General features: G+C 39.2%; 1 protein-coding gene and 1 pseudogene across 1 annotated transcript; both read right to left on the reverse strand.

Annotated features, from left to right (window-relative positions):
• Nucleotides 1–28730: 28730 nt before the first annotated feature.
• On the reverse strand, nt 28731–29358 carry LOC100769998 (annotated as a pseudogene).
• A 10902-nt stretch (nt 29359–40260) lies between these two features.
• LOC100769705 (NADH-ubiquinone oxidoreductase 75 kDa subunit, mitochondrial-like) lies at nt 40261–41052 on the reverse strand. The gene has a single exon (XM_027432699.2). The coding sequence runs from the start codon at nt 41050–41052 to the stop codon at nt 40261–40263; it is 792 nt and encodes a 263-aa protein (XP_027288500.1).
• Between the last annotated feature and the right edge of the window lie 31037 nt (nt 41053–72089).

Genomic DNA, 72089 nt, shown 5'->3' on the forward strand with positions numbered 1-72089 from the left:
GGCAGTAGACTGTTTGTGGCTATGCCATTATATCCATGTGAACACTACTCCAGCATCAGTAAACAGAGTTGAAAACAGATTTTGTTCCCCAAGCTCTTAAGAAGTGCAGAAGAGTGGCTATCAACATTTAGATGGAGTATAATTAATAATGAGGATCAATGAAGAAATTTTCTAGCAAATACTGGAAGCCAAATATTAGAAGTCAGATTTCCTTAAACACATAACTAATTTCCTGATTTCCCTAGAATCTTCAGGCTCTGATAAAGAACCCAATTAGCAGTAACAGAATTTAATGCCCAACTTTTGCCAGATCCCTTGTTTTTTCCTAAATTTCTATTTCTTTTTTTAAATGTATGAAGTTGTATTCTCTTTCTTTCTTTTTTCTTTCTTTCTTTCTTTCTTTCTTTCTTTCTTTCTTTCTTTTATTTTTCATGTCAAGAACCTGTCAGCATGGAGTACTCAATAAATACCATTTATTGATTATCTCATGAAAGCTCACAACCATATTTAATGTCAGGTCAGAGACTCCAGCACCCTCTTTTCACCTCTAAGTAAATGCATACACTTGTACACGGATGTGTGCAGGCAAAAATACTCAAAACCATTAATAGGAAAATCTTCTTAAAAATAGTTTTTGAGTTTACTTAAATCACAGACCAAGATCTTGCTAGAGTTTGGGATTATGGGTCCAAGATTTCTTTCTTTCATAAAACCGATCAAAGTAATCCTGTTAGATTCGTAGTAATGCAATGTGTATCTGTATCCATAGGACTAATGATTCTGGATGGGCTAGGTAGCATCTCAACAAGCCAGTAAAGCATTGCAGAAAACAGGCTTTGGAAAAAGCAGGTTAAGTGCTAATGTTCTGAATTCCAGATGATGCATTTCATCAAATCAAGAGAACCAGAGCTTCTTGAGCAGCCCATGGAACTGGAAGGTCCTGAGGAGGTCCAGATGCAACTGAGCCATTCTCAGGAAAGGTGGGCACATGTGGAACATCTCCATCAGCTGGCACTTTCCTTAGGAGTGGACATCCTAAATTTCTATTTCATATAGAATTATGATGTAACAAATGATACTATAACACTCCAAGCTTCACATTACAAGATTTGTTTTCCAGTGCATGGTGGTGCAATTAGGAATTCTTAAGAGGTGGGCCATAGTGAAAAGAAGGTTGGTAATATAATTTGGGACATGTTGGTGAAGGGATTATGGATTCCTAGCTCCTTGTCATTCTTTTGTGTTTCAGCTGTGATGTGCTGACTCACTCCAGGTGTGAATAACAGGGCCAACTAATCACAGATTAAAACCCTTCCTACTGGTAAATTGATTATTCAAGATATTTGTTACAGCAACAAATAACTAAGTATTCTAACAGTGACAAGGATTTTTGTTTTGTATAGAGAAATAAAACTCTATACAAAATGTATAGGATGTCCAGGAAAATAAACAGAAGTTTAGCTGGCTTGAATGTGAAGGATAAGAAGCCCTAGGGTCTCTACAATGAATTTTAAGCGGGCAACCTGACCCAGTATTTCCAATAAGAAGGACAGAAGCATGCAAAACACTTGGGAAGAGCTGATGTGTGGATAAGAACCCACAGACAGGAAAACAGAGGAATCACATACTGAGGAAAGAGTTGGGTTTTTTGTTGTATTCATTCTTTATTTTGTTTGCAAATGCAAACTTTGGTACCACCGATAGACATCATCCTGGACACACTAAGGAAACATTTTAAGACAGGGTCTCATGTAACCCAGGCTAACCTTGAACTTTGTATTTGGCTGAGCATGACCTTGAACCTCTGGTCCTCCTACCTTCACCTCCCCAGTGCCGGTATTAGAAGCATAAGCTACCACACCCTGTTTGTGCTATGCTAGGGATTTAATCTTGCCGGATCAACTATCAAAGCATACAAATACAAATAGGAGCAAAAGCAGCCATCAAATGGCATATTTTGGAAAAAGTTAAGACAGTGTCCTAATAGAAGGGGTAAAAAAAAGTTGAACAATCAATCAGTGAAGTGTGTGTGAAAGAGTGACAGAGGAGCAGAGACAGAAGGAGACACCAATGTGAAACCAATACAACACAGTGTTCATTACATTTGCGAAGGATAATCTGAAGGAAGCCCATCTTTCGGTTCTCAGATTTCTGATCAATAATGTTCTTTGTCATATTTCTGCTACTCCAGTAATTAAAAATACATTAATTTGCAGGGATCCAGGCAAGTGTTGGTAGGGCTGCCATAACTCAGAGAACTGACCACCATTCTTTGGAAATGATGAGGTATAAATTAAACATGCTAAATCTATTTGGAGGTTTCTGAAAGGCAAAGCAAATATTTACATTAACATTACCATAGACATTCCATTCAATAGCAGGCCAACATTCAAAACAAACAAACATAACCCCCCCAAACCATGATAATTGAAAATGAAACCCGATACAACAAAGCAAGTAAATTATTTGTATTTTACCATTTAAAACTACAACTGCAGCTTTCCCAAAGGGTTTGATGATGTTCTTCATATGTCTTTCTCCCTAATCTGTTTCCTCAATATCACAGACTGTAGGGATTCAGTGGCCCCGGATCCACTCCAGGGTAATAAAGAGGAAGCCTCAGAGTAGTGGGAAAGATTCTTATTTGAGGGTTACTAGACTATTCTATCTGAGGGGAAAAATAAACAAGCACAAGCTTTCTGCTGGTAACCTAAGAAAAAAGGAACAAGCACAGACTTTCCTGATGGTAACCTCTTTTACTTCAGTTAAAATAGTTTCTCTTTCTTGACAGTCTTTCTTTATATATAAATATCGTTCTCCTACCCAGTTACCTATTTCTTTTTTTGCTTCCTTCAATGTTTCTTTTTTTTAATTTAAACCAGAAACATGCTTGTTCCACATGTCAATCCCAGCTCCCACTCCCTCCCTTCCTCTACTGCCCCCCACCCACCCCCATACAATCCCCTCTCTGCTTCCAAGATCCATGGGGGATCTTCAAAGTTTGTCATGCCATTTGGTGCAGGGTCTAGGATCTCAACAATGTGTCAAGGTTGAGAGAGTAACCCTTTATGAAGAATGGGCTCCCAAAGTCTATTCTTAAACCAGGGACAAACACTGATCCATTACCAGTGGCCCCATAGATTGGCCAGGCCTCTTAACTGACACGCACGTTCTGGCGGTCTGGATCAGTCCCATGCTGGCTTCCCAAATATCAGTCTGGGATACATGAGCTCCCCCTTGTTCAGGTCAGCTGCTTCTGTGGGTTTCTCCTGCCTGGTCTTGACCCCTTTGTTCATCACTCAACTGTTTCTGCAACTGGATTCCAGGAGTTCGGCTCAGTGTTTAGCTGTGAGTGTCTGCTTCTGCTTGCATCAGCTACTGGATGAAGGCTCTAGGGTGGCATTTCAGGTAGTCTTCAATCTCAGTATCAGGGAAAGGCATTTAAGGCAGCCTCTCCACTACAGCTTAGATTGTTAGTTGGGGTCAACCTTGTAGGTCTCCAGACATTTCCCTATTGCCAGATTTCTCTTTAAACCTGTAATGGCTCCCTCTATTATTGTATGTCTTTTGTTGCTTTCCTCTATTTTCCCCTGACTCAATCTTCCTGCTCCATCATATCATCTGCAAATAGTAAAAGTTTGACTTCTTTCTTTCCAATTTGTATCCCTTTGATCTCCTTTTCTTGTCTTATTGCTCTAGCTAGAATTTCAAGTACAATATTGAAGAGATACGGAGAGAGTGGACAGCCTTGTTCTTTTTCCTGATTTTAGAGGAATTGCATTGAGTTTTCTCCAATTTAGTTTGATGTTGCCTGTTGATTTGCTGTATATTGCTTTTATTATGTTTAGGTATGTTCCTGTTATTCCTGATCTCTCCAAGACCTTTATCATGAAGTGGTGTTGGATTTTGTCAAAGGCTTTATCAGCATCTATTAGTTTCTTTATATGATGGATTACTTTGATGGATTTTCATATGTAGAACCAAGCCTGAATCCCTGGGATGAAGCCTACTTGATCATGGTGGATGATTTTTCTGATGTGTTCCTAGATTTGATTTGCCAGTATTTTATTGAGTATTTTTTCATCAATGTTCATGAGGGATATTGGTTCTCTTTCTTTGTGTCTTTTTGTGGCTTGGGTACCAAGGTAATTGTAGCCTTATAATAAGAACTTGGCAATGACCCTTCTGTTTCTATTGTGTGGAATACTTTGAGGAGAACTGGGATTAGCTGTTCATTGAATTACTGGTAGAATTCTATACTGAAACCATCTGGCTCTGGGCTTTGTTTTATTGGGAGACTTTTAATTGCTGCTTCTATTTCATTAGGGGTTATAGGTCTATTTAAATTGCTTATCTGTTCTTGGTTTAATTTTGGTAAGTGTTCTTTATCCAGAAAATTGTCCATTTCCTTTAAATATTCAAATTTTGTGGAGTACAGGTTTTCAATGTATGACCTGACAATTCTCTGGATTTCCTCAGTGTTCATTGTTGTGTCCCCTGTTCATTTCTGATTTTGTTAATTTTCATGTTCTCTCTGCCTTTTGGTAAGTTTGGGTAAAGGTTTGTCTATCTTGTTGATTTTTACATAGACTAATTCTTTGTTACATTGATTTTTTGTATTATTTTCCTAGTTTTTAATTTATTGATTTCAGCCCTCAATTTGATTATCTCCTGGCATCTACTCCTCTGGGGTGAGTTTGCTTCTTTTTGTTCTAGAGTTTTCAGTTGTCCTGCTAATTCTCTAGTGTGACTATTCTCCTGTTTCTTTATGTGGGCACTTAGTGTTATGAACTTTCCTTTTAGCACTGCTTTCAAAGTGTCCCATAAGTTTTAGTATGTTGTGTCTTCATTCTCATTAAATTCTAGGGAATCTAATTTTTGTATTTCTTCCTTGACCCAGGAATTGTGCATTGTTCAATTTCCATGAGTTTTGGGTTTCAGCAATTTTTGTTGTTGTTGAATTCTAACTTTAAAGCATGGTGGTTTGATAAGATCCAGGGTGTTATTCCAATTTTTATTTACATATTGTGGTATGCTATATTGCCAAGTATGCAATTTCAGTTTTAGCAATGTTTCTTATACTAATGTGCATGCCTTTGTATTTGGGGCACAGATGTTCAGAATAGAGACTTCATCTCAATGGTTTTCTCCTGTGATGAATATGGAATGACTTCCTTCATCTCTTTTGTTTGAGTTTAGTTTAAAGTCTAATTTGTTAGATATTAGGATTGCTACCCTGATTCTTTCTTGGGTCCATTTGATTGGAAAATCTTTTCCATCCTGTAACTCTGAGGTACCATCTGTCTTTGAAATTGAAGTGTGTTTCTTGTATGCAGCAGAGGGATAGATTCTGTCTTTGTATCCATTGTGTTAGCCTGTGTCTTTTTATAAGCGAGTTAAGACCATTAATATTGGGGGATATTAATGACCATTGATTGTTCATTCTTGTTTGTTTTGGATTTGTTGTTGTTGGTGGTGTTGTGTGTGGATTTCCACCCTTTTGTTCTTTTTGATATTGGTAAGTGGGATTATCTATTGCCTATGTTTTTTTGAGGTGTAGTTTACTTCCTTGGTTAGAATTTTCCTTCCAGAACTTTCTGTAGGGCTGGATTAGTGGATATGTATTGTTTAAATCTGTTTTTTGCCATGGAATATATTGTTTTCTCCATCTATAGTGATTGAAAGCTTTGCTGATTATAGTAGTCTGGGATGGAATCCGTGGTCTCTTAGTTTTGGGAGAATATCTATCCATGGAGAAGTCAGGTGTAATTTTGATAGGTTTGCCTTTATGTTACTTGGCATTTTTCCTCTGCTCGTCTTAATTTTCTTTATTTATTCTATATATTTGGTATTTTGATTATTATGTGGCAAAGGGACTTTCTTGTGGTCTACTCTATTTGGTGTTCTGTGATCTTCTTGTACTTTCATTGTCATGTCTTTCTTTAGGTTGGGAACATTTTTTTTTCTATCATTTTGTTGAATATGTTTTCCGCACATTTAACGTGGGTTTCTTCACCTTCTTCTATACCTATTATTCTTAGGTTTGGTCTTTTCACAGTGTCCCATATTTCCTGGATATTTTGTTTTAGGGATTTGTTGGACCTAAGATTTTCTTTGGTTGATGAATCTGTTTCTCCTAGTGTATCTTCAATGCCTGAGATTGTGTCTTCCATCTCTTGTATTCTGTTGGTTACTCATGCATCTGTAATTCCTGATAGTTTACTCAGCTTTTCTATGTCCAACATTCCCTCAGTTTGTGTTTTCTTTATTGTCTCTATTTTAGTTTTCTGGTGTTCACCTGTTTGAATTGTTTCCTTCATCTGTTTGATTGTTTTTTTTTTCCTGTCTTTCTTGGCTTTCCTTAAGAAATTTGTTGATATCTTTTCATTTTTGGTTTGTTTTTCTTCCATTACTTTAAGGGATTTTCTCATATCCTCTTTGAGGGCTTCCATGATTTTCACGAAGTTGTTTTTAAGGTCATTCTCTTCTGCTTCATCTGCATTGGGATGATCAGGTCTTGATGGTGTAGAGCCTCTAATCTCTGGTGGTGTTATATTGGTTTTTCTGTTGTTGAATGAGTTTTTATTTTGTCATCTTCCCATCCCTTCTTCTATTGGGTACAGGTGGGATCTCTTCCTCTCCTCATGGGTATGAGTCCAAGGTTCTCTTCCAGTGGGTGCAAGCCGATCCAATATTCTGATGGCTATCCTCTTCCCATGGGTGGCGGTGGGACTAGCACTTTGATGCTGGCAGACTTTAGGTGCTGGTCCACTGGGATGGCTTCCCCAGGGTACAGACCCAGGCCTCAGGAGGCTTGGAGCAAGGTACTGGAAGGCGAGTCTGAAACAGGCCCACAATTACCTCCTCCCATGGCTAGAGGTGGGACTAGGACACTGGCATATTCTGGATAGGCTGGACCACCACGTTGGGTTCCCCAGTATACAGGCTCCAGGCCTCAGGAGGCTCTGACCAGTTACATATTTCTATATTCAGCTACAGTTACAAATCTCCACATAGCCATAGCTATACATCTTATTTACATAGCCTCTCATACTGCACTTTACACAGTTCCTAGGCACAGCTTCTCTATGGCAGCAGCTCTTTCACACAGCTCTCTCTCATATTCACAAATACATACTTCTACATTATTCAATCATTCTTTACTCTCTCACTCACTCACTTTCATTCATTCTCTCACACTTCTCTCAAGCTTCTTCTTCTTCTTCTTCTTCTTCTTCTTCTTCTTCTTCTTCTGCTTCTTCTTCTTCTCTCACACTTCCCTCTCTCATAGCAGCCTTCTCTTGCATACCTCTGCCACCTCTGCCTTCTGTCTCTGTTGCCCTTTCATCACTGTTCCTTCCCTCTCTGCCTTGCCACCGCCTATCTCGAATTTCCTCTGCTCCCACTCTCTGTCTTCTTGCTCTCTTTCTCTGTCTTCTGCCTCTTCTACACTGTCTCTATCTCACACAGCCCAACTCTGGACAATTATAGGTTGTTTTAAAGAGTCCTACCCAAACTCAAAAATAAGTTAAGTCACATAGTTTCTCTCAGGTCAGAAATGTCACAATGATGTTGGTGACAGTTCCCAGACAGAAAATGACATTGGGAATCAAGACTTAACAATAACAATTAGTTAACTGGACCTTGAGCCAGAGACTGGGACTATGTACAGACTAAAGTTGTGTATTTGTCTCCAGTGGCGACCAGCCTGGCTTGAATTTGCTCTGAAGTCTATAGTTAGTGACTCTGTATGAAAGGCTGTCTTTGTGACTGAGAATCCTATGTCCATCCTCCTGGTAAATGTATGGTTATCTTCCTGATCATCCACAGTTATATATGTGCCCAACAAGTATAAAACATACCACCGAGGGGCTGTGAAAAGAACCCCACAGCTGTTCTTATTATTGAGGTAAGTAAAGGCACTCAAGAATGTTAGGGACAGGAACAACCAGTCATTCATTGCCAAGTAGGGTTTACCCACAACATCTGGTGACTCGGGTTTGCCAAGTGGCTCCCAAACAATGTCTAGTGGGTAGACTTGTTAAATGCTAGTTGTTACGACTATAAAATCCAATGGGCCTCTGAACCACAAGGCAAAAATTTAGATGTTATTTTCATAATTCTCTTATCATTATGCATGGAAGGATTCAGCATATACTTGTTGAATTAATTTTGCAAGCACTACAAAAAGTGACTGAAATATGCTCGTTGTGTTTACTATATATGTGACTTTGTCTCAATCTTGTCAGAATGCTATCACATGAAAAACAGGGAATCTAGCCTGTCCAATTTTGATTCTTCTTCCTTTGTTCTATGAAAGAATTCATTTTCTGTCTGTACTTGGGTATTTGAATATAATGTGGACAAATCTTGGTGAGTGTAAGGCCAAGGAGAACAGCCAAGAAATCAAAGAGTGGAGACAATGTACTACTTAGAGTAAGTGCAAAACCCACTGCAGCTAGTTTGCAAACAGAACCCTTTCAACAATTTAAGCATGGTGGATTTATTTGAGAAGACTAGGTATATTCACATAAGGAAGCACTTTACAAGCAGGCTCATTTATGATGATGCTCAGTTTAAGGCATACATTTGTCAATATGCTTCACTGAAAGCCAAAGTTTACAAAAATATGGTGGATATAATTGTAAGCATACTCAGATTAGGGTCATGTGCTCAATAAAGTAAAATGATAACTTGAAGTTTTCTGGGCATGCTCAGTTCAGGATTATAAAGATTGTAGAGGTAAATACTATTGGGCACACTTCATTCAAGGTCATTAAGATGATGGAGATTGCTGGGTGATGGTGGAGCACACCTCTAATCCCAGTACTCAGGAGGCAGAGGCAGGTGAATCTCTGTGAGTTCCAGGCCAGCCTGGTCTACATAGCAAGTTCCAGGACAGCCAGGGTGATTACACAGAGAAACCCTGTTTTGAACCGCCCCCCTCAAAAAGAAAAGATGATGGAAGTTAATACTATTGGACATGCTCAGTTAAGGGTCGTGAAGATTGTAGACACTAGCACGACTGGGCAAGTTCAGTTTAGGGTAATTAAAAATGGTGGATATGAAAGAATGTGCACATGAGTTGCTTGTCTTGTGGCAGTTAAGGGGCACAGAAAGAAAAGAAGCCTGGGATTTCAATATCCTCCTCAGTGCTACACTTGCACTGACCTAGCTGCCATCTCTCATAGACTCCACTACCTCCTCAATAACACCACAAAGTGGGGTCCAAGCTTTGACACATGGGTCTTTAGGGAACCTTTAAGATCCCAACTTTAATAGAAAGTTTGGTTTCCACTGTTTTCTTGTTACCATAAAATTGGAAATAAATTGAATTACCACAGGGTAGGAACTGACTGTATGGGGCAATATCTAATATGATAATAATATCATTGTACAGTTGTCAATCTTTCAACCTAGTCTTCATAATATGGGGCTTAGAACAGAGCCAAAAATTTGGAATAGCCAATATATAGTTAAAGCTGGTTCCTCAGTATGTTTATCTATTGATCCAGCTCATTACAATAGATTTAGAAAGTATTATTATTATTATTATTATTATTATTATTATTATTATTATTATTACTATTATTATTATTTCCATTATATATGGGCAAGTGTTCTCAGAGAGACTAAAGTTTTTTTTCCCCTAGACATGTAGAGGCTTCCAAGCACTGAGATGTATATAAATGCTTGCTATAATGTTTATATATTTGGAATCTAATATAGCAAATGTATCTATCCACAAACATAAATGAAAGAGTGAGAGTGAGTATCAGTGGAGTAAGCAACTTGACCATCCCTGCAAAGATACTGAGAGAGTGTATCACTTGGGTCAGTTCCTATGTATTGTGCTGCTGAAATTCTACCTTATCTATAATGGGGGGATAAACATTGGGGTCCTGACAGTTTGGTGTGTGGGTGTGCATGTGTGAATTGTGGGGTGGGTAGGTGCATGTCTGTGTGTGTGTGTGTGTGTGTGTGTGTGTGTGTGTGTGTGTGTTTGAAAGGTTGTGTGCAAGTGTGTGCATGGAAGCCATCAGTTGATATCAATGCCTTCCTTGTGAATTTGAGAGCCTTCCTTAATTTTTCTCTAGTTTACTTTTTTTGGGGGGTATAGTAGTAAATCACCAATACGGAGTCAGGTAGAAATATAAGGGTATTTAATAGGGAAAAGCCTTACTTACAGAGCGAACCAGCCAGCCGGTGGTAGTCTGTACAGCAAGCAGCAAAAAGAGAAACCGAAACCGAAAACGCAGTCCCCCTACTCACTCTGACCACGCCCTCACAAGCCCTCAGGTACTCTTGTAGCCAGCCCCTAAGAAGGCGTGGCTACAGCTTCCCCTACAATTCCCCTTTTAGTCTAAAAGAGGATTAAAACTTAACAGTATAAAGGTAAAATATAAGAAGATAACTATCTATTTTAACTAAACCCTAAAGTCATAAACAATAGGAAGCTATTCCTAACTAGGTATATACACTATCCTAAGTGACAACAATGGGGAAAGGGGGCGTAGCATTTTCCAAGTTACTTCCTGCTGAAATGGGACGATGATAGTCATGTGGGGTCCTGTAGAAAGAAAATGTTAGGTATTTAATAGGGAAAAGCCTTACTTACAGAGCGAACCAGCCAGCCGGTGGTAGTCTGTACAGCAAGCAGCAAAAAGAGAAACCGAAACCGAAAACGCAGTCCCCCTACTCACTCTGACCACGCCCTCACAAGCCCTCAGGTACTCTTGTAGCCAGCCCCTAAGAAGGCGTGGCTACAGCTTCCCCTACGGGGGGGGGGTGTTTCGAAACAGAGTTTCTCTGTATTGTTTTGAAGCCTGTCCTGGAACTCTCTCTGTAGACAAGGCTGGCCTCGAACTCACAGAGATCTGGCTGCATTTGCCTGCTGAGTGCTTGGATTAAAGGTGAGAGTCATCAAAGCCCAGCTTCTCTACTTTACTTGTTGAGACAGGATTTCTTACTGAAGCTAAATTCATTGATTCACATAGGCTTGTTGGCCAATGAACTTCAGGGATCTGCGTATTTCTGTCTAAACCACCAATGTTGGGGTTGCAGATGCCTGCCACTTTGCCTGGCTCTTTTAAGAATATCTTTAAAAATTACTTCTCTTGTTTTTTGAGATTAAAATATAATTACATTATTTCCCTTCCTTTTCTCCTTCCAAACTCTGTTATATAAGAAAATATCAAAATTGAAAAGGACGCTTCTTTGTTAGATTTCATTGCTGTGACAGAATACTCGATATGAGCAAAGAATTTGCTTTTTCAAATTCATGGCCTCTTTGTCCATTAATTGTTGCTGCATACATATATTTATACATACATATGAATTCCTAAATACATAAATACATGTTGCTTGTATGTATGTTTTCAGGGCTAATATGTATTAGACAATCAATTGGTATGCTCTGCCATGAAGAAGACTTTCTCCTATCTGCATTCCTTAATAGCCTACAGTTGTTTGTGTGGGATTGAGGCCTTGTGGTCTTTCCCTCATCCATATTAGCGTGTCTGTTACAGTTGTCCATGTTAATATCATGTTAAAGCAGTCATCTTTGTAAGACATTATAGGTGTATCTTCTGACATTACTAAGAGACACTATCTCACAGCAAACTCCATTGTCCCTGGCTCTTACAATTTTTCCACTCCTTTTTCTGTAATGTTCTCTGAGCCATAGGTGCGGGGTGTTTTTATGCAGTTTCAGTTGGGACTAGGATCTACAACTCTGAATCTTGATTGGTAGTTTTCTATAATGGTCTCTGTCTGTGGCAAAGAGAAATTTCCTTGATGAGGGATGCAAACTACTCTTTTTTATTTAATGTTTACAAAATTATAATTTCACATGGCAATCCCTTCTCCCCCTCCCCCAAACTCCCTACCAGCCCCCTGCCCCCTCCATTCTGCACTGAGGGCAGGACCCTCCATGGGGTCTCCCCCAATTCCACAACATCACCTTGGGCCAGGCTCAGGCCCTTCCCCCACGTGTCCAGGCCCAGAGAGCATCCCCTCATGTAGGATGGGCACCTAAAGTCCCCTCTTACACCAGGGAAAACACTGATCCACCACCAGAGGCCCCATAGGGTGCCGAGGCATCCACGGTGCCGAGGCATCCCCGTTGACATGCACTCTCAGGGGTCTGGATCAGTCCCTTGATGGCCTCCCAAACAGAAGTCTAGGGTCCATGTGCTCCCACTTGCTCAGGCCAGCTGTCTCTGTAGGATTCACCAGCCTGGTCCCTACCCCCTTGATCCACATTTTCCCTCTCTGCAACTGGGTTCCAGAGTTAAGTTCAGTGTATATAGCTGTGGATGTCTGCCTCTGCTTCCATCAGCCACTGGATGAGCGCTCTAGGATGGCATATAAAGTAGTCATCAGTCTCATTATAGGGGAAGAGTATTTAGGGTAGCCTCGTCACCATTACCTAGATTGTCAGTTGGTGTCATCCTGTAGATCTCCGGAAATCTCCCTAGTGCCAGATCTCTCCTCGGACCTATAATGGCTCCCTCTGTTATGATCTCCCTTATCCCGCTCTCTTCCATTCCTCCCCCAAGCCAACCCTTCTGCTCCTCCATCTCCTCCTCTCCCCTCCTCTTCTCCTCCTCACATTCTGCCAGCTCCCTCTCCCCTAACCTAATGGTCCCAATTAGCTTAGGAGATCCTGGCCCTTCCCATTCTCTGGGTTCCACGCATTTTTCTCTTAGAGTCCTTCTTGTATCCTAGTTCCTTTGGTGAAGAATATTGTAGGCTGGTAATCCTTTTTTTCTATGTCTAAAATTCATATATGAGTGATTACATACCATATTTGTCTTTTTGTGACTGGGTTACCTCACTCAGGATGGTTTCTTCTAGTTCCATCCATTTGCCTCCTAATTTCAAGATTCCATTGTTTTTTTCTGCTGAGTAGTACTCCATTGTGTAAATGTACCACATTTTCTCTATCCATTCTTCAGTTGAGGGGCATCTAGGTTGCTCCCAGGTTCTGGCTATTACAAATAATGCTGCTATGAACATGGTTGAACGTATGTCCTTGATTACCATTTTCCTGAGCAACTGCCATACTGATTTCCAGAGTGGTCTTACAAGTTTGCACTCCCACCAGCAATGGAGGAGTGTTCCTTTTTCTCCACATCTTCTCCAGCATAGATTGTCATTGGTGTTTTTGATTTTAGTCATTCTGTCAGGTGCAAGATGGTATCTCAGAGTTGTTTTGAGCTGCATTTCTCTGATGGCTAAGGATTTTGAGCACTTTTTTAAGTGTCTTTCAGCCATTTTAGATTCTTCTGTTGAGAATTCTCTATTTAGTTCTGTGCCCCATTTTTTAGTTTCCTTAATTGGTGTTTGGGTGGCTAGCTTCTCTTAACTGTGTGTAAAGGACAAATATTTAGAATATAGTTAGGGATTATTCTGATTTAATAAAGTGGTGGTTGTAGGTTCTTCTCCAAGATCCAAGATCCATGATTTCACTATCTGTGGATAGTAGGATAGCTTTCCAGTACCAGGAATGATTTCCCTCTTGTTGAGTAGGTAAAAAGCCCATTTTGAAAGGTGTTGATCACTACCAAGTTGTGCATGCCACTATTTTATCCTTGAGGTTATCTTGCTGTTTGCTTAGCCTTGTAATGTGTGTGCTAAGGATCAAACTGAGGTCTCCAGGCTTTTGGAGAAAGCACCTTACTGAGCCATATCCTCAGCATCTGGTTAGATGTTTTTAGAAGAAGGGAAAGAAAATGGATCTTTGCCATGACAATGGGTATATTGCATTTCTTCATCCCTTGGAATAAAAGCAGCAATGCTCTGATGTTCCTTGTCAGTTTAATAGAGGAAAAATTTACTGGTGACTCTCCAATGTGGATAGATTTCCTTCTCAGCTTTTTGGGCAGAATTGCTTTTTTTCCTCTGCCAAAAAATAGAGGACAAATGCTTTTTTAGGGAAAATGTACTCTCCATCCACACTTTCCCCCAGTGAACCATGACAGGGACTTAATATGACCTGGTACTGCTGAGCTGTTTTCTGTTTTCTAACTGATTACTACCCATGAACCAAGGAAAACTTTTAATTGGAATTCAAAGGATATATGAGGTTAAATTTTTGCAGGCTATTTTATTATCTTGTGGGGGCTGCATTTTTCATTAGGTTATATTTATATAATTGCCTTAAATTGGAGTAATTTCTTAGGCAATTTCTAAAACTCTGATATTTACTTGAAGAGCCAGTTTTAAAAGTATTCCTTTGTCTAAAAATATGTATCAAGTGGACTTATTTCTCCCCCAACAAAGATGATAGATGATTGCATTGAATTCTGTTTTGTGACATTCTCATCACAGTTGGGTCTCCTCTAATTACTTTAATTACTCAGTGAATAAATAAAGGTCATTTCATTACAATCATATTTATTAATCACCCACATTTTCTCCTCATTAACATTTTCTCTTTTTTACAGAAGTAGGGCTGCAACTGATTCCATCAGAGCTATTAAGATGTTAATGTCAAGTCTGACTTCTCCAACATACAGACTCAAGGCAAGGAAGACAATGACTTTTTTACCTCAATTGCATTTATTTTCATTTTGTGAGCATTAATGATTGAGGCCAATGCTGATTTGGGGCCCAATGGGGCACTGATTACTGGTTGCTGGGAAATTAATCCTTTTCTCTTTTGGACAGTGTACTGCTGACAGGTGCTATCCAGTTTGGATTTTTCTCTACCTCCTTTATTATCTAGGTCATTCAGGCAGTATCAGTCCTTTAGGATATGAACTGAAGTTCCCAAAGAGAAACCAGTGCCTGTGTTAAATATTCCACAAGGCTGACTAGACTGAATAGAACTTCAGTGATTGTGGAGAGGTTGGTATATTGCAGACACAGTGGTACATTATCGTGGGCTATTGTTAGTCCCCTTAATAGCTGTTCATTTCATATCTTTATGTGTGACCTAAAGTCTTTGTGAATATCAGGTAAACTCTTTTGGAATGTATTTATAGACTCTATGTGTGGCTGCTCTTGGCCACTAAGTCTGAGTATTGGGCGAAAGCCTGGAGATTTGGATGAACCACAAGACTCCTGGTCTTTTCTGAGAGAATGTCTCTCACCTTTATTGTGGAGCAGCCTTACATACAAACTTACAAAAACCCCAGGTCAAAGGGTTCACAACAGGATATTGATCCCAGTGGGGTGAGGTCAGGAAAACAGGAGGTACCTGTGGTTATGCTGGAAAACAACTCTTAGAGACTTCATGGGGCCTGGGTTCCAACATCTATGCTTTCTCTCTAACTCATAAGCTAAGAATGCCATCAGATAACCCCTGAAGCATATGCAGAGAGTTCCTCACTTTTCTGGGACCTCTCATTCTGATGTACCCACTGTTGTATTTGGAAAGCTTCTTGATTTCTGACTTTCTTTATTCATTTACTATAAAAACTTCATGAAATGGTTACCATGTGGGAGCATGATATTAGAAGTAGCCAGAATCTGTGTTCCTTGGCCATGGTCACTCATATTTGGCTCCAGAATAGACTCATTTCATTTGAATGGAGATTTGTGTTCTTTTTTTCACATAGTCAGAAACATTCAAATTCTATGGTAACAATTTAAAAAAGTATAAGTTTCATTGATATGTAATTATAGCATAACCAGATCTCATGTAAAAAGAGTGAACATTTAAGGTGAAGTACTTTAGCCATATTCTGAGCTTTCTTGGAGATATAGACACACAGATACATATTGAATGAACACATATGGACATATACAGTGGCAAGCATCTTCTAGTATTGTCTCCATTTATTATCACCTCTTTTTTAAAATTCATTTTTAAAATTCAAGTTTTCATGCTTTAAGCATTTAATGCATGAATACACTGTATTTATATGATTTTCACCCTCCCATTTCCCCTTCAACTCCTCTGGCATTATCCCCAGTCCCTCTCAAATTTGTGGCCATATCTTCTCCAATTAATATTGTTATATGCACATGCACATATATAAATACAATCTGTTGAATCCATTTAGTGTTGCTCATATGTGGATATGTTTAGGGGTGGTCACTTGTGATTGGATAACCTACTAGAGGATGTGCCCCTGGAGAAAACAGTTTTTATCTCCTCCAGGAGCCTGTAGTTCTTTGTTTAGGGGTAGGGTCCTGCAAAACTTCTCCTGCCCATATCACTGTTTGCACTAGCAATCCCATTATTTCCAGCTTTTGATATTTCAAAATTTGTACTGGATGTTTATTAAAAACAGAAAAGGAGGGTTGATGATGTACATCAGTAGTAGAATATTTGATTAGCATGGACAAAGCCCTGGTTTTGATCTTCAGTGTGCTCATGTTTGCATGCATTCACATGCTTGAGTGTGTGCGCACACACACACACACACACACACACACACACACACACACACACGCACAGAAAGAGAGAGAGAGAGAGAGAGAGAGAGAGAGAGAGAGAGAGAGAGAGAGAGAGAGAGAGAGAGAGAGGGGGAGAGATCAGGACAAAAAGGAACATCATTATCATTATAGTAATCAAAGAAGATCTTATCTAAGACTCTAAGACTAAAATAATTAGGGTATTGTGGTAAAAGAATATTGCAATGTGGGGTACTGAAATAACTCTCTAGTAACATAGAGCAGGAAAACCTTTAAATACAATTGGGTGTTAAAATATATCGATGCATTGGAGGTTGTAGGCAAATATGACAAGGTCATTCTTGATGGCTAATTATGGGAACCCTATCTCCTTGGAAATATATATATCTCAAAGTGCAGAGACAGACTGACAAGTATAGTTCGTAAAAAGAAAATGGTAGAAGGAGAGGTCAAAAGTCTGTGGTCAGGAGGAAGCCTGGCTGAAGTTTAAGGGGAATATTCATGTCTTGGTGAATTCATACATTTGTGTAATTTTCATCCTTCATTTATTGCATATACTTAGAAATTTTCTTCTAACAAACAAAATATATAAAAAACCGGTAAGGTACAACTTCAAACGACTGCATTCCATTTTGTTAGTAGAGTTTCTCTTTACTGTGGGCCTGTTGCTCACTTGCTCTGCTGAACCAAGTCACCATGCTGTGAATGGTGGACAAGAAAGGTTTCCAGGGATGATTGATGAACAGAATCCCATCAGGAAATTTCAGGAGACTTCCTTAATGCTTGTCTGCACAATATTAAGGAAAATCAATATGAATGATAATGGGTGGTAAATTTCCATATTTTTCCAGTACATCAGTTTGCTGCTATAAAGAATGTCTGATGGTAGATAATTTACAAATAGGGAAAAGATACTTGTTAAGACCAAAGTGCCTGTGTGTTCAGTGCTTAGTAAAGGTCTGGACCTCTTTGTCTCCAAGATGATTCTGATGATTCCCTTCCTGAAGGGAATGAATCTGGCTCCTTATACTGCAGGGGCAGAAGATAAAAGACCACCCATATGCCAGTTCTTTATAACCAGTTTTGACTTAATCAACTTTTAATATCACATTTGGAAGTTAAGTTTCAACACAAAATATTTAGGGAATACATTCAAACCACAACAAGTACCCAAGTGTTAAAATATAAATTAGATAACAATTGAATGTTATTAGAATTAGTTAGGGACACCCAGAACACTGAAGTAGCGTATAATCCAAGCAAGAGTCCACACATTCAGTCTATTTATTTAAGCAAAATGTGGAGGATACAGTTTATGCTATCTTCTAGAAATGTGGATCATTATTTTTTGTATTTTCTTTTAAAATATTTATTCCTCTCATACATTATATACCAAACACAGTTTCCCCTCCCTCCACTCCTCCTAGTGCCTCTTCACATCTTGTCTTCCCCAGATCCATTCCTCCTCCATTTTCTTTCAGAAAAGAACAGTCTTCCCAGGGATATCAAGTAAACACGGCATAACAACTTACAATAATACTATGATTGTTTATATTTTTAAGATTTTTCTGTTCAAATAACATCTTAACTCTGTACACTGACATCAATGGTGTGAAGCAAATGTATAGATTTATTTTATTTTATAGAATTCAGATTTTATTTTATGAAATTCAAACTTCAATTGTGAAGTGAACACTGAGTAAATATGGCAAACCATGATGGAATCATTTAACAAGCAAGAGAATTGAAGAGCTCTTTTCCCAGGAACTATATAAGCACATCTTGTATGATGACAGCTGGTTGCCATGGCTGCCTGATTTTTTAATATATTTCTAAATGACTCCTATTTACATAGTTCTGGAAAATTGCACAAGAGAAAATTTTCACATAACAGGGAGACTGTGAACAGTCATCACTGATAGAATTGGGACCATGAACTCAACATCTAGGTCAAGTTGTGCTTTAATGTAAAGATTTATTTACTACCTGGGAAACATAAGGGTATATTTGCTAGTGAGGCTGGTGGTGCTGTTGTTTAGGCTTTTTCAGCAATGCTTGAATGCGTGTGTAGCAGTACATTAAGAATTGAAACCTTGCTATCCAGGGGCTCTTAGGACTTAGGAAGTAAGCAGCTCATAAGTCTCAGGAAGCTCTTAATACCACACCTTGAAGAAAATTTCACATAGGAATGTTATGAAAGATCACATATGCAAAGCATAGTATATACCCATACAAATACATTGCTAGTTAGCAATATATTTTTTTGCTGACTTCTTCACACGCACACACACACACACACACACACACACACACACACACACACACACACACACACACACACCTAAACCTATGTTTATGGCTACAGTTACAATTGTGGCTATCTCCTCCTGTCTATAACTCTATCTAGTCTCCCCCAATGCCTTTTCTGCATGCATCTGGGTCTACAACCCTATCTTAATCATATACTGAATAAACTTGCAATAAACAGGTGAATACACTATGAATGAATTGACTGTAACCCATGAATATATTGTATGCACTTTACGAAGCTTCCAAAAGTCTTCCTGATTCATCCTATCACATTCTGGTCCACTCCCATAACATGGGGTGAATTTTTATACCACAAGTGCAGACTGAGTATTCATCTCTGGTCTTTTCTGAAAAGAGCAGTGAATCCTTCCATTGCTACCAATTGTCTGAATAGTTTCTAGTGCCTCAGCCATGTCCCATACATACAGTGAGATTTTCTTCATGTTCATGTGCAGAATAGCATGACTCCTCGTTGTACTTGGTTTCTACAGGTGAGAGTTGGATGTGGGCTTTCCCTTTATGTAGCCGAATGTTCCATTAAGGTATTTGTGCTCCCAGCTGAAGATGGAGTGAAAAGAATGTAAGAACTAGAGGACAGATGGGAGTTCTGTGAAATATCTTCTGGATTCAGCATTATTATTGCACTTACAAACCCACAGAAACTCTGGTATTTTTACAAGGACAAGGTAGAGCTTTCTAACATTCCATCGTGGATGAAATAGAGCTAAGGAAATGCCAACTTTCCCATATGATCTATTGGTAGATATCTGTTGCTGGGGGAGTAGGAAACATTTTCTTAGCAATGTATCCCCTAATTAATTATCTGTGCTCTAGTAAATAAAACCTCACCAGGAGACATACACATAGGAAGTAGAAGGTAACTTTTGGGATGAAGAAAGAGTTCAGCAGGAGTAGGAGGGAATGACAGAAGGTAACAGGATGTCAAAATGGCCAAAATACATTATATACATGCTTGAAATTGTTAATGAATGAATGAAATAGTAAATTAACAAAACTGTATTCCTATTTTGGCAACTCAGTCTGCCCACACTACTAAACTGAAGAGTAGTATTGGCAGCTGTTAATCTGTTTCTAAATATTAAGCTTCCAGAAATACTAGGGGTCTGGCCTCATAGAAGAAGTAGATAATATTTTCCATGGCTTCTAGTAAAATAAAATTACATGGCTCTTTAATTCAATGAAGTGTCAAGATGGCTTCCAGATATAGCTAACTTTAGCTTTCAGAAATGAGATGTGGAGCTCTGAAAGAGAAGGTATTAGCTATAGCCCCTACCTTTAGCATTCAGGTACATGTGCCTAGATACTCAGTGTGAGGATCCCTTACTATGTCCAGTTCCCTTCATCTATATCCAGATCCCTGTGTCTCTACCTAGTACCTAGATTCCCCAGACTATATGTGACTCTTACAGACTACAGGCAACTCTCCCAGGCTGCATGCTTCCATGGATAGGCTGACAATCCTCAAGTCTTCCCTTTCTATCTCTTACTTAGTCTTAATCTCTGTTTCATGCCTAGGTTGAACCATTTGACATAAGGTTTCATTTCTTTCTTCTCTCTACTTTCTAACCTCAGTCCTGGTTTTGACTGCTGAAAATCATGCTTCACCCTATATTCTCCCAATGAAATCCACATCTCAGTCTTCCATCAGCAAAGGTTTTCCCTATGCTTCTTGCCTCGGGTTACCCAATTCCTCTACTCACTCAATGGCACCATGTTTTACTTGGACATTTTTGCAAGTGGGCTTGCATTGTATGCCCACTACTAGAAAATCAACATCATCATCTCCAGCAAAGTTTGTCAGCATTGTAACTATCAGCCCCATCTCAGGAACAAAGTTCTGGGAGTGAATGGTATTGGGGAATGTGTGTCTTAGGCTCCCACAATGATTTTGAATGTTTGGCTGCATTTTCAAAGTGCTGACTCAGACCACAAGTTGCCTAAGGACATTGAGTTTATTTTCCTCCTGACACGGCAATAATACTTGGCAGTTGGCTGTTTCATAGAACAAGAGATATTATGAAATTACTTCTTCCTTTGTTTGTTTCTCTTTTCCTTTAAAAAAGACAGTCTCTTCTACAGATTGTTCAGGGAATTCCTCCACCTGGACAGAATTGAGGAAGTAGGTGAAAGTCTGCTCTCTCACAGAAGAAAGGCAAGGAGTCTATCACAACCATAGCCACATTTGAATGCCAATGGCAAACAGAGGGTTTTGAAATAAGAATGTAGCCTTGGGAATCAAATCACAGTGCTGAGAAAGAACTGCCAAATTCTGTATTTGCACATTTTCTATTTTAAGACTCGGGCTCAGTGAGATACAGCTGAAAGTTGAATATAAGGAAGAAAGATCTAAGAGGGAGAATCATGGAGGTGGGGATATGCAGCTTCAGAGATGGGAAAAGTAATCATGGGTGAGGAGGGAGTCTTACTGACATCTTCTCACTGTCATAGGTCAGCTTCTGGTAGAGACTGGCAGAAGGCAGGAAACTAGCCTGGAGACTCAGTGAGAACAGAATTCTAGTTTCTCTGCCTGTCCACTACCATTTAAAGTCAGAAGTGGTGGTTATTTACCTGTTTCCCTAACTCCAGGGATCACCTGCAGCATTCTCTTTGACACCTTGAAAAAATAATCACTCTTATAAACCCTCTTCCATAATTTTGAGGGGATGGTGGGAAAGAAATGGCTCATTATTATTTTATTGTATTTTATCTGCTTGAAAATTCTGCATAAACAAGTATTAGTGTGGATTGCATTCTTTCTACAAGTTCTTTTTAACCATACCCTTTAGAAGAAAGAAATTTCAGATGAAGACTAAAAGCTAAGTGTTTCTAACTGGGATGGTCCTCAACTAATAATTATAGTCTGAACTTAGAAAAATGGATCCTAAGGATAGCAGGTCCTGAGTAGGACCTTGATGTTGACTGAAATCTGCCTAGTGTCTTAGACACATTGAGGAATGCTCGAGAAGAATCCTGTAAGCTATTTTCAAGAGAGAGAGAGAGAGAGAGAGAGAGAGAGAGAGAGAGAGAGTTTCAAAGCCAGTTTTCATCACCTTGTCTAAAAAAATAGAACAAGGATGAGTTCTAATTTCTTTGTCTAGAAGACAGAGTTGAAAATATATTCATCAAAAGGAAGGAATAAAGATTAAATTGGTGAGATCACATCTTAATTATCATCATCATCATCATCATGACCACCATCCTCTTTCTCACCATAACACTCACCACCATCATCATCACTTCCTAATAATAATAGAATAATGGTTGATTTGCTCTTCATTGGTATGGTTGGAAAATGAAAAGACTCCAATAGACTCATATGTTGAACAGTTGGTCACTAGCTGTTAGTGTCATTTTGGGAGATTCTGGAATTTTAGTAGATGAGACCTCCACTGTTGGAAGTAGGCCATTGAGGCTGTATATTCTTATCCATAGCATTTTCTCTTTTTGTTTGTTGTCCATTAGGAATGAAAAACCTCTGCTGCCCTCTTTCATGGATACAATATTCAACCTAGAAACAACTAGCCAAGTGTCCGTAGACTGATTCTTCTAGAGATTGTGTTAAAAATAATTTTTTCATTATGTTATTTTCCTCAAGTATTTGGTTATAGCAACATAAAATCTAATTAATAAAAATGTGATTTTATTCCCAGTTTTATTTTAGATTCACATAAGAACATGAGTTTGAAATCATTGTCACTAGCTGTGTGTATATTGTAGAGTTGCCTTTTAGATGAGGTGGAGAATGGTGAAGTAACTCAGTGGTAGAGCACTTGCCGAGCACATAGGAGATCTGGGTTCTCTCTCCTACACACACACACACACACACACACACACACACAGAGAGAGAGAGAGAGAGAGAGAGAGAGAGAGAGAGAGAGAGAGACAGAGAAAGAGAAAGAGAGAGAAAGACAGAGAGAGAGATACACACACACATATACCAGACACACATACACACAGAGTCATACACATACACACAGAGACATACATATACACAGACACACACACATATATACACACCACACATACACACAGAGACATGCATATACACAGAGACACACACATATATACAGACACACACACACACACACACACACAATGAATTATTAATTCCTTTATGTTCTAAAACCCTCTCATCCAATATTATCATCACTGTATTGCTACCACACTTAACTTTGAAGAGAGCCTGAACATTTCTTTGCTGTTCAACTTTGTTTTGTTTGTGGCTAATCTTGCTACAACTTTGGACATGACCATCATCTCTAAAAAGACCCCGGAAAATATTTTTCTTATTAGCACCATCCAGAAATGATTACATACTGATCATCTTGATTGAATTTAAAAGCCTTGTAAGCTGACTAACCATCATTGTCTCGTCCTAATTCCTAGATACAAGAAATGAGGGTACTTTGTATGTGAAATGTACTTTTTCAGTGGAGTTCTGGGCTCTGGCAATGCAAGGTAGTTAATTTGGGTATGTTTTACAGCTAGGAGATTGATTTTCCTGGTTTATAGATTCTTCTGAATCAGGTTAGGAAGGGTGTCACTTTTTTATCCAGAAATTTTGTGGAAGAAGCAAATGGATTTCTGTGAGTTCAAAGTCAGCCTTGTCTATATAGGTAGCTCCAGGCCAGCTGGGCTACATAGCAAAAAATCTATCTGAAAAAATTCCACCCAAGTCATTCTATCTAAGGAAAGATTAAGAAATACACTCCTGATCAAACATATATCTGACTTCAAGGACTGTGTGCAAAAAATGAACCCAACATTGAAAAGAGACAAAGAATATGGGAGGTGCCCTTATTCTATTCCAAGCACCATTGTCTTCATGAAAGTAATTTTTTTAAGCATCAAGGGAATGGTATATTTTTGCAAGACTTCAAAACTAGAGCATATGCACACTTCATTAAATTTCATGAGTAAGCTATTTGCATTTCCCAAATTCTCACTTTTTATCAGGTTGACAGGTATGCAAATGGGGAAAAGACAGAAAAACGTATTTTGAGGTGTTGTTAAGTCTTTGTGGCATTCTGCGAGGGCAGGCTCACCTTCTGGGTAGTGCAGAGAGTGAGCTGTCTCCTGTCTCTGTCAGAAGGGTAAGCAGAGAGGTTGCTCTCAGTGCTGCCATGTGAGGATGGCTTGCGGATCTATTTATTTTTATATAGTTTCTATTTCTCTGAGAAGGTTTTTCCCAGCCTCCTTAATAATGAGCTACACAGTGACATCTAGTGTGGGAAGGGGAAAAAGATTACAGAAACAACACATACGTAAATTTCCTCCTTGTGCAATTTCCAGAACAGAATGGATATTGCTGAGAAACTATTCTCACTTTCCTGAGCTATTGTTCTCCTGTCTCTCTCACCCAGTGTGTGTGTGTGTGTGTGTGTGTGTGTGTGTGTGTGTGTGTGTGTGTGTGTGTGTGTGTGTGTGTGTTATGCATACATATGTTGAAGGTAGAGCTAAACACAGGGTGCTTTCCTGGAGTATTCTCCACCTTATATTTTAGTTATTTTTGCTACCCCCCCTCTCTCTCTCTCTCTCTCTCTCTCTGTGTGTGTGTGTGTGTGTGTGTGTGTATGTATTTGTGTGTGTATGCATGTGACTGCACGTAAACATGGAGGCCTCAAGAGGGATTTAGATCAGAGACCTTGGAGCTGGAGTTACAGATGGTTATGAGCCACCCAACGTGGGTGCTTGAAATTAAACACTGGTCATCTGAAAGAACATATATGATCATAACTGCTGAACCATTTCTCCAGTCCCACTTTAGCTTATTTTTGTTGAGACAAGGTCTCATACTAAACCTAGAGCTGCCTTTTTGAGTTTCTGGAACCTACTTGTCTCTACTACCCCAGCATTAGGATTACATGTGCTTATCAGTACACTTGTTTTTTTTTTTGTTTTTTTTTTTTGTTTTTTTTTCATGGGTGGATGGGTGCTCAGGTCCTCCTGCTAATGCAGTAAGCAACTTACCCACTGAGCCCCTTCTAGTGTGCTTTAATGGATATCCATTGGTATTCTCATGGATGTGTTACTGTATCGGGATGTCTGGATCATTCAGGGGTGGCAGGGATTCTTTTGGTTGTAAAGCCTAAACATATTATATCGTTGATTCACGTGTATATTAGAGTTTTCCTTTAAAGAGCAAACATGTGGTTACATGGAAGGTGTTTATATGTAAGTAGGTGTTTATATGTAGCCTGAAACCTATGTTACAGGCAATGACTCACAACAGAGCTTGTATAGTTAGTAAGTCAGCAGTTCTCAACATGTGGGCTATGACTCCAGTGCTAAACCTCTATCTCCAGAAATATTTATACCATGATTCATAACAGTAGTGAAATTACAGTTATGAGGTAGCAATGAAAATAATTTTGTGGTTGGGGTCACCACAACATGAGGAACTGTATCAAAGTGTCACAGCATTAGGAAGGGTGAGAACCACTGTGTAGATTATTCTTTGAGTGCCAATTCTGTTTGTATAGGGCTGACCCAAGTAGAAAGGTCATACACACGAAGAATGAAAAGACTCTTGAATGATGCAACACATATATAGAGCATTATGGAGTAAAAATTGGAAAAGTTAAGTCATTGTAATAAACTTGGCTAACTAAATTGTTAGTTTGAACCTGAAATATTCCTTGAAGGCTTATGTATTCAAGGCTTCATTGTTAGATCATGATTTGAAGCAGTGCTTATATCATGAGGGATTCACCCTGATCACTGAATTTATCCAGTGGTAGGTGTATAATGGTGGCATTATGGAGAAGTGCCAGAATATTGTAGGTAGGTCCCATTTGGAGGTCATTGAAGTTAAATTTGGGAGATTCTGTCTTGCTTCCAGCCCACTGCTCTTTCTCTCCCTCATCTTTCTGTCTTTATCGCCTTTTCCCCACCATAGGGCATTGCTGCATATCATGCTCATACCAGTGGAGTCATTTGCCAAAGCATTGAAAACAGCAGAAACTGTGATCCAAAATATACATCTTTTTCCTTTCAAGTTGTTTATGTCTCTCCTTTAAAGTCTTTTAAGTCACTGCACTGAACAGTAAGATTGACATTCATAATTTTGATCAAGGATAATTTTCCACTTGTCATCTATAGAAGCACAATTTTGATCAACATGAGGAACCCAAATCATGGGCTAAGTATTGGCTAACATGTGGCAAATTCAATGTGAATTTTCTGTCATTTCCAGAGTGTGCACAATCAATGAATAACTTCCACTCATTTGATTCCCCCGTGTGATGCTTTAACACAGCAGACACATTTGTGCTAAAGGGTCTCAGCATGTGACCTTTCATTTGTATTGAGTGATGAACTGTGCTGGAAATCAAGATACCTTCTGTTTTTAGATCAGACTTTGATTCATAAAATCCTTTGTAGGTGGCACCCTAGGTAGAGGAGTCATCCCTCTCCACATTAACATATATTCTTTCTTGTTTAAAACATTCATGGTTATTAAAATATTCTATATGCATCTGCTCATTAATAATAATAGTACTGTATGTAGTCATCTCAGCCCTCTTAAATGCTTCCCTTTTTTTCAAAGTGAAAGGAATGTTGAAATTGTCAGTTGGTACACTTTAACTGTGCAGAATATAAAAAAGTATGAGCTATCAGATGTGGGGTTGGTGAAGATCTTTTCCCATTCTGTGGGCTGTCATTTTGTCTTACTGACTGTGTCCTTTGCCTTACAGAAGCTTCTCAGTTTCAGGAGGTCCCATTTATTAATTGAAGATCTCAATGTCTGTGCTACCGGTGTAATGTTCAGGAAGCAGTCTCCTATGCCAATTCGTAGAGGGTTGATTTCTAAAATATAAAATGAACTCAAGAAACTAGCCACCAAAACACCAAACAATGAAATTAAAAAGTGGAGTGCAGAACTAAATAGAGAATTCTCAACAGAGGAATATGAAATGGCTGAAAGACACTTAAGAAAGTGCTCAAAATCCTTGGCCATCAGAGAAATACAACTCAAAACAACTCTGAGATACCACCTCACACCTGTCAGAAAGGCTAAAATCAAAAATACCAATGACAATCTATGCTGGAGAGGATGTGGAGGAAAAGGAACACTCCTCCATTGCTGGTGGGAGTGAAAACTTGTAAGACCACTCTAGAAATCAGTATGGTGGTTGCTCAGAAAAGTGAGAATCAGTATACCTCAAGATCCAGCAATTCTTCTCTTGGGTATATACCCAAATAATGCACATTCATACAACAAGGACATATGTTCAACCATGCTCATAGCAGCATTGTTTGTAATAGCCAGAACCTGGAAGCAACCTAGATGCCCCTCAACTGAAGAATGGATAGAGAAAATGCGGTACATTTATACAATGGAGTACTACTCAGCAGAAAAAAAGCAATGGAATTTTGAAATTCACAGGCAAATGGATGGAACCTCCTGAGTGAGGTAACCAAGTCACAAAAAGACCAACATGGTATGTACTCACTCATATATGAATTTTAGACATAGAGCAAAGGATTACCAGCCTACAAGCCTCTTCACCAAAGAAATTAGGAAACATGAAGTACTCTAGGGGATAAATGCATGGACCCCAGGAATGGGAAGGGACAGGAACTCCTGAGCTAATTGGGAGCATGAAGGTAGGGGAGAGGGAACTGCCAGGATGAGAGCAGGAGAAGAGGAGAGGAGCGGAGGAAATGGAGGAGCAGAAATATTGAGTTGGGGGAAGAATAGACGAGAGCAGGAGAGCTTGTTCCTAACTTGAACTAATAATAATAATAAAATGTATGAGCTAGGAATGGAATAAGATAATTTTTAAGAATAATTTAGAGAGATAGGAGCCAGGATGAGATCAGAAAATAAAATTGCATCTTCTGTCTAGCATCTACAACTTGTAAATGATTCTGAGAATAAAAATGAGACCTAAATATCAAGATCATGTGTTTATCAGACATTGTGTTTTGCACTTCCTTTGTTAGTATATGTTGATTATGCATGATGATGGCTTTTATTGTGAGAGATCCATACTTATATAATATATTTTCTCTATTAAGTATCATGGTGGCTGTACCACCCCAAATGCACCCATATGTTTTCTGATTTTGAAGGCTAAGCAGGGTGGGGTGTGGTTAGGACTTAGATGGGAGAGAATGTTGCCTATAATTTTTGATGATCAAGACTATTATTATTATAAGATTATTGCCACTACGTATTTGTTAACACAGTGCTATACCAGACAGCTAATATAATGCAACTTATGTAGAATAGGTTAATTTTGTTTCAAAGTTTGAGGTTACAGTCCATCATGGTGAAGAAGGTATGGATGCTAGAGTTTGAGGCAGCTGGTCACATCACATCTACAGTCAGGAAGCAGAGTATAATGAAGGCTGGCACTCCACCTGCTTTTTTCCTTGTATTCAGCCAAGGACCACAGCCCATGGAATGGTGCCACATACTAGTTAAGTCTCTTCGGAATTGTCCTGATAGACACATTGGGAGATGTATTTCTTAGGTTATTCTAAGTATTTTCAAGTTGAAAATCAAGACAACCATAATAAGTATTATTCTTTTTTTTTAAGAAAAATTGAATTTACTTAGAAGCATTCAGAATGTCAACAAAACAGCTGCAATTTTTTTTTGCAGTTACAGAGTGGTATCAGTTAACAGAACAATTATCTTTGTATAAGCTGCATCAGAGACAACTGAAGATAGAAAAAAACCCAAATCAATCAAACAAACAAAAAAACCCCAAAAAACCTACCATCCCCATATATAACTAGTTTGTGCTGTGTACCAACAAGAACCTGCTTTAAATTTTCATTCCAATTTACAACCTCCAGACTGTACCAGGCAAGGTTAGTGGCTATTGAAAACACCACCAGGACAGGGCTATCTAAAGACACATTCAGTAGTGTGTTAACTATACAAAAAAAGACACAGTATAGTTTAAAAACAAATCTTATACAGCCTTACATTTCAATTTTTTACTTTAAAAGGAATGAGTTGTATACACGGGGGTTAAATGCTTTATAGACAATAAAACTGCGATAGAACCAACTTATTAATCATCGTCATCTTCTTCATCTTTGTCTTCCTCTTCTTCCTCATCCTCTTTATCCTCTTCATCATCTTCCTCTTCTTTCTTTTTCTTGCTCTTTTCTGCCTTCACCACCCCTTTTTCACTGCATCAGGTTTTCCTTTAGCTCTGTAAGCAGCAATATCCATTTCGTGCTTCTCCTTCAGCTTGGCAGCCTTCTTTTCATAGGGCTGTTTGTCATCTGCAGCAGTGTTGTTCCACATCTCTCCCAGTTTCTTTGTAACATCACCAATGGACAAACCTGGGTGTTCTCGTTTGATTTTGGGGTGATACTAAGAACACAAGAAGAAGGCCGAAGGAGGCCTCTTGGGTGCATTGGGGTCCTTGAACTTCTTTTTGGTCTCCCCTTTGGGGGGATGTAGGTTTTCATTTCTCTTTCATAACAAGCCTTGCCAGCCTTTGCCATGTCTTCAAATTTCCCACTTTCTTTAGCAGACATGGTCTTCCACCTTTCTGAGCACTTCTTTGAGAACTCTGAGAAGTTGACAGAAGCATCCGGATGCTTCTTCTTGTGTTCCTCCTGGCAAGTTTGCAGATAGAATGCAATATGAGGACATTTTGCCTCTTGGCTCTTAGGCTCTCCTCTGCCCATGTTTAGTTGATTTTTGTCCATGAGGCAGAGTCGCCCAGTGCCTGTCTGGCTCGAGCTTGCCCCGGCGCTGTCTCTATCAAGTATTATTCTTTTATTAGACAGTATCTATCACGTATTTACTGTATTGTGTATACATTTTGGCATGTCTTATTCTAGGGTCATAGCTTTAATTGCTAATGCTTATGGAATTATCCTCTTCAAGGTAAGGATATTTAATCATCTAATTTACTTGATTAACACACACACACACACACACACACACACACACACACGGGGTGGGGGGACTTCTGGATAAGTGTTATTGTTTGAATGTCATATTCTCCTGTGTTAGAATACTTGGCACCTAGTTGGTGCTAATGCTTTGGAAAGTTGTGGAACCTTTAGAAAGTGTGTCACTGAGGATGGATGGGCCTTGAGGGCTTATAAACTGGCCCCACTTCCTGTTTTCTTTGTACTTCTTGACCATGTATGAAATATGACCATCTAGTCTGCATGCTTCTGGTTTTATTCCTTTCCTGCCATAAGGGACTGTTTCCCATTAGAACTGTAAGCCAGAATAAACTCTTTCTACCCTAAGTTGCTTTATTCAGGTAATTTTTCATAGCAAAGTATAAAATAACTAGGACAGTAAGTTTGTTGATAAATTCAGGGAATGGTTAATGAAGTGAATGTATACTGTTAAACAAACCCTCAGAAAAAGTAGGAGCAAAAAGAGCACTGTAAATTGATAAATAGCTTTAAAATGTAACAGTACATTATACTCAGGGAATCCCAATTTCAGATCTGGAAGGGAACAAAAACAACAAAGTCAATTCCCAGCTATTATTCACAGTGTTTTAGTGGTTGCAGCTAGTATAAAAAGGAAAACAAAATAAAGGAGAAAAATCTAAAAATTGAAAACACAGAAGCAATCATAATTATTTGCCAATGTTATTAATGTTTATAAAAACCTAGGACACACCACACTTAGCTAGGTGGCCATATAGTAAGATCAGTTTATAGATATTCTCCTTCTACAGGTCAGAAAAAAATGTCATTTAATAATATGCACATAACATTTAAGGATGAACAAAATTGGCATGTGAATATTTTTCAGATGTGGCTTGGTAAGGCAAACATGAAACACTATTAATTAGAATGTGGCTAGAAGGTATTTTAGGGGGGTTACCAATACTATACCTTCACTCTTAAAACACAAACATGAAGAATGATAATTCAGGAATTCTCAGAGATTATTGCCTGTCTTTCTCAGCCTGTCTAAAGAAAGATCAGAGACAAGTTTGTTTTCTTGTGAAGTGCCTACTCTTGAAGTGTGTTTTCTACAGGATTCCTCAGCATGGGCTACCTCCAGAAGGCCAGCAGGCAGCAGCTACAGTTAACCTTGCAGTGCAGCCTTGCCTGTCCTGACCTTGTCCTTCTTTCCTATCGCACCTAGGCTCCAACTATTTGTTTGTTGGTGTATCCGTTATCCCAAAGGTACCTAATAGCATATTTGAATAGGTAGGTTATTCATAACAAAAATATTTATTGAAATAAAATTCCTTAATTGTTTTAAATAGCAAATTACTTTCCTTTGACAACTAAAATTTTAATATGTGCCTAGTAAAGGTGCACTGAAAATAAGCAAAGTGGAAGAGCATGGTAGATATTTAGTCCACTGCACTGGTCAAGGGCTAATTTATCATTGATTTAGTCTACTTGGGCTTCCATAATAAAATGTCATAAACTGCTCAGCTTACAAACACATATTTCTTATTTCCCTACAACCCCACCTTCTGTCATCATTGTGTCATACATTTCCACATTTTGAGAACACACAGTCAGTCTGTAGCAACCAGGCATGGTTTCTGGGCATTTCCATGTTAGGGGCTGTATAGATCCTTGTATCTTGCTATCCATAAAAGACCTGACTGGGGCCAAGAAGTTCAATAATCAGATTTAAGACGGCTCTCATTACCCTTGTCCTGGTTTTCAGACTCCTGTGGAGTACCCCCTCCTGGGATGGTCAGGATCTGAGATTTGAGATTACCTGTTGATTATGATGAGTTTAGGGAGAACTATGGCATGTAATTCTCATGACTGAATTCCCCAAGGCTGACCTCCATTTTGGGAAGAGGGGCTCTTTCTTTTGCTGACTTCAATGAAGTAAGTGGCCATTCAAAACACAGAATTTAAGATAAACTAAAGAAACCCTTTAGTGTTGAGAGTGTATTCTTGCCAGTAGCCAAAAAGAAACAGCAATTCCACCAACAGTCATGTAAGCTCAGAAGGAATGCTCAAATATTTTCTCAGCCTGACTTCCTGATACTCAGAAGCTGGGGTGAACTGTGGTTTGTTTTATATTGGGAAGATGTAGCCATATAGTTATGCAGGAATATGACACTAACACGTATGTGATTGACTGCAAAGTTGTGCAAATAGAATCCCCTTCTGCAGGTGAGGTATTTAAGATGCAATTGTCAGTAACTGACTCTAAGTCTTGGTAATTTGGGGGTACCATGTATGACTGGCAGTTGTTCTTGCAGTAGTGCTTCTGGCCATGCAAACAGACTCTCCCCATAGCAGTCTCTATTAGCAGCCAGCCGAATCACAGATCTTCAGTCATAGACTTAATCTGTCCTGTCTGCAAATTGGAGCCAGATTAATATCTCAGCCGTCACTCTTTATCACTCCCTTCTCAGCTTATCACTAATGAATGAGGATGAGTTTGAAGCCTTGCAAGGCCAGAGAGGGAGATAGATGGAGGCCATTAGGAAAGGTTAAGTGGGAAGGGGAGTTAAGCTGGTTAGCAGTGGAGACGGAACATAAAGCCGAAAAGTCGATCAAGCCCTCTTTCTTTTTTCTCTTTCTCATCATTTTCTTCTCTCACTTGGCAAACATTTGCTGAGGTCCCTTTATGTGGCAGGCATTAAATGCTAAAGTAGAATAAGACCTATACTTAATATGAAAAATGACACAGGTATAGTTTATTGATTCATGTCTTAAGAGACCTCATCTCCAAATCAATGATGGGATAAGGCACATGATCCAATAGTTATTAGAACCAGATACATTTCAGTTAAATCATGTGTGGTCATTAGCAAAGTATTCTGTTTCCAAGATGGAGGTCGGTGTCTGATGAACTTTTTTGTTTTGTTTTTCATTCATACCAGGGCTTGTGGGAAAATTTTTTAAAGAAGAAATACCCACAAATATCAGTGTTCTAGCTTGCTTTCTTCAGTTGTGGTAAAATACTGACTAACATAAACTTGGAATGAAAGGGTTGATTTTATCTTATAGTTTATAGTCCTTCATTGAAAGAAGCCAGAACAGGAGGCCAAGGTAGGAATCTGGAAGTAGGAACTAAAGCAAAGATTATGGAGCAATGCTGTTTGCACTCACATGCTTCTCCTGGCAACTTGCTCAGCTAATTTTTTTACATATCCCAGGCCTACCTACCCAGAGATGGTGCTGCCCATAGTGGCCTATGACTTGACACATCTACTATCAATCAAGACAGTGACCTACAGACATGCCCACAGGACAATTTCAAGTTGAGGTTCCTCTTCCCAGGTGTGTCAACTTGTCAACCAAGAGTAGTGATCACAATCAGAAGTTGCTGTAATATGTATTTTAGTGTCTCCTCAAAAGAGATGCTCAATCCTAACCACCAGTACATATCATATTATTTAAAAACAGTCTGTAAAGATACAATGATATCAAGATGAACTAACTGAAGCAATATCCCCATGGTCTCTAGTATATAATTGCTGAGAAGAGATTTAAATACAGAGACACAGAGAGCCAATACTGAATGCCAGTGGCAGTATAGTTTGAAATGATGGAGCTTCAGTGCAAATAACCTCAAAGACTGATGATAGAACACTGAATCTAGGAAGGGATCTCCCCCTGAGCCTTGAGATGGAATGTAGTTCCACTGATACTTTGGACTTTTAACCTCTAGAGCTATACAGCTGATATTTCTGTTTTTATAACTTGTCAAATTGGCAGTTGCCCTAGGAAACCATTTCACATAATAACATCACCTTGATTGAGCATGCAGGGTGGCAGAATGACAGTCTCCTCCATGAATAACCAATGTATTCAGAACACATGGAGTGCTTGTGGTTGCCCTATTTCATTCCAAGGCAGGAGGCATTTGACAGTCTCCAACTGGAAACACTGGTTGCATTTGGAAGGCAGCATGTAACAAGCACCAGCCAGATGTTGTGGGACACAGCTGGAAGTAGGTATTCCATGTAGCTCCTATTTTTAATTTGAGCATTTCCCAAGCCAAGGAAAGTGCAGCTTCCCAGAGAGAAGCACAGCCAAGATATGTACATTTATCTAGCTGAACAGACTTCTCTTCAAGTGGAGAAAGTGATTGACAGGATTGACTTCCTGTCTTAGTTTCTGTTTAGAAAAATAAACACATACACCAAAACAAAATGAAGCATGTTTCTGATTTTCTGTGTCTGCATCATTGTGCAAAGATTGCTTAAACATGCTGAAAATGACCACTCAGTTGTCAGGTACTAGCATGATTCTGTGGCTGCCAATCCTGACTAGGTTCATACACATCCTGTTGAATTTGGTGGCTTTTCTCACAGTCAGTAGGAGCTCTGTTGTGTAGACTTAAGGCATCTATGTTAGGCTAGGCATCCAGGATTCTTGTTCTTACTCCCTTTTCAAGCCCTTCCAGCCTGGCCTTCAGAATAGTTTTCAAGTCCACTCATCTCCAAGGTCAGATGTTCCATGTGCTTCCTGAATTATTGTTGAAACTATCAGTGAAGCATTTTCTATTTGCACAATGCCTTCTAATTTGTGTTTCTGTGCCGTTCCAAAATCTGGGGAGGATTATACTCTGGCTGTGCAATACTTAGTATTGCTCACCAATGCTCCCTGGTGCTGTTGGGATGGACACCAGACCACAGGTACCAAGGTTGAGTTCTCAACAGATTTTCTGTCTGGCTTTTCTTACTTTTGTTTTTGTTCTACCATATGCCAACATGTTTTTCCTAGTCTTCTAGGGGATTCTTCCCTCTTTCTGGAAATAGCACCCTAAGTGCTAATTGCTCCGAGGATGTCTCCCAGGCCTTTTGGTCATATACTGTCAGGACACTACAGAATTTTCCAGAGCATTGCTGGTAAAGGCTATTTCTTTTGAGGTCCTTTGATCCCTATAATTTTTAAAAATGTCACCCTATAAGGACTTTGGGAACAGAGTCCATGGAGGGATTCTTATTTTTTTCTTCTTTAGTATTTTGTTCTATTTCTTTTCTGTAGTGGGAGTGAAAAGGAGACTATTTCTTTTCTCTAGAACCAGAAATGAGATTAAGCAATAAATAGTGCATTAAAAACCTGTATCTTGGGGGTACAAGAACAAAACTTGGAAATTCACACTTTAATAAAACCTATCAATACTCATACCAGAGGAAGGTCAGAGAGAAAAGACTGAACTTCAGATAAATACCAAAAGTGAGAAAGACACTTCAAAGGTTTAAAACCATAAAAAATTGTCCTTCCATCATGGCTCCCAGTACTTGGTGATGTCAATAAAAAAAGTGCTATTTATAATTACAATTTTGTATTATTTTATGCTACCTTATTTCCTATCATGGTTCCATTTATTCATCATAATTAATATGTATATAACTTCTCTAATGCTTACAGCTATGAATGTACTTTGATAAAAATAAATTACATATATTTAATAAAATGTCCTGAGCAGTGCTATAGATGGTTCCCAAGAGCATGGAACCAAACAACCCATGAGGTGAGCTCTCTGAAGTTGTGAGACAAATAAATCATTCCTCCCTTAAGTTGTTTTCTAGGTACTTGTCATGCCCATGAAAAGTAACAACACAGTATGAAATAATTTTCATAGATATACAAGTATTTTGGGTACCATGGTTATTAAGTATATACTTGATTGAAATTATGTATTCTTTTAGCCTGGCAGTGGTGGTGCATGCCTTTAATCCCAGCACTCTGGAGGCAGAGGCAGGCGGATCTCTGTGATTTCGAGACCAGCCTGTTCTACAAGAGCTAGTTCCAGGACAGCCTCCAAAGCCACAGGGAAACCCTGTCTCGAACCACCCCCCCCAAAAAAGAAATTATGTACTTTTTATACAACTTCAAATCTGGTATCTTTTTCTGCCTATATTTTTACAAAGTATGAAGTTGAACAGTAGCATCTTTCCTTTCATTGAAAAAATATCCTATTTCCTCTCTGGGTTAGATCTAAACCTAAAATAACTGAAGAAACCCAAATCTGGTACTAAAAGAATGCACACATGAGGATGTTTTGATATTGTTATAGGCATTTATTATATACACCATCAAAGAAATCTTAGTAACAGTATTATGGTATGCTTTTACTCTTTCTTACTTATATGCTTCCATAGCAACTTCTGTGTTTCTGTAATTGCACAACTTTGGTGATTATGGGGGTTATGTCATCTAGCATCTGAATCCTTGGATAGCAATCCTCATTGATGAAGTGCTGGTTGTTTTAATTTTTTTAAATCAGTTTAACACAAGCTAGACTCATCTGTGAAATGAAACTTCAAGGGAGAAAACAGCCCTACCAGATTGACCTGTAGTCAAGCCTATGGAGCATTTTCTTTTCTTTTGGTTTCTCGAGACACTATTTCTCTGTGTAACACCCCTGATTGTCCTGGAAGTCACTCTGTAGGCCAGGTTGGTCTTGAGCTCACAGAGATCTTCCTGCCTCTGCTTCCAGAGCACTGGGATTAAAGATGTGAATGACCACTGCCAGGAGATGGAACATTTTTTTTTGATTTATGTGGGAGGACCCATGTCAATATGGGCATTGCCACCCTTGGGCTGATGGTCCTGGGGTACATAAGAAAGTAAATTTGGAAAGCCATGGAGTACAAGCCTGTACACAGCATTCCTCTATGACTTCTGCTTTATTTGCTTCTTCCAGGTTCCTGAATTGAGTTCCAGCCTGACTTCCCTCAGAAATGGACTGTTACTTAAAAGCATAAGATGAAATAAACCCCCTTTCTCCTTAAGTTGCTTTTGGTCATGATGTTTTATCGTAGTAATAGAAACTTAACTATGACAACTATCTTTGTAATTCTCAGAGGTTTTGTGTTGTGAATTTGGCTAATGCACAAGTTAATATTTAGGTTGCTGGATTTACTTTGTCTTATCCCCAGTGATGTTTCTTCAGCTTGAGGGTGAATAAGTTCTTTGCATTTTACTTGACTAAGGTATGAAAATTAGGGAAATTCCCTGCCATCTGATACCATACCTGATTGGTATACCCATGAGAGATAGTTTACTACATTCTTGTCCTCGGACTAGAGAGCTAAAGATAGCTATGTATGTACCACAAACCCAAATCACAAACTATTTAAAATATTGTGATTTTTTAAAAAAGTAAGTTGGAGTTATTGTTCTCAAGAGTGATCTTTGTATAATTGTGACAGTACTTTTACAGTATAAACTTTCCATTTTAGCTTGATTTATCTTTGCTTAGTAAAGCTTCCATTGTTCCAAAGTCATGTAATTTCTTAAAATGTAACTTGGGATTGGGACTCAAAAGAGATATGCAGATAACACCATCTGAGACATGTTATAAATGAAAAGCTATGCTTCAATTTCTGTGGGACCTGTTTCTCTTTGAGAGCTAGCAAAACTGGATACATGTTATTATTATTATTAAGTAGGTTGTTGTCCCCAAAATAGTGACCTTTGTTGATGATATCTTCATTTAACAGTATCTAAGGTTGTACATGTCTGAAGTTACATCATGGGGTTATAGTGATTCCTTGATAAATGGAAATAGGCGTTATTTTGATTTATTTTGTATTCTACTGATTTCTTAATCTAAATGTGTTAGGTAATTTTCTGTGTTTTTATTGAATTTATACATTTCAGAAGGGAAGATCATCAGCAAACATTAACATATCTTATGAATAGAGGTCTGAGTGCATCAGACTCCCAATAGTTCCAATGCCTCCAGTAATGTAGCTTTAGCCATTTCTGAGAAAGGTAGAAACCCTTTCTGTCATAGTGCTCATATTTGAATGGTCCTTTCCCAAGAGGAAAGCTGTGCAAAGTCAAACTTCCAAATGAAGAATTGCATAAAACATGTTTACAGTCTACTTCAGTGTCACACACCACATTTAGCTTTGAGAAATAAGGTAAGAAAACATATGAGAAAGGTCATATCTTCAAAACTTTTTATTTAATAACAGCCTCAGTAAAGTGGATTGAAGGGAACCACAGCACTATTTTCAAGGCTGCTATGGATATTTTCATTTCAGTGCTAAAAGTAAACCCATGTCCTTGCACATGCTAAGTTTATAGCCTATGACCAAACTACAATCTCATCCATGGATGTGCAATCTAAAACTCACCCAATATTTGGTCTTCATATTTTGTCATTAATGAAGAAATTAAAAATTAAAAACAATGTGATCTTCTCGTATGAATGTGCTTCTTTTGGGTATATGCCTAAGGGTGGAATTGCTGGATCTTGTGGTAGACTGATTCCCATTTTCCTGATGAGTTGCATACTGATCTCCAAAGTGGCTGTACAAGTTGACACTCCCAACAGCAGTGGAAGAGTGTTCTCATTTCTCCACATCCTCTCCAGCATAAACTGTCATTGGTGGATTTTTATTTTAGCCATTTTGACAGGTGTAAGATGGTATCTCAGAGTTGTTTTGATTTGCATTTCCCTGATGGCTAAGGATGTTGAACACTTTCGTATGTGTCTTTCAGAATTTTAGATTCCTCTATTGAGAATTGTCTATTTAGTTTTGTACCTCACTTTGTAATTGGATTGTTTGGTGTTTTGGAGACTAGCTTCTTGAGTTCTTTGTATATTTTGGAGATCAGCCTTCTGTCAGATGTGGGGTTGGTGAATATCTTTTCCCAGTCTGTGGGTTGCCTTTTTGTCTTGCTGACGGTGTCCTTTGCCTTACAGAAGTTTCTCAGTTTCAGGAGGTCCCATTTACCAACTGATGATCTCAGTGTCTGTGCTACTGGTGTAATGTTCAGGAAGAGGTCTCCTGTACCAATTCGTTCAAGGGTATTTCCCACTTTGTCTTCTAATAGGTTCAGTGTGGCTGGGTTTATTTGAGGTCTTTGATCCATTTGGACTTAAGTTTTGTGCGTGGCGATGGACATGGATCCATCTGCAGTCTTCTACATGCCAGCATCCAGTTATTCCCGCACCATTTGTTGAAGATGATTTCTTTATTCCATTGTATAGCTTTAGCTTCTTTGTCAAAAATCAGGTGTTCATAGGTGTGTGGGTTAATATCGGGATTTTCAACTCTATTCCATTAGTCTACCTGTTAATTTTTGTGCCAATACCAAGCTATTTTCAGGACTATAGCTCTGTAATTGAGCTTGAAGCCAGGGATGGTGATGCCTCCAGAAGTTCCTTATTATGCAGGGTTGTTTTGGCTACCTTGGGTCTTTTGTTTTTCCATATAAAGTTGAGAATTGTTCTTTCAAGGTCTGTGAAGAATTGTGTTGGGATTTTGATGGGGATTGCATTGAATCTGTAGATTGATCCTACCTATCCAAGAACATGGGAGATCCTTCCAAACGAAGTTCATACCAGCACTATTTGTAATAGTCAGAACCTGGAAGCAACCTAGATGCCCCTCAATTGAAGAATTGATAGAGAAAATGTGGTACATTTACACAATTGAGTATTACTCAGCAGAAAAAAACAATGGATTCCTGAAATTTGTAGGAAAATGGATGGAACTAGAAGAAACTATCATGAGTGAGGTAACCCAGTCACAAAAGGACAAACACGGTATGTACCCACTCATATACTGATATTAGACATAAAGGATTACCAGCCTACAATCCACACTGCCAGAGAAGCTAGTAAACACATAAAACCCTAAGAGATACATTCATGTTCCCCTGGAGAAGGGGAAAGGGACAAGATCTCCTGAGCAATTTGCCAGCAAGTGAAGAGGGGGGAGGGAGCTAGGAGAATGAGAAGGGGAGAAAAGGAGGGGTGAGGAAGACATGAGGGAGCAGAAAGTTTAAGTAGGGGGAAGAATAGAAGAAAACAAGAAAGGAGATACCATAATAGAGGGAGACATTTTAGGTTTACAGAGAAATCAGGCACTAGGGAAATGTCTGGAGTTCTACAAAGATGACACCAGCTAACAATCTTAGCAACAGAGGAGAGGCTATCTTATATGCCCTTCCCTGATAATGAGATTGATGACTGACTTATATGTCAGCCTATTGTCTTCATCCAACAGCTTGTGGAAGTAGAAGCAGACACCCTCAACTAATCACTGAACTGAACTGGAATCCATTTGCAGAGAAGGACGAGTGATTAGCAAAGGGGTCCAGACTAAGCTGGTGAAACCCATGGAAACAGCTGATGAACAATGGGGAGCTCTTGGTTCCTAGACTGATAGTTGTGATACCAGCATGAGACTGATCCAGACCCCAGGAATGTGGGTTTCATTGAGGAGACCTCGGAAAACTACGGGACCTCCTGTAGTAGTTCAGTACTTATTCCTAGCATAGGTGTGGACTTTGGGAGCCCATTCCACATAGAGGGATATTCCCTGAACCAAGACACATGGAGGTCGGCCTAGGCCATATCCCACAGGATATGATAGACTCTGATGACCCCCCCCCCATGGAAGGCCTCACCCTCCCTGGGGAGCAGAAAGGATTATGTGATAAGTAGGGTTTTTTTTTTACATGAAAGAACAAACGATAATTTTATTAAACTACTGAATGCTTGCACATAATACATAAACTTTAAACTGCCAAGATTTTTGATAAGTGCAATACCATGTTCAAACAATCATAGTATAACTTTTAATATTACATCATTCCGAATCACGTTGCAAAACTTTAACTTGTAAGGGATTACACCAGTGTCCCATTTACTCTCTATAGCAAAACTGGGTCCCTGGTAGATGTCTCAGCATATGGATGTACAGCCTGAGCTCCTTCTGTGACAGCTTTGACACACTTGGCCATTGTCTGTGAGGCTCTACTGATTGAATCTGTCATATAGAAGTCTTTTATGGTCAGCTGAGGTGGGACAAGTGGGTCAGCAAGAAGTTCCTGGTTCACTAGCTTGGCATGGTCAGTTGCTTGCTGAAAGTAATTCTCTCCTTCAACATCATCATATCGAACAAGATTAGGAGAGACCTCTTCTAGACGCTTCCTCACTTGATCCAGAGTATCATATGGAAGAGTGAGACATGCAATCTCTGAGAGAGCATTTATGATTTTCCAGTCTTCTCTTGCCAAGCCAGGAGGCATCATGGCTACTTTGGTTTGCTGGGCTCCACCCTCAGTATTGACATAAGTAGCAGACTTTTCTGTGTAAGCAGCCCCTGGGGAAATAACATCAGCTATGGGAGCACCCACATCACCATGATGGCCTTGGTAAATAATGAAACAATCCTTTGGCAAGTCCTGTCGTGTGAAACAACCTCCATCTGCTCCCAGAAGAAAGAGCACTTTGGGAGGGTTCTTCCTAATTGCGTCTGTCCCAGGTTTACAGGCATGGTCCAAAGCAGCTACCTGGCTTGCAATCCTATGCAGGACATTCATAACTTTCCAGTCTCCAGAAACACTGCTTGTCACTCGAATAGTTTGTGCAATGTTGGACATGGCTGCAAGAATTGCTGCTCCATCATTTCTCTGGAGTGCAGAACTGCCTAACACCACCATTGGTTTTTTTGTTTGTTTGTTTGTTTAGCTTCCTTTAAGACCTGGCTGAAAATATGGCTCCCGGAAGCAATGTCTTCCAGAATTTTTGGAGAATCTCCTAGATGGTCGTATCTGTAAGTGAGGTCCACTGGACTACCTATGAGGGACACTTTTAAGTCATTATGAAGCCAGAGCATATTTAATCTTAGCAGATATAATTTCTTGTGTATATTTCAAAGTAAGAGTGTTGTAAAAATGTATAAACAATTCAGGGGAAAGAGTTGTGGTGTAGGAGTCCTAAGTACAAGTACAATGTAAACAATGACTATTTTAGAATAAATAACTGACTTATATGTTAAATTTCACAGTACTTGTATGGCAAAGTCAGTTATTTCTCAAATATTCCTGAAAATAAACTGTCTATTTATTACTCTCTACAGCAGAGTGTTATGGAGCTTACTTTGAATATGTTACCTATAATGCTCGTGTGAAGCAATGCTCATTTATCTGTTACCCTGAAGGAGTAACTCCCTCTTTCACTCTCAGCATTTCCAAGATTGGACAATAAATTATATGTTTACCCTACTGTAAGTGTCTACAACACAAGTGAAAAGGTGTACTAGGAACCAGTGCTACAACATTTCATGGTTTAGGGTGAGGGAATCTGGGGGTTAAATAAAGACAAGACAGTGGGTCATTCTTGCAAGGAGGATGCCTGATAAGTAGGGTTTTAGTTGGGGCGGTGATAGGGGAGGAGAGGAGGGAGAGGGAACTGGGATTGACATGTAAAACAATCTTGTTTCTAATTCAAATAAAAAATAAAAAATAAAAAAACCAAAAAACCCCAATGTGATCATTCTTCATTAGTTAAGATATTCAAGTACTTAGAGCTTCCAGCTCATCCTCATTTCAATAGCAAACAATCATGTTTGAAAGGTATTCAAACTCTTCCTCTAAGGGTCGAAATTTTGAGTTGGTAAGCAACTGGCTTTATTGAAGCTCCTTAGTGATATATCAGATTCATTTAGTAGCAAACAAAACTCTGAATTTGAAGGTTATATGGACCTGAATCCCTTTACCAAAAATCATAAGAAGAGGAATTAAAAGATTATATAAAACCATTTGGAACATGAAAGCAGATCTTAGCAAAAGTATCAAATAGTTACCACTAATAAAATTTGCTACATAAGTGAAGACTATTCCAGAATGTCACCTCATATCGATAGTGTCATTTTGATTTTGATTTTTAGTCCCAAGTTGCACCAAATCATTAATTAGTGATTAAGCCTCTATGATAGTAAGAGTAAAAAGAGACATATTGTGCACGTGGATATATATTCTTTTTAATTTGACATTGGAGCATTAATAATAGATAATAATTGACATTAATGGACATTCCTAAAACATCTATTATTTTTGCATATTCTGAACAAAACTTGTAATGTGTTTCATTTGACTCCTTTGCATTACCAAATCAACAGCAGCATTAATTATGAAACTATGTGCCAATGTATTTGTTTCTTTTGATTTGTTAAGAGCTCATTTTTGTTGGATTGGGCTTTTTCCTGACAATTATAATCATCTGAAAAATCTTTCACAGAGCCATTCAAAGAAGCTTTAGAGAGTTAGATTAGGACTTTTCTTTCATGCAAATTTTGTAAAAGAACAATTTCCAGATGACAGTAATGGTTGAAATAGTTGAGAAGTTCAAAATTACAATAAAGAGTGAAATGGACCACTTACTGTATGGGTTACAGAAAACAACAACAAAGACCAAATATGACTACCTCTACGATTCCAAATGAGGAATTATTTTCATTTCTTGAGTGTCACTTGAACATGGTACATGCAGCAGTATAGGAAGGGTGAATTTGGCTTTGTAAGTAATTAGCACAAATCCAGCTTCAATTTGAACCACTGGATCACAGTACACTATCATCAGAAAGTAAACATATTCCTGCTCTGCCCATGTAACTTGATTTTTTATGGTTGTAAGTCAAGATCTCCTCATAGGGTTATTCTCAACACTTGGTTCCTAAGATTCTGTTCACTTGATTGCCATATATCTCTAAACATGGATTGCAAGGGGCTGTAGAGTTGGCTTAGCAGTTGAGAACTCTTTCTGCTTTTCTAAATGACTGCAATTTAGTTTTGAGAACCCATGTTAGGTTGCTCCTAGCCTGTTGTAACTCCATCTCCAGGGGTATCACATGTTCTCTTCTGGTTACTTATGGAACCTGCACTTATGAGCACATATTCCTCCACAGACACACATGTATACATATAACATAAAAAGTATTTTTAATACCTCCATAATCTGGAACAATAGACATGAAAATGAAAAGTAGACAACTTGTACGAGGAAGGGCATAAGAAATTAGGAGAAGGATGATGAGAGAGGGCAATGGGTATATTATGACCAAAGCACATTATATATGTAGAAAAATGTCATGATGCAGTCTATTAATTGTACAGTTAATATATGTTAATATAAATGTGAATAAAATAGCTCCCATTATTTCACAAGTGGCTTGTTGAATATAGAACAATATTGTTTTCTTTCACCAATATAATACCTTCCAAACTGTACAGCTCAAAACAGCATCATTTGATCTTGTGTACCTTATGAGCAGGGTTTAGGGTACTTTCAGTCATCCCCAAATGTATGTCTTTTTCTTTTTCTGGCATGAATGTGACATTTGAATCACCCTTCATTGCCTTGTTCGTAATGGGATGAGGGGAATTTTTTTGATGTACAAAGTTGGGTCTTCTTTTATTTTCCCTCCCATGTAATTTTGGTTGGTTTCTTTTCAGCATTGGAGATATGAAATTCGGGTGTTGAAATTAACCAACCCAGGATTCAATACTGGTTTCATTAATTTATATCTGATTTTATGCCTCATGTGTTGGCTTCCTATCATTATTTCATTTTTATTCATAAATCAGGCTTAAATTAGTATGTATCTTAAAGAATTATTTTAAGAATTAGAGTTGATACATGCAAAATACTTACCACATTGCATAAGCTATAATAATTATTTAATGAAAATTGTTACAATTTCTTTTTTCTCAATCATTCCTGGAGAAAATCAATTTCTTTATATTGGTATCTTTTCCTGTTATCTGTGTTTCTTGAAAGTATTATTTCTCAGTGTGTTTTACTTCTCCATTACCTGTCTCTGCATTCTTACTAGATCTGTGGGTTTTTAAATCCATCTTATTGATTTAGTTTTTCCTGTGCAAAGTGTTGATCTGCTATTTAGTTCAGATCTTCTGTTTTATATAATTTTGATTTCTTTGAAGAAAAATGGGGTCTAACATACTGAACTGTTTTTCTTTTTCATGTTGGATGGTGTTTACATTTTCTCTGTTAGTTTTTTCTTTTCAAGGTCTTATCATTTATTTGTTACCATTAAAGACTTTTTTCGTTTTTTTTTTTAACTGGATGTAGACTTAGAAATAGAAGCTCTCAGAGAGGACAGGCTAAGTTTCCTGGAAATTTGTTCCTCGCATTTTTCTTTGGCTTCTTTCAGTCTCCCAGGCAAAGATGTTGCACATGCCACAGCTTCCTTATTTTTCTTAGTACATTCTTTTTCTTAGAGCAATGTAATGGTGTTTGTATTTCAGCACAAGTGGATGAATATGACATTGAATCTTGGGCTTCTTACCTTCTTTGTTTAAGTACTTTCTGACAACATATTGGTGGACATTCATCTCCTTTAGAGATATTGAAATGCATTCAGATTCTGCTAGCTGTTTGGGATCTCAACCATTGAGGCACATTAGTATCTGTGACTTGTGGAATATCCTTCTCTCCTTTCTTTACAATAACTAAGTTGAGAACATTCAGATTGACATTCACAATGCATCTGTGAACAGACTTGTTCTTCCTGTCTCCAGTTCTTGTCTAGAAGAAGAATTTCCCTTACTTAACAACAGGTGCACTCTGCCATGTTTCAAGACATCTTGCTTCAGGGGAAAACCTTGTTTATCATTTCCATCACTGATTTACATCATATAACACTGCTGTTCTTCACCCAGACTATCATCAGCTGCTTCTGTGGACATTCCCTTCACACACAAAGTTCAAAGGTTGTGTTTATTGCCTGCTTCAACAAATTTCTGATAGCGGGTGGCTGAGAAGGAGATATTCATTCATCTTAACACAGCCGACACCTAGGAGGCACCACAAAAAGAGCCACTCGATTTTTTTCCCCTCTGGACTCTTGCCTTCATCTTGTAGATACTCTTATACTGTGTCCCAACACCAGATGCCATTTATTAGTTTTTCTTTATTGCTGTGAGAAATATTTTTGTTACAGGAAGCTTCTTTACTTGAGATTTAAATGCTACATACTAAATTTCTCTTTACTTAATTCTGAAGTGCAGTCCATCCAGCCTTGACAGCTGTCAATAGGAGAATGCCTCAGGTTTTGTTGTCCTTCCATGAAAATGCCTACACCAAAAGAACAGTTGAAATTGAAAAGCCAGTATCTCTCCATGGAGGGCTTAGCCATTCAGATACTCTTTTCCTCAGCTCTGCATTCACAGATCTGAAGCACTCATATGCAATTCCTAAGGAAACATGTGGTTGAGCTCCCATCAAACTTGACTAACATAGCTAAGTGATAGGCTAGACTTAGCTTCTGGATTGCTTTTTTATTTATGTCTGCTCTAGCCTGGTTATTCTACCAGAACAAAGACCTGGTTGTTTACTTCTTTGTCTGTGTGACCTATAACAGTCATTAGTTCATCTTATGCATTCAATAACTATTCATTGACTAGATATGAATCATTTCATTATGAGAATGTAGTCTCTACCTAGCCTTCTATCAATCCTTTTTGCTGAACTCTTGTCTGGTAGGGACTACTTCTATTTTATGCCCCACTTTAACTGTACTGTCATGATTAGTTTTATGAGGTAGTTTGATCAGACTCTGGGAACAAGTTTTGGTCCAAACACTGATATAGATGTTACTGATAGAATATTTCTGAAATTTGATTGCATTGAAATAAGTGGATTTTATGGATATAAGATCACATGACAATACATGGTATGGCATTCAATTGAGGGTCTTAAGAACAAAGACAGAGGTTTCACAGAGAAATGCTTCTGCAGCATGTATACTCTGCTTGAGTTTCCATTCTTCAGACCCACAACTGCAGCACTCACTGAGTTATACCTGAACCTCAGCTTACATTGTCCATTTCAAGCCTCATAATTGAGCCAACTATTTAAAATAACTTTGTACCTGTGTACACATATACCCCTACCCACCCACCCACCCACCTTCACACCGACCCACCTCCTTATATATGTATTATTTAAATATGTATATATGCATGTATGTGTGTATTATGTACTTCTATTCTTATTCTGTTCTATCCTCTTTCATCTGTTATATCTATTTTTGGGATCAATTTACTTCACCAATCTATTCTGCTTTATCTATCTATTTTTCTTTCTTTCTTTCTTCTATTACTTTCTGTCCATTCATTCTGTTCAGTTGTATCTACTATCTATCAATCCCCTATTTGTCTCTATCATCTACATATTATCTTCTTGTTCCACTTATCTGTATATCTATTAATTCTATCCATTTATATTTCCTTTTTAAGAAAATCTAACCAGAAATTGATGTGATACCAGAAAAATGGTAGGTACTTTTCTGGATAATCCCTCCTTTCTCCTTTAAAAACAGAAATTTTCTCAGAAATTTGAATTTTCACCCCCTTTTTGCTGTTACTATCATTTAGTGATGTTGCTATGTTCCAGTGTTCTCAGTATGGTGCAATAGAGCTCATCTGGGATTGTTGTAATTTGTTTTAAATCATGGGATATTCTTGCCATATTAGACATTAGTTTCTTCTCAATCATGCTTTCTAACATACCAACATTTTAGGATTGTATACTGATGAATTTAAGACAATAGTGTACAACCACAATGTTCCCTCCTTGCTTCAATCGACACTGTTCCATGAGCTCCAAGCACTGGATCAATACCTACTCTGCATTTTGTCAAATAGAGATTTTATAATCATTTTGCTTGTAGAAGTTTTGCCATAGCTTCTGCATGTTTCCTAGGATTATCATGTGAGGAATTGTTTTCAGTAGGAAGAAAAATCATTGTGAAATTTACAATATAACAATGATACAAAGGAATAAGGCAAAATATTTTTCAAGAAATTCCTATAGAATTTGGGGAAATTTGAAGTTTCCCCAAAGGCAACTGGAAAGTGGGGCATTAACCTTCCAAAAAGCATTAAGTTGCTGTGATTTGCTTAAAAATGAATGTCAAGGATGGTTTATGTAGAAGCCCATTAATCTTTATATAACCCAGAAGAATGCAGCTTGAGTGGGATCAAGACTCTCTCTGGAATAAGTTTGTCCTTACTCATGGGTGTGGGTTTTCTTCATTAGGTCTAGTGAGTGGAATTTTCTGAGTGGAAAGGAAATCCCACCCTTGTAGTCTTGTGTGAGCAACCTTATTAACTGCTTCTACATGGGCTCACATGCCCATTATAAGTCATCCATGGTGGAGTTTAGCTAATAAGGTAAACCAAGCACCTTGCTGTGAGGGAAATATCTACCATCTATTTAGGGTGTCATACAAGCTTCATTTTAGCTCATATCCTGTCAAGAAACACTGTTTCCAGTCCACTATACACGAGCAGCTCACACATGTCTGGTATCCTCAGCTCCTTCTAGATGCTAAGCTGAATGTTGAACATTCTACCATATCAACTATTCTATATGATGCCATGCTTCTACAATGAGGGTACCTGTCATTTATGGAATTCTTAGTTGGAAGGATGTGTTCAGTGACTTTTGAATAAATATATGTTAACAAACCACTTTATGTGTTTGTGTTATGACTTCCCTTTTGTTGGTAGAGAGAGAAGAGAAAATTGTCTATGAGAGATGCAGAGAGAAGGGGACATTCAAGGATGTGAGATAGGACCTTTGCATCCTTCTCATGCTGATAACTTTAGCAGTATGTAGATCCATGTTTGGAATGAATGGAATGATTGCTGCCTCAAAAGCAGATATGAGAAAGCTATATCATTGTGAACATGTGTGATCCATGTGGCACCCTGAGTGAGCAGCAGAATAATAGCAAGGATGATATAGATATTTCCTAATTATGTGGATCCAGCAGTTGAGTTTAGCAAATTCAAACCCTCACATATGCTAGTGTTCTTTCTCTAAGGCAATGAAATATTTGCATGTAACTTGCACACACAAGATCATTGAACTTAGGACATTCAAAATAAAGTGTAGCCTTTCTGTTGTTCATGGCACACTTACAATGACCAACTGTCTAGAAATCAGGTACCTTTTCATCCACCACTTCTGGCTCTTAAAAATCTTTCTGTAAGCTGGGTGAGGTGGTACACATCTTTAATCCCAGCACCTAGAGGGCAGAGACAGGCAGATTTCCATGAGTTTCAAGCCAGTCTGATCTACCTAGTGAGCCACGACAGTCAGGGATATGTAGAGAGTGCTTGTGCTTATTGAATTAATGTATGTTATACAACTATATGTATAGACAGCCCACCATATTCATTTGCCTAATAATATTTGAAATGTGTTTGGTGGCATATTTATTTTCTATTGTCTCAGCAACATATTGTTACACAATTATGATGTAAAATAAGCAAAATTTGATAGAGGGAGACAGTACAGTTATGGAGAGAGATCTGGCATAGGGGAAATGTTAGGGGATCCACAGGGATGACCCCAAATAAGAATACAAATAGTGGTGGAGAAAATGCCATTGATGCCCTTCCCCTATAATGAGATTGGTGTCTACCTTGGTTACCATTCCTAGAGCCTTCATCCAGTAGCTGTTCGAAGAAGAAACAGGCACCCACAGCTAGGCACTGAAGCATACCCCTGGAATCCAATTGTGGAGAGGGAGGAGAGATGAGCAAAGAAGCTAAGACTGTGCTGCAGAAACCTGAAGAAGCAATTGACCTGACGTAGTGAGAGCATGGAGTCCCTAGTCATAAAGCTGCAGAAACAGCATTGGACTGAACCAATCCCTCTGAATGTGGGTGCCAGCTAGAAGGCCAAGACAGTCGATGGGACCTCTAACAGTGGAGCCAGTCTTTAACCCTAGAGCACAAATGGACTTTTGGAGCCCATTCCCTATGGAGGGATACTATTGCAGCCCAGATACAGCAAGGAGGGCCTAGGCCCTCCCCCAAATGATATGACAGACATTGAAGGTCTCTGGTGGAGGGCCTCACTATACCTAGGGAGGAGTTGGGGGGAAACATGGGAAGATGGGAGGTCGAGGAAATGGGGTGATGGATATGTAAATATGAGTAGTAATTAACGAATTTAAATAAAAATCAATAAGATGTATTACGTATACTGTGTTCTGCCTACATGTATCCCTGCAGGCCAGAAGAGTGCACCTGATCTCATTACAGATGGCTGTGAACCACCATGTTGCTGCTGGCAATTGAACTCAGGACCTCTGGAAGACCAGCTACTGATCTTAACCTCTGAGCCATCTCTCCAGGCCCTGGCAAAATTTATTCTTACCAATTCTAATAGTAAGGAATCAGAAGGACCTCAATGAGTGAGCACATTGTGGATGTTCTAGAAGGTGGTCCATTATCATGCCTGGGCCAACTTCTAATGGCCACCAGAACTTCTCACTTCATTGCCCTTCTTCCACCTACAAAGGTGATACTTAAACCTCGGGCTCCATGCCTACAGCTTCCTTTACTGTGCTGATCCTCTTGCTATGATTGTTCATAGGCTTTTGTGATTTGGTCACATCCACTGATGGAATCATGCCCCTTCTTTAAAGTCAAGTGGCCATAGACTTCAATCACATCTGTATTACTCAGCTGTTGAAAATGGTAAATCAAGAAATTCACAGGTAAATTGATAAAACTAGAAAAAATCAACCTGAGTGAGGTAACTCAGAACCAGAAAGACAAATATGGTATATATCTACTTATATGTGGATGTTATCTCTCAAATAATTGCTAATCAAGCTACAATTTATATAGCCAGAGAGTTTAGATAGAGGGTAAGGGACTATGGTAGAGGGATGGAGTTTCCTAGAAAAGGAAATAGAATAGTTGTGGATGGGCAGGGTTGGTACTGAAATAGGGGATCAAGCAAATAGGAGGAGGAAAGAGGAGGGAAAGGCAGGGAATATGAGGAAGAACAGCTAAAACTAAATGCCACTTGAGGGGTCATATGGAAACATAATACAGCAGAAGCTTCCTATAATAGATACATATGTGAATATGATATAAATGAAGTTGCCAAGTGTTGGGGTAGACGGAGCCTTAACAGTACACCTCTCATCACCAAATTAAGCTTCCACTACCAAGAATGGGTTACATGTAATCAGTACTTAGGCAAAGGGTCCCACAGGAATCTCCAAACAAACCTGGCTGTTGCCAGAGCTACTGGTGGCTCTCCATAAACTGATGATAATTCCCTGTTATCCCTGTTACTGTTGTAAGACAACACCTACACAACTCAATGAACACAGAGAAGTCAAGCTGGTGCCTACCTAAAGCCTTCACCCCTACAGACTATTAATGACACCAAAAGGTACTCTGTCCACTACAAAAGAAGAAAGGTAAACACCAGCTGAACTACAAACCTTTTGATCTACAAGAGTCACCTGCCTGCACAGTATGATGGTGCAATAGTGGCACAAGGCATGTGGTATTAACCAACCAATATCTGATTTGACTTAAAACACACTCCATGAGATGGAACCCATATCTGACACTTTTTGGATCACCAAGCACTTGAGACTAGATAAGTCAGACATTTCAGGGGAAAATCAAATACTATTGTTCTGTTAGAGGAATATACCAATAAAATGACTCCCAAAGATATTCTTCTATACTCATGGATCAGTGCATTGCTCAGCCTTCAGAGAAGCCTCCTCCTCCTGCTGCCACAGATGAGAAAAAAATAGTCAGACAATATGCAGAATGAGAGACCCTGGAACACACAGCCCTAAATGGGATGTCTCCATCAAATCCCTCCTGTAAGAGCTCAGGGAACCCTGAGAAAAATTGTAAGAGCCAGAGGGGATGGAGGATACCAAAAAATCAAGACATTCTAAACAGGACAGAGCAGGTGAACATATGAACTCACAGAGACTGAGGCAGCATGCACAGGGCTTGCAAGGGTCTGTACCTATGGAGTCCTAGAGCTGCAAGGGGAAGTGGACACATATCCTCATCCATAACCCAGAAGCAATCTTCAAATGATAATCACTTGCAAATGAAAAATTAATTTTCTCCAAAATTAGTTTGTCTCACTGGGCAAACAAAATAGTCTAAAAAGAAGGCCCCATTCCCAGCAGTAGATGGCCAACAGAAAATGAACTCAATTGCATATTTAGAGGTCCTTTGTCCTGTAATGTTAAGTCAGGACAGATTGTTTAACTTACAGGTCCTTAGGTTTGTGTTTTTTATAGGATTCCTTTGTGTGTGAACATGTTTGTCTCTGCAATCTATACGCATTTCTTGTACTTTTCTTTGACAAATTTTCCTATTTGGTTGTTTTGTCATATTACAATTTGCTTATTTTTAATCTTATATCATATTATATTACATTGTTATTATTCCTTAGATGTCTGTTTTCTAACAAGAGACAGAAAGGGTGTAGATTTTGTCAGGGGTTATGAGGAGGAACTAGGAGGAGTAGGGAGAGGTGAAACAAAAATCAGAATATATTGTATGAAAACATATATTTCCAGTAAAAAAGAAAAGTTTCAATTGGCATTATGCCACAAAAGAACCACGAGGGATAATGGAGAGAGCACATTTTTAGTTAAGTCCAAATCTCCTGAGACTAAATAGAACTCTGAATCAAGGAGCTGAACATTGATCTCCCTGCAAATGAGATGGGAGAAGATGAGTGTATAAATGTGAAGTAACTAAGGACAAATTGCACACTTCTACAAACATTAGCTCAAGGACAACAAGATGATATAGGGCTTACAGGCTCTTGCCATGCTAACCTGATAGGATGTGGTTGATCTACAGAATCCATGCAATGGTGGAAGAAGAGAACTGATTCCACAGTTATCCTCTGTCCTCCATAAGAGGGTGTGGTAAGTATGGCCATGCATGTGAGCAAACTCACAATAATATTTTTTTAAAATTAATTAAAAAGTTGTTTCCACTCTTACAGCATTAGCCTACTTTCCCTGGGTCATTTTTTTCCTGTTTATTTTGGTCTTGGCTCAAAATGAAACATGAGACTGTCAGAGGAGCTGCTGTGCATTAGCATTCATTGTCTCCTGAAATTTACTGACTGGAAATCATGGGAAGAGTGGAGAGAACAATGATTTTTTTCCTTCCCTTTACTGAGCAGTTAAATGTGATGACTGTGCCCTATATAATGGGGGAATGTTGGAATTAATAAGCTGAAATGTCGAAGCATGACTATTTGTATACTTGACATCTCATAATTACATCATTTATCATAAAAAATCTGGCAGTCTTAAACTTGAGAGCATTTATAATTAATTTTCTTGCCCTAGAAAGACCAATTCATTCCCACAGTCAGAAAGAGTCAGTGTTAATTTCTTTCCTATCAGCCTCAGGCCACAGGAGTTAATGCATTAGAATCAGAACATTTACAATAACCCACTAATTAAATTATTTCCTCTACTGTAGTAGAAAAATGCATAGCTCCAGCACTGGATGATCAGTCACTGCAATCAAGCCCATTTAATTCCCTTAAAAGTCAACGGCAGCATTTAACTGTCACATGCATTGAGAAATTCACTTTCAGATAGTGAGAAAGACTATTATTGTCTTTTATGTATCATTCTTGGTAACGTACTTTAAATGAAACTAATAGGGAACTCATTAAAACAATACTTTTCAACAGAGAAGTTTGAGCCATTGGAATTGCTGGAAGGAGAATTATCATCATACTCTATACGATAAAGAGTCCAGATTTTGAAATGTTTGTACTCTGACACTGTCTGACAAGTGGAATTCTGAAAACAAGTTGTGGGTTTTGAACTACAAACACAATGAGACACACGAAGACTCCACTGGAATCCAAGATCTGGGTCATCAGAAGCAAAGAAAGAAATGTAAGGTTGTCAGTTTTGAAGCTATCAAATTACAGAGGTGGGGGACAGGTTGTCTTAAACAGTCATTAGGAAAATCTACATAAGAAGGACAGTGACAATGCTGGAATGAGGGGATCAAAGGTGTCTATATGTGTTCTAAATGTGTAAGAAACAAAATCAAATATGCTATGGATGCTACATAGCAGGAAAACAATAAGAATGGTAGTGGTACAGACCCATTTCAGCCTCCCAAATGGAAACAAGATAAAGATATGTCCAGGAGTCTATATTAAGATCCAGAGGTTGATGGTTCATATCATGCATTTTCTGGCAGAAAAGGAATCTATAAAAGCCCTATAGCATTGTGATGTGTGCTTGTAAGGCTAGTATTTAGGAGACTATAATATTGATGGCAGCCTGGCATACACAGAAAGAATGAAGCAAGCAAGGAAGGGAAGAAAAAGGAAATGAAAGGCAGATGAAAGGAAGAGAGTGAGGACAGAAGGAAAGAAAAAGAAAGGAAGAAAGAAGTAGGGGAGGAGAGAGGCATCATCACGAGAATATGGTTGCCACATTAAATACATTAAACTTTGAGTATCCAGTGCCAGAAAAGGCACTTCTTGTGAAAACCTGGAACGGCGTTAAGGTAGAAGGAGAGTATGACATTTGCAAAGTTGTCCTCTGACATCTATGTGTATGCCATGGTGCACAACCCCAACAGTACCCCCATCTCTCTCTCTCTCTCTCTCTCTCTCTCTCTCTCTCTCTCTCTCACACACACACACACACACACACACACACAGTGAAGAGGGGGAGGAAAGCTCCTAACCAAAAATAAAAACTATTATTTAGATCTGTGAAACTCATTCAGGGGTTAGAAAATGAAGCTCCAAGGTAGAGTACTTGCCTTGCAGGCATGAGACCCTGAGTTGCATCCCCAGTATTGCAGCAAGGCAGAGCAAAAACAAAACCCTCTACCTCAAAGGCAAAGAGGTTTGTTTAAAGAATACAGCTGTCTCTGGATATTGGCAATACTCAGCAAGTTGCATGGCATATATTAGGTGCTTCATATATGTTGATGACATTGTAATTTCTTTGTGTATTTAGTTCTCCAGCCAATTTCCCTCCCATTACCCTTTTCTCAGCAGTAGCTCAATAAAATTGGCTTCCTCTTTCCAACATTGTACTTGAAGGCTTAACTCTGAGATGGCCATGGTCAGTCAGTCTGGCAGTGGAAACATCTCTCTTTTCCCACTTACAAACCTAATAGTGTCCAGCTGCCAACCATGTGTTTGGAGTAGAATGAGGAGGGAGAAACCACTTGCTGCAGCAGCAGAGATTTTATAAAAAGCCTGGACAGGCTTGGAAAGTGGCTTAATGTCTTAATGTTCATGAAAATGTATCTCATATCTATGGGAATAAAGGAAAAAGAAAAATATGGGAAGAAGGAGTGGGGAGAATTATAGCAAATTAGGAATAGGTGGACAAATAGAATTAAAAGAACAATTAGACTTGCAATTATAGAAAGACAAAAAGGAGAGAAAGGAGGATGAGGAGAAAGAAAAGGAAGGAGTAGGAAGATGAAGATGAGGATACCAAGAAGATGAAGACTAGGAAGATGAGAGGAAGAAAATGAGAAAAGTAGGAAGATGATGAGAAAATAAGGAAGGAGGTGGAACAAGTTGAGAAGAGAACCAGAAAGATGAGAAGAGGAGGAAGGGAAGAGGATGATGACTGAAAAGAGGGCAGAAGAGGAGGAAGACCATTAATGTGTGGTGAGGGAACAGTAGCAAATACTAGGAAGCAATTACTTACTTTAAACCATACCGGCATTAAAAAGAAACCAGTAAGGCAGGCATTCACATTTGGTATCAACTTTCTTTGTAAGATTAGACTTTAATATTCCTTATGTAAGACTGTATGTCAATTGCTTCACTGACTCACTTAGTTTTACATGCCTACAATCATTCTGCTTAAATCTTGCAAATGTTTTTTTTTTGTTATTTGTATTAATAGGAGGTAAATTCAGTCATTTACTGATGCACCAACTTGGGCTTTGACATCACTGAAGAAAGACAACAGTGGGGTTCTTAATCTTTCTAATGCTGTGACTGTTTAATACAGCTCCTCATGTTGTGGTGACCCACAACCATAAAATTATTTTTATTGCTAGTTCATGACTGTAATTTTGCTACTGCTATGAATCTTAGTGTAAATATTATTTTTGAGACAGAGATTTGCCAAAGGCGTCCTGACCTTCAGGTTAAGAACTACTTCTGTAGGGGAATGAGTGGAGCTATTGCCCTGGATCTCTAGTTGTGAATAGGAAGTATGTCTCAGGGAATTAAGGGAGCCAAACATAGTGGTGTACATTTATGACTGCAGCATTCTGGAAGTTAGAGAGGGAGGATCATGAGTTAGAGGTCAGCCTAAACTATATAACTTAACCCTGTCTCTACTTTTTTAAAAAAATGTGTTGAGAGAATTTTCAGCAGGCATAATCTGAAAATACACATACCCATATAGTATATGATTATTTTAAAAATAAAAATAAGCTTGTAGGATGAATACCTTTGACCTTTAAATTACTATTCCTTGAAATAATATAGTCTCATCTTTACAGTTTGCAGATAATACTGTAGTTTCGTTTTATTTTTACTCTTTGGAGGCCTGACACCCAGCTCCCAAATAAATACATGGAGACTTTTTCTTACTTATGTATGCTTGGCCTTAGCTTGGCCTGTTTCTAGCAAGCATTCCTAACTTAAATTAATCCATTTCTCTTTAACTATGTTTTGCCTCTTGGCTTTTAACCTTCTTTATTCTATATATCTTTCTTTTCTTCTTACTCCATGGATAGCTGTGTGGCTGGCTCTTGGTGTCCTTCTCTCCTTTTCTTGATCCTCCTTCTTCCCTAGATTTCTCCTCCTATTTAGTCTATCTGCATGTCATTCCCACCTATCCTTTCTTCTGCCTAGCTATTGGCTATTCATCTCTTTATTAGACCAATTGGGTGTTGTAGGCAATCAAAATAACACAGCTCTACAGAGTTAAACAAATGCACCATAAAAGAATGTAACACATCTTTGCATCATTAAACAAATATTCCATAGCATAAAACTAATGTAACATATCTTCAATTAATATTCCACAACATTAAAACTTTATTTCAGGATACACACCTTTTAGAATTTATTTTTTATTTTTATTTTTTTTCTGTATGACTGTCTCGCCTGCATGTATGACTGTGTATCACATACATGTCTGATGCTTGTGGAGGCCAGACGATGGCACTGAATCTCTTGGAACTGGAGTTATAGAAGTTTCTGAGCAAATATGTGAGTGCTGGGAGCGAAAGCTAGAACCTAGATCCCGTTCAAGAGCACCAAGTGCTCTGAACCTCTGAGCTATCTCTCCAGCTCTAGGATACAGACACTTTTAATATTGGTTTGGAACCTTCTAGAGAGCCTTGTGACATTTTGGCCACTGTGAACAAGAGAAAAGAAGCTGAAACACAAGATGATGGAGAATATAGGAGCTAACATAGTGTCTTTGCACAGTGTAATATGCATTCCATTCAAGAAGAGGTGACACTAAGGGTAGACCTCAGATGGTTTGGATTAAACAAGAGCTGAAAGTGGTTTGCAGCAACCTCCCAGAACTGGGCTAACACACTTAGAAATGTATTTCTTCAGGTCTTTCATTTTAGGTAGGAGAGGTAAGACAGCATATATGATAATGGTACTGATGCTTTAGAGCAGTGACGGCCAAGGATGGAAAGAAGGGACTCCACAAAGCTAATGTAGTGTATCAAAAAGAAATCATCAGATATTTCTAGGAAACCCATGGAAGCATATTCAGCAATGGTGAGGGCAAAATTTTCCTTAAATGACTGCATTAGTTAGGCTTATCTAGAGAAACAGAAGCAAGAGAATGTATTTAAAAGAGGAATTTATTAGATAGGCTTACATGATACATGCTGTCTAGTGTCTGTCATTAGTCTAGAGAGGCCAAGAATGCTGTAGGTTCCCAGTGCACAAGGCCTGGTGCCTCAGAATTCCCCGTCTGGCATTGAAAGCCTGAAGCATTTCTGGAGAGCCACTGGTCTTCGGTGCACATTGGAAACACAAAGAAGCTGGGTACTGATGTCAGCAACTACAGCAGCAACTGAGTAAATGAATTCAGTGGTAGGATGCAAAGGCTGTGATACAAAAAGCAAAGCTTTCCTCTTGGACCTCCTTTTATCTAGGCTGTGCTTCCTCTGGAAGGGCCCCCCCATGTGAAACATGGATCTTCCCACTTCAAATAACCGGATCAAGGAAATTCCTCACAGGTCTGCCCCACCAGCTTATCTGCCCAGTAGCTTATAGAGTCCAGATCTCTTCAAGTTGAACTGAGGTAAGCCATCACAGCTACCTTCATCACAGCTCCCTACTCTATCCCAGATTCACGCAGTGAGCAAAAACCTTCAGTGAGCTGACTGCTAAAGCCAACAGAAAAGAAGTGCTTCTCCTTTTTTTAAATCAAAGTATATATTCAAATAGTGTTTGAACTCATGACATTATTGAACAGAGATCTCAAAGAAGGTTTTCTAGAAATACTACTCCATAACCTTATGCTTTGTTGAGCTGAAGTTTTCATGGGAAGTAGATGCTACAGCTCATCCTCAACTTTAGACACATCCTCGGCCATGCAAAATTTGCAGATCCTTGCATACATACTGAACAATTATGTACCATGCATCCCTCTCCTTCTCTCACACACAGCACACTCTTAAACACTTTGTAATTCAGAATCCCAACACTTTCTAACTCATCAGTTTTCATTGGTTTTGCATTAACAGATGTCACCTGATTTTGGAACAGGAAATTTAATCCTTCAATCATCATTTCTTAATAAGTTCAGAAAACAAAAACAAGAAAGCAAAACCTGACACAATTGTTTATCTTCAGAAGATTTTTTTTGCTACAAATTTCAGCAGTTGTTTACCTTTTGTTAACTTGGCTGCATACATTCGGACTATTTCAGAAGAAGGTGTACCAGTCAGCAGAATTTTATACATTCCTTAGAAAATCAAGCTAAAACCAATCCTTACCCACTTATAGTAACAGCTGCTATTTCAGAATCTAATTGGAGAAAGATTGGATTTGAACAAGGAGCAGTTTCTGGCTCCTGGCAACTTGTGATAAAATGAGCAGGTGAATTATATATTACTTTCTATGTGAGAAACATCACGAGTGCATTGCATAAGAAAAAGCACCAGTACCAGTCTTAGATTGTTACACATTGCAGTTTTCAGGATTACTTCAAATCACAGGAGAATCATTTCTTTCAACACTCTTGAAATTGTTTGTTTATCGTGTGTTCATTCTGCCTTAAGTCTCCAGCATTCTTCCTGTGTGGGGAGTATGCTATGCAATCACCTGAAGAGGGATAAACCTGCCAGAGTTCCCAAACTTTAACCACAGTGCAGGCAAGGCAGGCAGGCAGGCAGAGGGAAGCCAATATTAGCAGTCAGCTTAATTATGCATTCATTTCTGAAATGTCTGGGAGCGGTATAGCAATAGGTGAAAGTCCATCACTTTCAAGGGACTAGAGGAGCCTGTGTTTTTAAATAAACTTGGATAATCCACTAGTTTAAGCACCAATGAATAACATGGTTCTTTACCTTGAAGATAGACTATTGATGTATTTATATTTTAATTGCCTGAATAGGCTAGAAGAGGAGGTCAGATAACCCTGAAGCTGGATTACAGGTGGTTATGAGCTGCCTGACCTGGGTTCTGAAAATGGAACTTGGGTCCTCTGCAAGAACAGCACACCAACTGTAGGTGCTGAGTCATCTCCACAGCCCCAGAAGGACTCACTTTTTAACTACCTTTTCTTTCAGAAAGCTTGAACTGAATGAATGTAGTAATGTTTCCTTCCTAAAAATTCCAACATATTCAGGTGATAGTGTTTCAGAAAGAAGATTTACAGGACCTGGTGCAAGTCATGTTGAGGACACTTGTGCTGGTCAGTTTTTTTATTTTAATTTTAATTTTATTTTTTATTAGTTCAAATTAGGAACAGGCTTGCTTCACATGTCAATCCCTTCTCCCTCTCCCTCCCCTCCACAACAACCCCCACCAGCGCCCCACCCCATCACCCCTCAGCTCCCCATGGAGGGTTGGGCCCTCCACAGGGGCTCCCCAAATTCCACAACATCATCCTGGGCCAGGCCTAGGCCCTCCCCCATGTGTACAGGCCCACAGAGCATCCCTTCACGTGGAATGGACTCTCGAATTCCTTTATTACACAAGGGAAAAATACCGATCCACTACCAGGGACCCCGTAGAGTGCCAAGGCCTCCTCGTTGACATCCACTTTCAGGGGTCTGGATCAGTTCGGTGCTAGCCTCCCATACAGCAGTCTGGGATCCATTGCTTCCCCTTGTTAAGGCCTGGGGTGGTCAGTTTTATGTCAATCTGACACAAATTAGAGTCATTAGACAAGGGAGCCTCAATGAGAAAAAGGCCTTCATAAGATCATACTGTAGACAAGACGATAGGGCATTTTCTTAATTAGTGATTGATGGGGGAGAGCTCAGCCTATTGTGGGTGGTGCCATCCCTGGGTTGGTGGTTCTGGGTTATATAAGAGGGCATGCTGAGCAAGCCATGGAAAGCAAGCCAGTAAGCAGCACCCTCCATGGCCTCTGCAGCATCTGCAGCATTTGACTTCCTGTCCTGATGTCCTTTGATGATGAAATGTGATGTGGAAGCATAAGATAAATAAACCCTTTCCTCCCCAAGTTGCTTTGATCATGGTGTTCCATCATAGCAATAGCAACCCTAACTAATACAACACATAACTATGAGTGCCACCATGAAAAGCTGCTCCAAATGTAGAAGTATAAGATGGCCCAGTTTTATTACCTGACATACATCTCCTCCTAGTTCTTTTTTTTCTTCAGATTTTTTTATTTGAATTAGAAACGGGATTGTTTTACATGACAACCCCAGTTCCCTTCTCCCTCCTGCCCCACCACAACTAAAACCCTACATATCACATATGCTTTCTGCTCCCTCTGGATGGTGAAGCCTTCCATAGGGTGTCATCAGAGTCTATCATATCCTTTGGGATAGGGCCTAGGCCCACCCCCGTGTGTCTTGGCTCAGGGAGTATTCCTCTATATAGAATGGGCTCCCAAAGTCCACACCTATGCTAGGGATAAGTACTGAACTACTACAGCAGGTCCCGTAGATTTCCTCACTGAAACCCATATTCCTGGGGTCTGGATCAGTCCAATGCTGGTATTCCAGCTATCAGTCGGGGGAGCCAGAGTTCCCCGTTGTTCAGGTCAGCTGTTTCTGTGGGTTTCACCAGCCTGGTCTGGACCCCTTTGCTCTTCACTCATCCTCTGAATCTGGATTCCTGTTCAGTTCGGTGATTAGTTGTTGGTGTCTGCTTCTACTTCCACCAGCTGCTGGATGAGGGCTATCGGGTGGCATATAAGTCAGTCATCAATTTCATTATCAGGGGAGGGCATTTAAGGTAGCCTCTCCTCTGTTACTTAGATTGTTAGCTGGTGTCATCTTTGTTCTTTCAGAGACTGTTCTCAAGGAGCTCAGTCAAACTAAGGCACCAAGTGGGACTCTATTGAAAGAGTCTACAAAAAACCTCCCTTCTAGATTCATGTGAACTGTTGACAGAATTAACTTCCAGTCTGATACTTGGGGTCCTCCCTTCCTAGCTGGCTTTCATACGAGGCTCTGATAAAATTCTAGTATTCCAAGTCTTGTCACTCCAGATGTCTGTCAAGCTAGCAATGGTAAAAGGGAACACAATGAGTTTTCATTTGGGTGAGTATAGAGTCTAAACCAAGCATGATCAAGAAAGAAGAGCAGAGAAAATTCCTTGTATCAGGCAAAACCAATCACTTTCATAGCACTGTCTGAATGAATGCAAGATGATGGGGGTCTTTATTTTGTAAGTCAACATATATTTATAGAGAAAAGCCTTTTACGGATAGTCACATTGTTGAATTCACTTTAAAAGGAGTATGTGCAGGCTGTGAAGATGGATCAATGGGTAAAGTGCTTTTCCTGAAAGCAAGAAGACAAGAATCTGGGTCATCAGAACCTATGTAAAACTGAGCCCAGCCAGTTAATCCAGTCAGCACCTGGATTAACAACAACAAAATTGCAGTTGTGTTGATAGGGATTTGGCTATATTTCCAGATACTTGAACATTCTTTTATGGTCCTTTTACAGAAAAAAATATCAGACAAAAATGTAGCTTGTTTGGAGACTAGTAGGGTATAATCAAGTTCTAAAATCTTGCAATCTTCTATTTCTGTTAAGACATCACAATTTTCAATTTTAAAGGAACTACTTTTATGTACTATGCAAATTTTAATTTCATTGCAGGCATGGTAGATGACACTATGTATGCCAGGATAATTAATTTAAAGGTAGCATACAAGAAACACATACAAAAGAAATGAAAAGATGAAGATAAGAACAGAAATTGACCCATACTAAGAAAATCTGGATATGCAAGGGCTATGTGCCAGAAATATAAAGGGATTTTTAAAACTCAAATTTGTAACCAGAGAGGCATTTTAGTTTTATTACAGGGTTTGCTATTAGTCCTATTAAGTAAAAGGTTTTGTTTAAATGACAATAATACAGAGAAAACCTTCATCTGTTTATTGCTTTTAAAATTCACTTTTTTGATGTTTAAGCTAAAAAAATGGAATGCCACTTCAGCAGGCTATTTCAAGTGGAACTAGCTGTTCCAGGAGACAAACCATGATTTCCAGCTGAAGTGAAAGATTGGGGGAGAAGCCAAAATAAGAAACCCCTGCCTTTGAAGCAATTCTGCCATTTTCAAAGTCATTTTTCATTTGCACTAAAAACTCTTCAAGAGGATTTTTGGACCACATGATAGATAGATATGCAGCTGAAAGATGCAACAATAGGCTTACCTATCCACCAATTTCATGAAAATGTAAGCATAGATGATTGCATTTCTCTAGGTGACTTGACTCTGGCCCATGATAGAATTGCCTGTTCAAGAAATGCAGCAGTAAAAGCCTGTACAACAGATTCAGGACTCTCAAGTTCTTCAAATGAGTGCCAGGGCCTCTCCTTGGTTTTCAATACCATATTTAAGCATCCCTAGCTTTCAATCCTAGACTTGCTACAGCCTCATATAATTTCTGCCTCTCAGTTCTCTCAGTAGGTTATGTGCTTGTCTCCCAAGCTAAGAATTTGAGTTTGATCCCAAGAACCTACATAAAAAAGAGGCGTGTTACCTAGGTGGTGGTTGAGCACGCCTTTATTCCCAGAACTTAGGAGGCAGAGGCAATTAGATCTCCATGATTTGGAGACCACCCTGGGCTATAGAGTGATTTCCAGGACAGCAAGAGCTATTACACAGAGAAACCCTGTGTTAAAAACCAAATAAATAAATAAATAAATAAATAACCAAATAAATAAATAAATGAAAGAGGTATGGTGGTTCACAGCTGTAACTCCAGAACGACGGAGGAATATCACCAGGATTCACTGGCCATCCTACTCTATTTGGTGATTTCCAGGCCAGTGCAAGAACCTGTGTCAAAAACAAAGTACGCAGGACCTGAGGAATGAGATCTGAAGTTGTCTATGGCTTCCACATGCACACATTAGAAATGTAATCATATGGTTGCAAAGCTCCCAAACCCAATAAAGAAAACCTCTCAAGCATTGGTCACATATTATCATACTTTCTGACATTTTCTGATTGGACATGAATGATCCTGAATCCATTTTGAAAAGCAACAAAACCAAGAGAGTCCAAATCTGTTCTATACTTAATCAGTAGGTTTTCATATCTTCCTGTCAAATCATAGTTAAGACTTTCACTCAAAACTAGGATGTTGAATTCATTGAATGAACTGATAGCCACCTTCTGGGTGAGGCCTTCTACGGGGAATCTTCAATGTCTGTCACATCATTTGGAGCAGGGCCTAGGCCCTCCACCTTGTGTCTAGGATGAGAGAGTATCCCTTTATGTGAAATGGGATCCCAAAGTCCATTTGTACACTAGGGATAAATACTGATCCACTAGCAGAGGCCCCATAGACTGCCCAGGCCTCCTAACTGACACAAACATGCAGAGGGTCTGAGTCAGTCCTATGCTAGTTATCCAGCTATTAGTCTGGGGTCCATGAGCTCACACTTGTTCAGGTCAGCTGATTCTGTGGATTTCTCCAACCTGGTCTTGACCCCTATGCTCATCACACCTCCCTCTCTGCAACTGCATGCCAGTAGTTCACCTCAGTATTTAGCTGTGGGTGTCTGTTTCTTAGCTGCTTCCATCAGCTACTGGATGAAGGCTCTAGGATGGCATACAAGGTAGTCATCAATCGAATTATCAAGGAAGGGCATTTAAGGTAGCCTCTCTGCTATTGCTTATATTGTTAGTTGGGGTTATCCTTGTAGATCTCTGGACACATCCTTAGTGCCAGATTTCTTTGTAAACTGATAATGGCTCCCTCTATTGTGGTATATCTTTTCTTGCTCTTCTCTATTCTTCCCCCGACTCAATCTTCCTGCTCCCTCATGTCCTCCTCCACCCTCCTCTTCTCCACTTCTCTTTCTCCTAACTCCATCTCCCCTCCGCCCATGCTCCCAAATTGCTCAGGAGATCTTGTCCTTTTCCCCTTTGTTGGGGGAACATGTATGTCTCTCTTAGGGTCCTCCCTGTTTCCTAGCTTCTCTAGCAGTGTGGATTGTAGGCTCATAATCAATTACTCTATGTCTAAAATCCACATATGAGTGAGTACATACCATGTTTGTCATTTTGTGACTGGGTTACCTCACTCAGGATGGTTTCTTCTAGCTCCATCCATTTGCCTGCAAATTTAAAGATTCCATTTTTTTCCCACTGAGTAGTACTCCATTGTGTAAATGTACCACATTTTCTCTATCCATTCTTCAGGTGAGGGGCATCTAGATGATTTCAGGTTCTGGCTATTCCAAATAATGCTGCTATGAACATAGTTGAACAGATGTCCTTGTTGCATGAATGTGCTTCTTTTGGAATTGCTGGATCTGGTGGTAGACTGATTACCATTTTCCTGAGGAGTCTCCATACTGATTTCAAAGTGGATGTACGAGTTTGCACTCCCACCAGTAGTGGAGGACTGTTCCCCTTTCTCCACATCCTCTCCAGCATAAACTGTCATTGGTGATTTTGATTTTAGCTATTCTGACAAGAACAAGATGGTATCTCAGAATTGTTTTGATTTATATTTCCCTGATGGCTAAGGATGTTGAGCACATTCTTAAGTGTCTTTCAGCCATTTTAGACTCCTCTGTTGAGAATTCCCTATTTAATTCTGTACCCCACTTTTTTAATTGGATTATTTGGTGTTTTGGGAACTAGCTTCTTGATTTCTTTGTATATTTTGGAAATCAGCCCTCTGTCAGATGTGGGGTTGGTGAATATGTTTTTCTGTTATTTGGGCTGCCATTTTGTCTTGTTGACTGTATCATTTGCCCTCCAGAAGCTTCTCAGTTTCTGGAGGTCCCATTTATTAATTGTTGGTCTTAGTGTCTGTGCTGCTGGTATTATGTTCAGGAAGTGGTCTCCTGTACCTATTCATTCTAGGGTATCTCTCACTTTCTCGTCTAAGAGGCTAAGTATGGCTGGATTTATGTTGAGGTCTTTGATCCATTTGGACTTAAGTTTTGTGCATGACAATAGATATGGATCTATCTGCAGTCTTCTACATGTCAGCATCCAGTTATGCCAGCATAACTTGTTGAAGATGCTTTCCTTTTTCCATTGTATAATTTTAGCTTCTTTGTCAAATATCAGGTGTTCATAGGTGTTTGGATTAATATCAGGGTTTTCAATTCAATTCCATTGGTTTACCTGTCTATTTTTGTGCCAATACCAAGCTGTATTCAGGACTATAGCTCTATAATAGAGCTTGACGTCAGAGATGGTCATGCCTCTGGAAATTCCTGTATTGTACAGGGTTGTTTGGGGTATCCTGGGTCTCTTGTTTTTTCCTTATGAAGTTGAGTATTGTTCTTTCCAGTTCTGTGAAGAATTGTTCTGGGATTTTGATGGGGATTGCATTGAATCTGTAGATTGCTTTCGGTAAGATTGCCATTTTTACCTTGTTGATCCTACCTATCCAAGAGCATGGGAGATCTTTTCATTTTTCTGGTATCATTTTGAATTTTTCTTTAAAGACTCCAAGTTCTTGCTATACCAGTCTTTCACTTGTTTGGTTAGCATTACCTCAAGATATTTTATGTTGTTTGTGGCTATTGTAAAGGGTGATGTTTCTCTGATTTCTTTCTTAGCCCATTTATTGTCTGTATATAGTAGGGCTACTGGTTTTCTGAGTTAATCCTGTATCCTGCCACTTTTCTGAAGTTGTTTATTGGCTGTAGGAGTTGCCTAGTAGAGTTTTTCGGATCACTTATGTAAACTATCATAATATCTGCAAGTAGTGAAAGTTTGACTTCTTCTTTTCCAATTCATATCCACTTGGTCTCCTTTTGTTGTCTTATTGCTCTAGATAGAACTTCAAGTACAGTACTGAAGAGATATAGAGACAGTGGACAGCCTTGTCCTGTTCCTGATTTTAGAGGAATTGCATTGAGCTTCTCTCCATTTATTTTGATGTTGGCTGGTCGATTGCTGTGTATTGCCTTCATTATGTTTAGTTATGTTCCTCTTATCCCTGAACTCTCCATGTCCCTTATCATGAAGGGCTGTTTGGTTTTGTGAAAGGCTTTTTCAGCATCTAGTGAGATGATCATGTGTTTTTTTTTTCTGTTTCAGTTTTTTTTATATGGTAGATTACATTGATGGATTATTGTATGTTGAACCATCCCTGCATCCCTGGGTGAAACCTACTTGATCATGGTGGATGATTTTTCTGATTTGTCTTGGATTTGATTTGCCAGTATTTTATTGAGTATTTTTACATCAGTGCTCATGAAAGACATTGTTCTGTAGTTCTCTTTCTTAGTTGTGTCTTTGTGTGACTTGGATACCAAGGTAATTGTAGTGTCAATAAAGAGTTTGGCAATGACCCTTCTGCTTATTTTGTTTGGACACTCTGAGGAGTATTGGTATTAGGTGTGCTCTGAATTTCTGGTAGAATTCTGCACTGAAACAATCTAGTCCTTGGGATTTTTTAAGTTGGGAGGCCTCTGATGACTACTTCTTTTTCATTAGGGGTTATAGGTCTATTTAAATCACTTTTCTGTTCTTGATTTAATTTTGGTAAGTGATATCTATCCAGAAAATTGTCCATTTCCTTTAAGTTTTTGAATTTTGTGGAGTACAGATTTTCAGAGTATGACCTGATGCTTCTCTGGGTTTCCTCAGTGTCCATTGTTATGTCTCCCTTGTCATTTCGGATTTTGTTAATTTGCATGTTCCCTCTCTGCCTTTTGGTTAGTTTGGATAAAGGTTTGTCCAACTTGTTGATTTTCTGGACGATCCAACTCTTTGTTACATTGATTCTTTGTGTTGTTTTCCTAGTTTCTACTTTATTGATTTCAGCCCTCAATTTGATTATTTCCTGGCATCTACTCTTCTGGGTTGTGTTTGCTTCTTTTTGTTTTAGAGCTTTCAGTTTTTCTGTTAATTCTCTAGTGTGACTTTTCTCCAGTTTCTTCATGTGGGCAGTTAGTCCTATGAACTGTCCTCTTGGCAATGCTTCCAACGTGTCCCATAAGATTGGGTATGTTGGGTCTTCATTCTCATTGAATTCTAGAAAGTCTTTAATTTCTTTTCATTTCTTCCTTGACTCAGGAATGGTACAATCGTGGATTGTTCAATTTCCATGAGTTTGTAAGTTTTCTGCAATTTTTTTTTGTTGAATTCTACCTTTAAACCTTGGTGGCCTGATAGTATACAGGGGGTTATTCCAATTTTTTGGACCTATTGAGGTATGCTATATTTCCTAGTATGTGGTCGATTTTGGAGATGGTTCCATGTGGCGCTGAGAAGAAGGCATATTCTTTTGTCTTTGGATGAAATGTTGTACAAATTTCTATTAAACCCAGTTGTGCCAGGGCTGAAGAGATGGCTAAGAGATTAAGAGCACTGGTTTCTCTTCCAGAGGTCCTGAGTTCAATTCCCAGCAACCACATAATGGCTAACAACCATTTGTTATGAGATCTTGTGCCTTCTTCTGGTGTGCAGATATACATGAAAGCATAATGTTGTATACATAATAAATAAATAAAATCTTTAAAAAACCAAATTTTGTGATAGCTTCTTTCATTTCCTTTGTTTCTTTTTATGTTTCTGTCTAATGTTCCTTTCTAATGGTGAGAGTGGGGTGTTGAAATCTCCCACAATAAGTGTGGGAAGTTTTATGTGTGATTTGAGTTTTAATAATGTTTCTTAAAAGAACGTGGATGCCTTTATATTGGGTGCATAGATGTTCAGAATACAGACTTTATCCTGATGGATTTCTACTGAGATGAATAAGAAATGATCTTCTTCATCTCTTTTGATTCATTTTAGTTTAAAGTCTAATTTGTTAGATATTAGGATAGATACACCAGCTTGTTTCTTGGGTCCATTTGTTTTGAAAATCTTTTCCCAATCCTTAACTCTGAAGTACAATCTGTGTTTGAAGTTGAGATGTGTTTCTTGTATGCAGCAGAACGATGGATTCTGTCTTGGTATCCATTCTGCTAGCCTGTGTCTTTTTATAGGCAAGTTAAGACCTTTGATATTGAGAGATATTAATGACTTGATTGTTAATTCTTGTTTGTTTTGATTTTGGTGGTGGTATTGTGTGTGTATTTCCCCCCTTTTCATCTTTTGGCTGTTGGAAAAATGGGATTTTCTATTGCCTATGTTTTTGTGGCTGTAGTTAACTTCCTTTGGTTGGAGATTTCCTTCCAGGACTTTTTGTAGGGCTTCATTAGTGGATATGTATTGTTTAAATCTGGTTTTTCATGGAATATTTTCTGTTGTCCATCTATAGTGATTGAAAGCTTTTCTGGGTATAGTGGTCTAGTATGGAATCCATGGTTTATTAGTGTTTTTAGAATATCTATCCTGGACCTTCTGGCTTTAAGAGTTTCCATGGAGAAGTTAGGTCTAATTGTGATAGGTTTGCCTTTATATGTTACTTGGCATTTTTCCTTTGCTGCTCTTAATATTCTTTCTTTATTTTGTATGTTTGGTGTTTTGGTTATTATGTGGCAAGGGGACATTTTGTTTGTGGCCAGCTCTATTTGGTGTTCTGGAAGCTTCTTTTACTTTGATTGGCATGTCTGTCTTTAGGCTGGGAAAGCTTTCTTCCATGATTTTGTTGAATATGTTTTCTGCACCTTTGAGGTTTGTTTCTTTACCTTCTTCTGTTCCTATTATTCTTAGGTTTGGTCCTTTCATAGTGTCCCATATTTCCTGGATATTTTGTGGTAAGGATTTGTTGGACTTAAGATTTTCTTTGGTCAGTGAATCTATTTCTTCTAGTGTATCTTCATCGTCTGGCATTCTCTCTTCCATCTCATATTCTGTTGGTTATGTTTGCATCTGTAGTTCCTGATCATTTACTGATCTTTTCTATTTCCAGCATTCCCTCAGACTGTGTTGTTGTCTATATTTCAGCCTTCAAACCTTGCACTGTTTGAATTGTTTCTTTGCAATTTTTGGTTTTTCTTTTCCTCCATTTCTTTCATTTTTTGTTTGTATTGCTGCTGTTTCTTTAAGGGATCTTCTCATTACCTCTTTGAGGGTCTCTATCATCTTCATAAAGTTGTTTTTAGGGTGCTTCTGTTCTGTTTCATGTGTGTTGGGATGTTCAGTTCTTGCTGGTCTGGAGTCCCTAGACCTTGGTGGCATCATATTGATCTTTCTGTTGTTGACTTTGTTTTTATACTGTAGTCTTCTCATCCCTTTTTCAACTGGGTACCAGTTGTATCTCTCCTTCTCCTGCTGGGTACTGGACCAAGGCTCTCTACCAGTGGGTGCAGCAGATCCAATACTCTGATGGCTCTCCTCTTCCCATGGGTGGAGGCAGGACTATTAATGAGACACTGGCAGACTCTGGATGGTGTGTTCCACAGGGAAGAGTTCCCTGTGCACCAGCCCCAAGCCTCAGGAGGCACTGAGCAGGGCAATGGAATATGGGTGGGAAACAGGCCCATGCTTGCCTCCTCCTGTAGGTGGTGGTGGGACTAGTACTTTGATGCTGGCAGACTCTGGATGGGCTTGTCAGCTGAGACGGGCTCTCCTGTGTGTAGTCCCCCGGCCTCAGGAGGTTCTGAGCAGGGCACTGAAGACAGGGATAGGACGACATGAACAATGGTGCTACATTCTAAACTACAAAGGTTCTCTTCTCTTACACAAGCTCATAAGGTGTAACCATTATATGAACTGGATCAAATTAGTAGAGTTATTACCTTCAAAGTCACAAGGAGTGTCTTCCACAGAGTTAGTTGTAACACTTGTCAGATGAATTGTCCCCATTCCACATTCATATTGGGGCATTCCACTAATATATAATGATTTAGAATTCTCCACTATCACAGCAAACTTTTATTTTTTCTTTTATTTTTTAAATTTAAATACTTTAATCACCACTCATATTTACATATCCATCTCCCCCATTTTCTCACCCTCCAATCCTCCCATGTTCTCCACCAACCCCCAAAACCCATCCCCCAACTCCTCCCCAGGGATAGTGAGACCCTCCACCAGGGACCTTCCAAGTCTGTCATTTCATTTGGGGGAGGGCCCAGGCCTTCCTTGCTGTATCTAGGCTGCAACAGTATCCCTCCATAGGGAATGGGCTCCCAAAGTCCATTTGTATTCTAGGGTTGAAGACTGGCTCTACTGTTAGAGGTCCCATAGACTGTCTTGGCCTTTTAGCTGGCACCCACATTCAGAGGGCTTGGTTCGCTCTAATGCTGTTTCCCCAGCTTTATGACTAAGGTCTCCATGCTCTCACTAGGTCAGGTCCACTCTTTCTGCAAGTCTCTCTAGCCCTGTCTTGACTCCTTTGCTCATCCCTCCTCCCTCTCCACAAATGAATTCCAGTAGTATGGTTCAGTGCTCAGCTGTGGGTGCCTGTTTCTTCTTTGAACAGCTACTGGATGAAGGCTCTAGGAATGGTAACCAAGGTAGACAGCAATCTCATTATATGGGAAGGGCATCAATGGCATTGCCTCCGCCAAAGCTTGGATTCTTAGTTGAAGTACTTGATAGAGGGAGATGGTACAGGTATGGAGATAGGCCTGCCACAGGGGAAATGTTAGGATATCCATAGGGATGACCCCAACTAAGCAAACTTTTCTTAACTATTATTCAAAAATTCAGAAACAGAAGCATAAGTTTATGATCTGAGCAGATTGAAAAGAAAATTTCAAGATCATGCTTTCATACATAATTTTATGAATTTACCCATCTCCAAGTTTCATTTCTTGTTCTGCTACAATCTCAATCAAGACTAAGCATTCTTTTTAATTGCTCTCTCATGTATTATATCCTGATTGCTGTTTTCCTTCATCCCAGTCTCCCCGACCTCCCATCTCCCCCAGATCCATCCCTCAGAAAAGAGCAGGCCTCCCAGGCCCAGGGTCATCAATCAATATGGCATCATATGCTACAATAAAACCATACACATATTATCATATCTAGGCTGAACTATGCAAACCAGTAGGAGGATTGCACAAGAATGTAGCAGATGTTGTAGCCATGCCTGATTAGGGGCTGGCTACAGGTGTGCCTAACCACGAGGGCATGGTTAGGGTGATATAGAGTGAGGGATGCTTACAGGGCTCTTGGTTTCGTTTTCATTTTCAGCTTGCTGTACAGACTGCTGCCATACCAGCTGGCTAGATCATTCTGTAAGTAAGGCTTTTCCCTATTAAAATCCCTTGTATTTTTACCTGGCTCCATATTGGTAATTTCACACATTATCTGGTTGTTAGGAGTGGGAACTTGTAAACCTAGGCTCCTTTTGGGATAGCCTGTGTGTTCCACAGGGACTGCGGCCTAGGCCAGAAAGCTCCCTCTCTCCACAGGTGCTCCCAGCTCACAGCCAACCTGCTGTGCCACATAAGTGCATTCTGGCTGCCTCTGAGCTGCTCAGAACCGACCACCCAGCTGAGAGACTTCCACAGACCTCCCCACAGTTACTGTCACAGTTTCTAGCTGCAGGCACTGGACTGGCTCAGGCTGCGGCCTACCTGCCCATGCCTGGAGGCCTTCTGCCCTTAGCCGAGTAGTCTTCGGAAGTAGGCCTCTGCTTTTAGAAGGGTCACCACTTCCCCTTGCCACAGAGGCTGGAAAGCCATGCCTCTTTCAGTGGGCAGCAAGGCCATATACTCTCTAAGCTAAGCGCAGCCGCCTTTGTGACCTCTCTCAACCACTGCCACTGTCTTGCCAAATGCCTGCGCCTAGTAGCTGAATGCCTGCACCACCTGCTGGTCAAAGATAGTTATTGCATCTGGAGTAGAAATCAGGTAAAATCACGGCGGAATATTCATCATTTGCTAAAATTGGTAATATTTTTGCTTATTATGTAAATTCAATGTTTGAGGAGGATACTAATCTGCCAATTACCAGCCTATATGCAGTAATGGCAATTAGCTTGCTGGTACAAATAATATTACTAGCCAGAGGCCTCAGGAGCAAGGACAAGGATAACCTGACCACCTACTTACAGGAAATAACAGCTTTACGCAATGAGGTTTTGGAGAACAGGTCAGGTCACAATTGTGCAGCTAGTGGAACAGAAATTGGATGATAAGCTTGGTTCTGTGTCCAATACGCTAAAGATAGAGCTGTCTGTTACCCAAAATGAGATGCCGCGTATTTATGATAAGATAAACACAGAGAGATCCTTCAAGTCTGAGGCCTTAGAGGCTAGGCTGTCAGAGGATCGTGAAGAAATAAAGAATATCTGTAGCTAGCTAGAAACTCAGATAGGCTCAGTGACCCAGAAACT

Source organism: Cricetulus griseus, chromosome X (genome assembly GCF_003668045.3).
Source record: "Cricetulus griseus strain 17A/GY chromosome X, alternate assembly CriGri-PICRH-1.0, whole genome shotgun sequence".
NCBI classification, from domain to species: domain Eukaryota; kingdom Metazoa; phylum Chordata; class Mammalia; order Rodentia; family Cricetidae; genus Cricetulus; species Cricetulus griseus.

Excerpts from the sequence above, each read along its gene's own strand:
- LOC100769705 (XM_027432699.2), bottom strand. The coding sequence starts at position 41,052 with ATGGTGGTGTTAGGCAGTTCTGCACTCCAGAGAAATGATGGAGCAGCA.